Source organism: Thermobia domestica, chromosome 10 (genome assembly GCF_964235325.1).
Source record: "Thermobia domestica chromosome 10, izTheDome1.hap1.1, whole genome shotgun sequence".
NCBI classification, from domain to species: Eukaryota; Metazoa; Arthropoda; class Insecta; order Zygentoma; family Lepismatidae; genus Thermobia; species Thermobia domestica.
The window spans coordinates 171863258-171935346 of NC_137463.1; the positions used below are offsets into that span (position 1 = coordinate 171863258).

Sequence of the window (72089 nt, forward strand, 5' to 3'; positions counted from 1 at the left end):
AAAAACCATGTTTGTGGGTTTTCATGGGGTTCACCTGTTTCTTCCCACTTCTTCATTGCATTATTCCATTCGTTAATTATCATCACCGTATCCTTTAGCCTAGCCGGCATAACTGTGAGACGTAAAACTTAAAGATTTCATTTCTTCTGATTTCTGTGAAAATGCAGACAGATGATTTTAACAATAGTGTAGCTCCGATGAAGCCGTCTCTAGCACTGTGTCCACACACTCTACCAGTTATTGAATTTGAATCTATCAATTGTGTGATTCCTGAAGTTGGCAAGCAGATACTCAGCAAAGGCTAACTATATTTACTATATATATCAAAATTATCCGGTTCGGGCACTGCTCCGAAGACTTATCAGTTCCTGACCCTGTTCTTTTGTCACATTCAGCATGCCTCACTACAGCTAATAGAGTTCTGCGGCTGTACATTAGTGTAGAAAGTCCTTCAGATAATAAGAGGAAAATTGTCACCTTCATCTTAAAGTTATATATGCCTATGTGGTTTGACATGAAGTTGAGCAACAACTTGACGGAAAGTCCACAACATGTTTACGAGACCATTCAGAAAATGAGGTATTTGCCAGAAGAGTTTAAATAAGTTGGAGACTCCGTTATAAAATATAATAATAACTTTCCTCATCCCGAAAATTTGCTTTTGGCGATGGTCAATGATAACAGAAACCACATTCGAGAGCTTGGGCACAGACGACTTTTGAAGGCAAGGCAAGCACCTTCTGAATGTGATCTAATTAGACATTTTATGCCACCAAACCTAAACTTTACTCCGAAATAAATAATACAATGGGACATTTGTAGTCTTACTTCTCCTCCTTTCTTAAGATCATTGATTGATGACGAAATAAGACAGTTTATAAGTAGAGACTCTAAGAGTGTTGTGAATTTTAATAAGTTTCAATGTCATACTCAAGCTGTCAAAACAAGCGTTATGCTTGTGACGGTGGCTTCCCGTAGAGTGTGTGGACACTAGAGACGACTTTCATCAGAGCTGCTCTATCGTCAAGATCATCCATGTCTGCATTTTCGCATAAATCAGAATTTAAAGTCATAGTAGTGGACAAAAATAAAGCGGATGAATAAAGGGGGAAATGTTAATTTGTAGGGGAAGAATTTTGTAAAATTATAACTTTGTAAATACAACTATAATAATACACACTAATCACTGGATGGATGGATGGGTAGAGTGTGAGTGGCGTCGTTATCTTATTTATTTTAAGAAAATATGGACACTGCTAAAAACAGGGAGACCCTATCGTCAATATTTCTCTTCCCTGAGGACGAAGCCATGGTCAGCTACGTTCCTAAGAAAAACAAAGTTATTCGAGTTCTATCAACAGAAAATTATTAGTAGTTCTTTGTCCAATGATGACAATCAAAACCCACTGATGTTCCTTCATTACAAGGAAACTAAAGGAGGAGACAGCAACAATGACAAATTCAATCAGGAATATTCATGCTCTAGGTGGCATCTCAATCTTGATATGAACATAATTGACATTGCAGCCCTAAATTCATTCGTCACTTGGTTACTGAAAAACAGACTTTAACAAGAAAATGCATAATAGATATCATTTTTTGTTACACTTGAGCAAAGAACTAATCCCATTTTCATATGCATGTGCTGAAAGTCATAGAAGCAACAAAAATACAAATATCCCAAACTCGCTATATCCTAGAACTACAGAAGCAAAAGAAAAGAGGATGATGCTTCCTGTGTCCACAGAATTGTGATATGGAAGTAAATACCAAGTATGAAAATTCCGAGCGTTTGCTGGCAATTTTGTTTCAATTCATAAAACACAAAAATTCCACTTTCTGTAAGATGAATAGTATTTTTCTGTGGAGTAGAAATCATTATAGAAGTTTCAATTTTATAAAATGTAGCATTACATAGTAATTGATTCTATAGACTATATCAATATATCGTTGTTTATACAATATAGAAGAATGAAGAATACAATATATGACAATGTAGCGCTGACATAATTCTCGGTACAAGAAGCTCTTCTGTGTAAAGAAAAGAAAGTAATAAAAAACGACCAAAACTTTAATAGTAATTCTTAAGCTACACTTATGTTTAAGGGATCTTCCTTGGTAACGAACGCAGATCAAATTACCTTGGTTTGGCAAGGGTAAACATCCCTAGAGACATTCAGTATGACCTGTATACACCGAACGACTATATAAATCTTCTGTAGCGTGTTCTCATACTGTGGATGAGGCCATTCAGCAACTTTCGTCGTGATTCATCACACTCTAGCATGCGCATACATCCAGGGCCATCCAGGGTCCGAGATGGTAGGTTTGAGTTGCAATTCAAGGTCCTAAGACCCTATTGATAGATATGATCCACCTTTCAAAGATCCTGGAAACATAACGGGCAATCGAAATCCTATCGTATTCCAAATATTCCTAAACAACAGCGCCATATACATCATGGAAGAGTCACACAAGTGTTGTAAAACAGCCTTTAGACATATACAATGTATACAGAAAAGAAAAATATAGAGAATAGAACAATCAAATACGTTAAGATACTCCAACTAACTGCAATAACTTTCATTTAGTTACCTCACTTTTTGTTTGCCCTAAACAGCCCCTATATATTTCCATGTGGACGAAAAACGACCAAAACGAAAATATATTATACCAGCAGATTTACAAATGTATTTCACTGATAGACTGAATTATTATAATGCTATCGTTTCGAACGAGCACATTTAATGATACATTTAACATCAATATTGATTACAACATATGAGTCGGACAATGTGATATACCTATGATTTTCAGGTAGCAAAACCACATGAAACTAATTGTATCTGCAACATGTGGAAAATGACACGTGAGTGGAATGAAATTTATACGTCAGATTCAGGAATTAAGTATACATAAATCTATACAATAACAGAATTGTACAACGCGTTTAGTCTTAAAAGATTACTTGGGTGAAACCCTATATGCAACAATAAAAACTTCTATATTATTCTATACCTTGAAATGTAGTCTTCAAGATTTACCTGGTAGCTGCGAAGTGAATCCGTAAGACGTCAATACCATAATAGTATGCCTGGGTTTTCATCTCACTCGGCTCTGATTGGTTGAGAGATGTCAGGTGACCCGATCAGATGCTGTAGCATCATAGGGACCAACGCTGTTTTAATTTTGGTTGGATTACTTTGGCTAAATGCGTAAATTTTGGGAGAGTGCAAAGGGCCATCACATAGCCTACATTTCGGAAATTTGTCAGATCTAAAGAATTGACATGGTAGTACATAAGGGCAGTATGAAACTGTAGAAGTTTGGTTGATTTGATCTTGTTCTCTTATATCGTCAGAGAACAATGTCAATACTGTAAATTTTCGAAGCTTTTAACATAATTAATCTTTGAAGAGGCTTTGTTAGATATTTTTTTATATAGATATGTACTCCCATGCGCAAAAAAAATTGCGCGTATACTGTAACTCAAGATTTTTCGCATTTATTCTATTTTCCTTACGTTTATGGGTAAAATTCAGTTATTAGTATGTGGAGATAATAGAAAGCAATTCATCTAAGGAGATATTTCCAAAAAAATATAATAAAATAATAAAAATATAAGCAAAAAACAAAATTATGCAGGTTTTGTGTATACTGGCAACGATGATTTCTAGGGATTTTTGCAGTAGCAGATCACAAGTGCGGAGGGAATTCAGTAGGGGAATCGAGAAGTTGGATCAAGGAACTGATAGTGGACTAAAATGTTGCATTTATTGGCTAAAACCTAGTGTGTAGATTGCCTGCCAAATGTAAATTAGCTTCTGTAACTAAGATGTCGTACGAAAATATAGAATTAAACAGAAAAACTCTTATCTTAAGGTTCGAAGCGATACGCACCATGGTTATGAAGATTATTTCTAAAAAAAAAGAGCCAACACAACGTAACCTCCGTGGTTAGGTGGATAGAGTGGCGGACTTGTAGTTATTTCATTATTTTGATACCACATCGAATCCCATCCCATCCTTTTTTTTTTTACAAAACATTATAGGAAGTGTATAATTTTGATGTTAATAAGAACCGAAACAATATAATAAGGAAATAATTATAGTTCAGTTATTAGTATGGAGATAATAGAAAGCAATTCATCTAAGGAGATATTTCCAAAAAAATATAATAAAATAATAAAAATATAAGCAAAAAACAAAATTATGCAGGTTTTGTGTATACTGGCAGTATCTACCAGTAAGGGATACTGGTAGTATCCTTTATTCGATGTATTTATTCAGTATTAGAATACGTGTACTATTGGAAACAGTTATTGTTTTCAGTTTATAGTCTTGCATGTTACTTCCCGTTCTTGAACAGCAGACAACTCACTTCGGGTTTGTGTGTCAGGAAGAACATACGCGACCTTGAAAGTCTGTCCAGTCTTACCCCTTGTTACATCGACCTGATGTTAAATGATCGTTTATGTGTGTGTGTGTGTGTGTGTGTGTGTGTGTGTGTGTGTGTGTGTGCTTGTTTTTTGCTTTTTAGAGTATTGACTCTCTCTCTCTTTTTTTTCATATCCACAAGTGCAAGAATGCTTTCGTTGAACGTAACTAAATTGTACAGATCTATGTATACGGAACACGAATATTTCCAAATATAGAATGAATATGAACGATAATCATACCATATTTCTACATTATATAGTAGCGTGAAAAACTGATATTAAAATGATATAACAAACAGGCATAAGCTTTTTTTTTTTTTTTGCATGGCAACACATTAAACGTAACTCATTAAATTTTGGGAACTACAAATTATCACCTTACGTGTCGTTGTATTCCTATTCTTTTTCACGTTCAAGCGACGAAAGAAGAAATTGTAGTAATAGTGATAAAAATCGAATTCGAGATTTCAATGAATTCAAGTTTCACGCCCCCACATATCGAAAAAGTGATTTTGATGTCTGTCCATCTGTTCGTTTGTCGGTTCGTCATGCTTTTACATGCATTCAAATAGAGGCCATACTGTTCGACGTATCTGGACCTAAGTTTAGACATGAAGTTTTTATAACACTTTATCGTTTCGAATTCTATATTCTCCGACACATAAAAATAAGGGTAGTTTACTGAAGGATGAAAATTTAAAATAATTAAATTGTTTCAAAAATAGCTGTAAAGATTTTGCTTATTTTTTTACAAATATAGTTTGAATCATTGCTCTGAAAAAATACGTAAGGTGTACTTTACTGTATGGGATGCGTTTTTTCGAACAATTTTCTCAATCACATTTTATAAATAAATGTATCATTAATAACCTAACAATATGACACAACTCGTTCGTCCTGTAAACATTCAGAAGGGTAGTTTAGCCTACTCTTCGACGATTTCCCCATTAGCGTCTGAACCAATTTTGTTCATATTTCATAAATAAATGTCACATAAATAACCTAACGATACGGCATAATTCTTTCATCCTAAAAAGCTAGAAGTGGTATAATACTTTTCGGAGTAAGATTTACCCTACGATTTTGTGGAGAACGACTCAGGCAATTTTGTTCGTATTTCATAAATAGCATAACTCGTTTGTCCTGAAAAGATATACAAGGGATATTTTATTCTTGGGGATGACTTTCTTGACGATTTCTCAGAAAGTACTCGGACGCTTTTGCTCATAGTTCACATACAATTATTTCCTTAATAATTCTAATATATGACATAAGTTATTTCTAACAGAAATTTGACCAATGGGTACTTTACTTTTGGACATAAGTTGCTTCAAACAAAGTTTTCCAAAAACACATTATTTTATTCGCATTTCGCAAATAAATGTTTCAGTAATAGCTGCAGCCTAACACGAGTCAGTTTAAGAAATTCGAGCGAGAAAATTCAGTGCGTTTCATCCGTACCCATTCTTAAATATATTTTTAAATGTTACACCTAATCACAATTTTCCTAACAAAATCGAAACTTCTATTTAAATGTGCCTTGTTGTTGCCAAATGGTTCAAGTCCATTGGTTCTGGATTTGATTCCCGGTGATAGCTAGTGTACTTTTATCCAACGTTAAGGTATAGGTAATAAGTAGGTGCAAAGAGAAAAGTGTTGAAACAAGCCTAACCAACCTAATAAATAATACAAAGAAATAATACAATATTACGAAATTATAGAAGAAACGTTGTTAATATTAGATATTTGCGTGTGAGATTGTCCAACCGATGACTGTCAACTCCAAAGGTAAGAAAGTGAAACATCCAATACCAGGTTAATCAGTGGTCTCTAGGTAAACCTATCCTACTAGGAAGTGATTGAGATACCAAAAAATGTTGTAATCGCTGGGGGACATGTTAGGAGAATACATTGGGTGAGAGACTTTAATTCATGAAGTCTGCACCTTCGTTGGTGTATTGAAGTGCGTAGGTGGTGTGTGTTTAGCACATCAGGTTCCTTTGTTGTTAGTCCCAGCTTTCTAGACCGGATGCAGTTATTCCCGGTAGAAAATACAATATATATACATATATATATATATATATATATATATATATATATATATATATATATATATATATATATATACATTTCTATTACTATTAAAGTAAATAATTACACTCATTCCCTCAATGTGATACTTGCTTGTTTAATTGTATACAGAGAGCTGATCCGTGGAAAAATCGTTCATAATAATAAATAAAATAAACTCGACAAATATTCTTGTAAATAATAGGTAAAAGTTTGCGTCACACTGTTCATTTTGCTGGGCACGCCAGTGTGCCACGTTATCCGGTTGTGGCACACTGGAATATAGGGTATGGCTTTCTAATTTTTCCCAACTATTTTAACTGCTTCAATTGAAATGAATTTATAATAATAAGAGAGTGAATTTAGTATTCTTACCCTTCGATTTAGAAATAAGGTCCACTAGAATTGTATATATAAAAAATAATAATACTCAGAATTTTATAGAGTGGTTTGTTTTATTCGAAATGACATACTTCCTGCAACTGTTTGGGTTGGAATTATTTGAAATCAAATCTTTAAGCTTTACGATCCACGGTTATACCGGCTAGGCTAAAGGACACGGTGATGATGAGAAATGAATGCAATGGTGGAATGAAAAAAGTGGGAGAAAACAAAAGAACTCCGAGAAAATCCATGCACATGGTGTTTCTCCACCACAAAATTCACTTGGTGCGAGCTGGGGTCGAACCAAGGATCCCATGCACCAAAGGTGAACGCTTTATCACTGAGCCACCGCGGCCCCTCTGAAATTATTTATAGGAGAGAGTGACTACTTTTATGAAAACTTGATATCGAACACATTTGTTTAAAAATACCAGCTTTTTGTGAAATATTGCTTAATATTCAGGAAAACCTAAGTCAATAAAATAATAATAATAATAATAATAATAATAATAATAATAATAACTGTTATCATTATAATAATAATAATTATTATTATTATTATTATTACTAGCAGCGTTCACCCCGCTTCGCTGCGGTCACCCCGGAACGCAATAAACGTTGTTACTTAGATAATTTTTACTTTTTCGCTTTCAAGTGATATGATAAAAACCATAGAAGATTGCATTAAATGTTAACATTATATCGCCTATCATTTATGTTAACCCGCCCCGCTTCGCTGCGGTCACCCCGGAACGCAATAAACTTTGTTACTTAGATAATTTTTACTTTTTCGCTTTCAAGTGATTGCAGTAAATGTTAACATTATAGCGCCTGTCATTTATGTTAACCCGCCGAGTGACACGGTCATGCGGGTTGCATATAAATACGTTTATTTTTACCTATGATGATCTAACAAAGGATTTGTACGTTATGTACACTTGAATGGTCAATTATCTCAAGACACTGGTAATTAAAAATTAAAGTGATATGATAAAAACCATCTAGGGTCCAAATCCTAATAAATCCCCAAAAATTAAAGAAATTGGTTCAGCCGTGTTAGCGTGATGAGGGAACAAAGGATTTGTACGTTCTCTTTTATATATATAGATTATTATTATCTTAAATTAAAAACTTTCTAGACCTAGTGCATTGGCACAATTCCACGAATCAAAAAGAATGTGTTTACTTATCATATAAGTGTAGAAGGACTTAATCCCTGTTGCTTTCAATATAAAAAGAAAATGTCCAACTGTCAAATGATATGCTACATAAAATGCCCTATGCAACATAATGTAGTATAGACTCATCATTCCAGGTTGTCTAAAGAACACTTTCGTTTTAGCAAGAAAGGAAGAAAATACAAAATACTGAGTTTTAACCTAGTAGAAAGTTTGCAGATTTAAGGGAAAATGCACAGAGTTGTTGGATATAAAATGTAGTTCGGATTAATGGAGTAAGACACCGTAAATATTTTATTGTTTGAAATATACTGGGAGTGACCAAGCCATTACATATGGAAATATCGAAAGAGATACGTTAATGGTGTTAGTTGCAAACTTTTTTAGAAATGAAAAAAATTAAGGAAAGCTCTAAAACTCTGATATCACAGATCCAAATTGACTGACTGTTAAGTAAAACTGCTAAATGTGAGTAAAGCAAAAAAAAAAAAAAAAAAAGTATTAATGACCTGTGTTAGTTTCAGACATATCATTCTCATATCAAAACTACGATAGAAGTAAATTATGAATAAAGGTGAATTCACAGTTCTGGAATACCAACAAATGATTTTGCTAGATGTAACTTTTCAGAAAACTTTTTTATAAGGCTTTAGATTTATTATTATTTTTTTTGTTTGTTTATTAGCTTCCCCATGCCGTAAACGTCGCCAACTTCTAGTGGCTCACTTGCCGGTAAATGGCGATTGTCGATATAGGGACGCGTCGAAGGATTGCCGCTAGCGTGCCACTAGTGGCAGGGATTCGTCGAGTCGAAGCAGATATCTAGAATCGGGGGTATTGAAGTTAGCACAACGTAAGAACGAGGACTTCATTTTGGTCCGCCCTCGTTTGATTTGTCACGGAGAATCGTAAAGGGACCAACATGAACTATCGCCAGTCATGTGCATGCGGTTATTATTATATATTATTTTTCCCTGACGAATTGTTATTATAAGGACAATATTTGAGCTCCGGGGGTCAAGAGTAACTCCTGCCTTTACATCATGAAGTGAAAAATCTTGAGGTGGGTGCGTATAATTGTATGAATTTAGTTGGCAACTGTCGCCGATCACTAGCAAGTGAATATGGGAGAACTATGAAAAAAGTAAATAGACGCTTGCCATTTTGTTATAAAATTACATGACGAGTGCATTTGATTTGATTCCGAACAGTTGTCTTCAAATATACACGGTTAAAGAAGCACTCTGATTAGAAATATTAAAAAGACTTTAACGATTTATCACTCTACAAGCTGTGTCTTCATAACCGCCTCCGTGATGAATTCCGAAGAACACGCAATTAGCAATCCTAAGGTTGATGGTTCATGCCCAGCTCAGGGCACTTTCGTTTTATTTTTTTTAAATGTTTTAAGACTCATCTTGATGCAAAGAAATTACGCATATAGGCGATTTAACGTATTTTAGGGGAATAATTTTGTGGTTCGTTGGCGTTCCGTCGCTTCTCTGCCGGCGGTGGTATAATTTTCAAAACGGAAGTGGGACCAATTTTTGGCTGCGGGACCGCCAATTTTTGGGGACATGTCACTAGTTGCCTATCGGTGGTCCACCGACGCTTACGGCATGGGATTGTCCCCTCACGAGTGAGGCAGATTGTAATCGACCAAGAGTGTTTTGGAAAAATGGGAAACATCTTCCGACTTCGACTTCTGAATAATCCGTTTAGGATCAAGTCAAATCAAGGCTGCGCCACGGGAAGGTAGAACAAGTGAGGCAATCGTTCCAAGCACTACGCTCGGCAGCTTCCGTCTCATTCACGACTTAGACTCTTCAGGAAAAGTAACAAGTTTATTACTTGTCATTTATTCTTTGAGTCAAAGTATTTTGCAATAAACCATCGTTTTGTAAGATATTTTTACGATTGTATACTATTAATTTCGAAAATTGTACTCATAATATAATTTCCCATCATGGATTTGAAAAAATCAAACAAAGTTGGAACAAAGACAGATCTCCGATCCACATGTCTCTTCATGTTTGATATTGAAGTCTCATCTTCATTATTGACCCTTAATTTATTTTAGTCCTAGGCAACGCGAATCGACGGGATGGCTCTAAGTGAAAACATTCATTTAGATGGTTAAGTAATCAGGAAATTCCTGCTGTTATTTCACGAAACACAACAGAACTTGAGGAAAAAAAACAATTTTGCTTACCAGGGGGAGGGAGTAAATCATCTGCTTACGTTTGCTTAACTAGGAAGAAGGCAAGGGCGCCGATCCTGGGGGGCCGGGCCCGCTCAAAGCTCATGTAGGCCTCCTTTGTATTTATGAATATACAATATTTGGCATTATTTAAATGTAATTTGTCTTAAAATTCTCATATATATATCTTCTGCATTTGAATGCCCCCCCTCCAAATTTAAAGAGAAATTGGCGTCCTTGGAAGATCTAGTGAAATGAATAAAAATGTGATAACGTAATACTTGAACAACTCTATCTAATGGAGGAAAGTAAATTAGTATTCAACACTTCTTTCAGTTTTAAGCATTTCAAAGATTCTCGTAATTTAGTAGCGTCCCGGATTTGCATTTTTGAAGTACGGGAACTTTATCTATACCTTAACGTGGGAATCGGTTTCGGACCATGCACTTAAGCCGCTTTGCCATAAGAGGCACAAGGAGTTTTTCTTTCGATTTCCTCAGGAATATTGCGAATGGTATAACTTTTAAAACTATGTTTAAAAAAGAATACACATCGACATAATAAGATGATAATCTGATACCTAGGAAATATATTGAATTGTTTTTAATTTGTTCTCACGCTTCCAAATCAGTATTTATGCTTTTTTTTTATTCCAGAATTTTAATATAAGCATTTCAGACTATTGTCTGTTCTAGGACGATACAATTCTAGTTCATGTATATGCTAGCTTTGGAAATACAATAGAGTTTCGCTTATCCGACATAAACAGGCAGGCAGAACGCTGGATAATATGGATGTGTTAAGAAAAGACCTATTAAAATTAAAACTTATGATATAATTTTACATATTACACATCTAATAATAATGTTTTATAACAAATAACTGCACTGCACTGAATCAGGGACGTATCCAGCGTGAGAGCCTGAGAGCTGTCTCTCTCCGAAACTCAAGCACTTTTTAATAAACTTGCCTTTACCCTTTTGAGGTTCTTTTATATCAGTTTACTAGTAGTCAGTGTCCAAACTTTGGGCAATGTGCTGTTGTCTTGTTATAATTCTAAGAACATATCATAATGCCATTATACCAGGTGCAGTGGCGTATTTAGGGGGGTGGCTTCCGGGTTTAAGCCCCCCACGAAATCCTACTTAGTATAGTAAAGTAAATGAAATATCTTGTAGAATTTTCACCTTTCCGGGCAAAGCCCCCCCTGAAAGTTAGCAAAGCTCCTCCCGAAACAAAATCGTAAATACGCCATTGACCAGGTGGAATTAAAGAACAGTTTTAAATAGGATTAACATTTCGTTTCCGTTCTGTTTTTAACTTTAATATATTAGGACGATACCCTCCATGTCTTCTTGCTATTTTTGTTATGTGATATACGTAGCAGACAGTTTTCTTTAGTTACATTTCTCTCGAAAATATGTTTCATTTTGTTTGTGCTATAATGCAGTTTCCAAAATAAACCGGTTTATAAATGAAAAGTAGGAAAAAGTTTAAGAGAGGTACAGAACTGTTGCATTATTATTATTATTATTATTATTATTATTATTATTATTATTATTATTATTATTATTATTATTATTATTATTATTATTATTATTATTATTATTGATATTTAAAAACATTAGAATTACGTGCTTACGAGGATTCGTGTTGGGCCCCCTCCGAATAGAAAACCTGGATACGTGTCTGCACTGAATGACAGACGTATGAGTCAAGGTGTAGACGGGCGCGCTAGGCGATAGACTCCACAGCATGAAAAATAGATTAAGACCACAACTTGCAGATCTTCTTGCCGATTGGTGCTATTTGCAATGATATATCGGATCATATGGTATGTGAAACAAAGGATGGTCGGATAAGCGAGACCATGGTGTATTGGCGTTTCACGCACCTAAACCTGTAAAATGTTTGTATAAACAATTATCTTTCACTTCCTAGCTAAATTTGTTTGTATGATCACACACCTTGCCTCATAAAGTATAGTCTCATAAAGAAAAAATATATATATATTTTTTTTAGCTAAAACCTAAAGAAAAGCCAACTTCAATTTTTTTCTTTTTATTAATGGCAAACTAGTCCACTTCATCACGATAAATCACGTTTGGTACTAAGATGTCTTTTTCTGTCCGTATATATCCTTCACACTTCGTTGGAGACAAAATTGTTTTTTCCCCAAGAAAACAGGATGAGAGAAACTATACAACAACATGAACAGAAAACAATAGCTATTAACAGTAGTTCTCTAATCCTGGATAAATACGTCATTACAGCAAAATATCAGTAAGTTGTCCTTATTATATTGCTTCGGTTCTTATTAACATGAAAATTATGTTTTGTAAAAAAAAAGAAAAAAGAAAAGAAAAGAAAAGAAAAAGAAATGGGATGGGATGGGATGGGATTCGATGTGGTGTCAAAATAATAAAATAACTACGACTCCGCTACTCTACCCACCTAGCCACGGAGGCCACGTTGTGTTGGCTCTTTTTTTTTTTAGAAATAATCTTCATAACCATGGTGCGTATCGCTTCGAACCTTAAGATAAGAGTTTCTCTGTTTAATTCTATATTTTCGTACGACATCTTAGTTACAGAAGCTAATTTATATTTGGCAGGCAATCTACACACTAGGTTTTAACCAATAAATGCAACATTTTAGTCCACTATCAGTTCCTTGATCCAACTTCTCGATTCCCCTACTGAATTCCCTCCGCAATTGTGATCTGCTACTGAAAAAATCCCTAGAAATCATCGTTGCCAGTATACACAAAACCGAGCATAATTTTGTTTTTTGCTTATATTTTTATTATTTTATTATATATTTTGGAAATATCTCCTTAGATGGATTGCATTCTATTATCTCCACATACTAATAACTGAATTTTACCCATAAACGTAAGGAAAATGGAATAAATACGAAAAATCTTGAGTTACAGTATACGCGCAATTTTTTTTGCGCATGGGAGTACATTGGTCCGTTTTCTTTTATACAGCATAGGTACATAGATGCTCTCTTCTCAAAGTTTGGAATGGGCGTAATCACCACGCCTCAAATTTGAGAGATATCAAAAATTAAAATTTGAAAAACTTTCTCTACAACTCAAATATATAATGCCATATATTGGAATGTCCTACTTATCCCCTTCAATTAGGTAGAAAGTTCATAGAATATACGTATTAAAATTTTCTCACCATTAAGTCGGTTATTTACCTAATTTATTTCCTTCGATAAGCCGTCATAACGCTATCTGATCATATGATTGACTACAGGTGTCTACTTTATTTCGTAGGACATGGATACATTGATGCCCCCTTCCCAATACTTGGAAGGGGCTTGTTGACAGTAGGGGATAAATGTATGTTGTAGCGCACTTTAAACCCCACCCCTCAATAACATAGCGCACCCCTGCTTCCAAATATCTTCTAATCTACCCCCTAATAATTTTTAACACTTCCTATCCCCCAAATAACTTCTATCACATCTTAAATAACTTCTATCTTACTCATAATAACTTCTAATGCATTCTATCACTAAATCTAGTTACAAAAAATCATTAAATCTGGTTATAACCGGTTTTGACTTCAAAAATCACTAAATCTGGTTATAACCGGTTTTGACTTCAAAAAATCACTAAATCTGGTTACAAAAAATTCACTAAATCTAGTTACATAAACAAAAAATCACTAAATCTGGTTACAAAAATCTGGTTATAACCGGTCTTGACTTCAAAAATCAATAAATTTGGTTACAAAAGATCATTAAATCTAGTTACAAAAACAAAAATCCCTAAATCTAGTTACAAAATTACAAATAAATCACTAAATCTAGTTACAAAATTACAAAAAAAATACTAAATCTGGTTACAAAAAATCACTAAATCTGGTTATAACCGGTTTTGACTTCAAAAATCACTAAATCTGGTTAAAAAATCACTAAATCTAGTTACAAAAATTACAAAAATTCACTAAATTTAGTTACAAAAATTACAAAAAATCACTAAATCTAGATACAAAAATTATAAAAAATCATTAAATCTAGTTACAAAAGGATTTACATAAGAATCAAATAGAACTTTATAGCACTTAACTATAAACAATTTACATCTAAAACTTACATCTAAAATATTACAATGGAATCCTACACAAAGTATATTTACTGCATCTTAATCTCCAGTTTTTAAGCTTTCATTTGACACTTGAATCATTAAAATCCGTCAAATATAAACTTTAAAAAGTTGATGAGAAGGAATGTATAATAAAATAACATTTACTGGAATAGGTGATCTGTCACTGATTCATTTGAACGATTCCAGTACCAGCACAGGACCGTCTAAATCCAATTCTCTTTCCTTCTCCTCACATCAGCATACATATCTACACATTAACCTCTCTTCCTTCAACAGAACTTCTAGCTAGCAGTGGACAGAGGGCGCCGTATATCAATGACGCAGTCTCCTTTGGGGAGACAACGCAATACATGACGTAATTGAATCCGTGACGAAATATCTCTCGAGTCTCTTTCTCTCTTCTTCCCATCAGCAATCAATGATACGCAACACCATATATTGAAAAAGTGAGTAACTGTTTGAATATGGTCACCTAACCGGCAAATTTAGTTAAAACATCAATGTTCAAAAAAGAAAAAGTCAGTGTTGCCAACTCAATATTTTTTCGGAACGTTCCAGGATTTTAATTTTTCAAGATATCGCTTTAAAACATATAGGGATGAATTCACCCCATTACTAATAAATATTATAATTGTTGAAAGTGAGTTGGCAACACTGGCAGCCTCACCCCCAAACAACGTTAAAATTCAATAGCTCCGCCCCTAATTAACCGATTTCAAAAATTCAAACGGCAAATGAATACTAATAACATAACCAATTTTATAAAATGCATAAGTGGTTGCATAACCCACAAGATATTTTTCCCTTTTTCAATATCTATAAAAAATTTCAACAAATCGAAAAAATAAAAAATACTACCATAGTTTAAATAAAATTCTAAGACTTTTTAAAAGAATAACATTTTCCCGAAAACTCAAAAATAAACCCCTTAAAAAATTCCCGAAATTTCGAATTTGTTATAACATCAAATATTAACCGATTTTCAAAATTCAAACGGTAAATGGTTTCTATTTTCTTATAATTTTTTTCTAACGCGTTACTGGTTGCCTATGTCTATGGATAAAATTACAAAAACAACTTTAATGACTTAAAATTATAAATTTTACTTAAAACTAAACTATACATAATTACTCACTAACACCTATCAACTACACCACACATAAAAGTTAATTAAATTCTACCTAAAACTAAACTATACAAAATTACTCACTAACACCTATCAATTACACCACACATAAAAGTTAATTAAATTTTACCTAAAACTAAACTATACATAAAAGTTAATTAAATATGACTTACAACTAAACTACACATAAATACATTTTAACTATATCTTATAATGCCCCCAAGCTAATGTACTTACACCACCCTCTAGTATATATCTTTTATCATCATTTGAATCTAATGCTAACTTATTTACAGCTATGGTATACACATCATGCTTACAACTTCGAATTAGATTTATATTTTTATATGTTTTCACATCATTGAATAGGGTTTGCTTATAATCATCAAATTGTAACTGTTTTGCTACTACACATTTCGTTATTCCTTTTTCTTTTTTCTTCTCTTTATCTTCGACTCTAAAGGCATATATCTTTGATCTTAACCCAGTAAACTCTGTCATTATTTTACCATTGTTTTCATCCTTCATCTTTCCTAATACTTTTTTGTTTACTAGTGGTATTCCATATTGATTATTCTTTCCATATTCACTTGTATCAAATAGATCAACCATTTCCTTTAAGTCTTTGTAGAAGTCATCTGTATCAATTTCATATATAAAACTATCAGTATCCATATAACATAAGCCTATATCAATATTTTTAGGTTTCATAATGTTGTAATGGAAGTCATACATTAATAGTTTTGACAAATCTAGCACACTCATACCAACATATATAGGTTTGTTGAAGGTCAATTTTTCTTTTTTCATATGTATCGCACACAAATCTTCAGTAAATATTGTTCTATAATCGAAGTTTCGCTATTAACTTTTCCACCCTCATTGGATCACATTCTAAGGTAATAGATGGCCTTTTTCTAATGTTTTCCATTGTTTTACCAAATACGCTATTGTTCATTATCTTGTAAAAATCTTTCTCGAAATCATTCTTAGCTCTTGTTCTCATATTTGATTTAAATCAATATATTCCTTTAACCAGTTTGATTGCTTGAACTCTAATACTCTATGAATTTTCTTTAATATCATCCCAAGTGACATATACAATTTTAAGTTTCTGTAGTGAATAACATATCTTTCTTTATTGTAAAGCGTTGTTAATAATTTTGAATGTTTCGATCCTGGAGGACACATATTTTCTGGAGCTAATGGTAGATCTGTATGTTTATCATGAAAGTATTCTGGGTATTCTAAATCAACTTCTAATATGTAGCCAGTTTCTGAATCATCTGGAATATTTATTATGTTCATGTAAGGTTGAACCCATTTAAAGTCTTTGTAAGGCATGTATTGACTCATAGCCCACCCATATAAATTATTTGCATCTAGATAAGCTAAATACTTTGAAGGTTCGTCTTTGTTATAATTTTTCATATACTTATTATTTGCTTTTACATATCTCTTACTACATTGTGAAATTCCACCTCTTATACCTTTTTCTACCATTAATATTTTGTCATAGTCAGTTAACATTTCTAGTTTGATCTTAGTCATCTTTAACATTGAATTCCACGATAAGCCAGGAGCAGTGAAATACCAAGCAGGATCTAAACCATATGCTTTTAAACACACATCTCTAAAACTTTCAAATACATCAGCTAATATTAATACATCTGTCTTGTTATAAAGTTCTGTATATTCACCTAGATTTTTAATATTGAATAACTTCCAAACAATTTCCGCATGCTCATTATCTTCATCACTGATGTGGGTTTTAGTAAGTTTATTAAAGAACATTTCTTTTGAAGGTAGTTTTGTTTCTTCTAGTCTTTCAATTGAGCCAATATAATCATATGGGTACACACCTTTTTTAATTACTAAATCTAACAAATCATTAGGGAAGTACTTTGACGTTTCTCTATATTGTTCTTTTGTAAGGTTATTTGCTAGTTCTACTAAACTCCTTGACATAAACTTAAATGAATCTAGAAATCGTAAATTAATTCCATTCTTTTTATCAACCTTCACATATTTTGAGTATGTTATATATTTTTCCTCATTATTTGCAATTAGTTTTATTTCATTCTTATCATAAGCAAGTTCTTTAACAAACAGGTGAGTATCATAACCACTTAAGTTGTGAATAAATACTGGAATAAAATTAGGATTTCGATAGCTTAAGTTACAATAACTGTGAGCTGCACCTCTAAACTTTCCAGTTAAATGATCATGATCTCTTACTTTTGCTTTATTTTATTTATATCCTTTAAGCATTTTCCTAATTCATGTTTCCATTCTTCTAACTTTTCAATCATGCTATCATTATCTTTAGCGAATTGTATTTTCTTATTTAACATATTTATTTGTTTTTCAATTGCTGGTGGTAAATCATTCAAGTTTCTCTCACATATATGACAATTATTGGAATTACTATATATCTCGTTCTTATCTTTAGTTAGGCCATTCATTTCAACTTTTTTGTTATATATTTTCTTTATCTCTATTGCTTCTTTAACTTCTCCACAAACACCTTTGCAGCATCTAAACCAATATAACTAACAGGACTTTTATACACACCATTTGAATATTTAATATAATAACAGAAACTTATTGGTAAATGCTTTTGATACTTCACAGTTTTAGAACAATTATGCTCTACTTCCATTTTACATAACAAACATTCAAAATCGGCATATATCGCAAATGGTACTGTCAATGATCTATTATAATTTTGGAACTGTATTTGATTGTCATATGGTTTTGGAAGTTCTATTCTAACAGATTCATGCTCCTTACAATATGGCTCATGTTCTTGTAATTGTATCTCATTTCTAAAACGTCTTGTTAAACACCTATCACAGAAGTATAATTTTTCAGTATGTTTTGTTACTTGACTTCTTATTAATCTCGATAAATCCTTTATCTAACAAAAATGATCGTTATTTTCATCCTTTACATATAATAAATTAACGTGTTTGTCCTGCTTATCTTTTGTGATTTGAAGTGGGTATATATTATATTCATCATCATAGCTATACACGTTAATGGATATGTTACTTTTCTTTTCAAACTTTACTATATCTTTTAACTCCACGAGAAATTCAATACTATTAGAATATTTCTTTTGTTGAGTTGATTTTGAGTTGATTTTGAGTTTAACGTCCCGTTCAGCAGCGAGGCTGTATGAGTCGTGGACCTACTGATTAACGTGGAATCCGAACCACATGAGCTCCCGCCGGGAATCGAACCCGGGCCTCCCACGCCAAAGGCGCGTACGCTAACCGCTTAGCCACGGAGGAGCTCAATATTTCTTTTGTAATTCACCCACAATTTCTGTATAATGTGAAGGTCGTTGAGGATCTTTTTCTGCTGGTTTTAAATAACTTGCAATAGAATATAAGAAACATTTATTATCTTTATTTTGAACATTAATTACTGCTTTCTTATCTTTAATTGGTTTAGGAAGGTCAATATAGTAAGAAGCTCGTAATGGTACATATTTATTTATTCTGATTTCTAAATGTTTAATTTGGTGTAATGTCCATACTGATCCTCTACCTTGAAATTCCTCCATCTCTCTACATAGTTTTTGTTTAGCATAGGTTATATATTCATCTAAGTCAGTTGATTGTAATATTCTTTCATTCATAGTTTTAAAATTATGTTCTTGTACTTCTTTATCTTTAATATAATCACAAATGAATACAAGGTTGACTTTTAATGGGTGGTGCTTTAATTCTTCCTTGATTTTGTTAATAACTTCTTTCCCACTTATATTTAAAAACTTCACCGGATCTTTATATCCTCCTATGTTTTCAATTGTGATAGTTTGTAATCGTTTTTGTATTGCTGTTTCCTTTGTTTCTACTTTAATTGGTATTCATTGTGGTTTCGATTCTTCAAAAGCATCTTGTTTAAATGGAAATATGTTTCTAATTTGTGATTTGTTTTGTTCATCATCATATTTTTTAATACGGTCAATAAGTTCAGCCTTTCTTAATTTATAATAACCTTTTATTCCTTTCCTTTTACAATGGTTTTTTAATTCATCAACTTTCATTGTGTATATAACTTTCAATTCATCTGGTTCATTTTGATATTTTTCGATTTTTTTGATTAATTCACTCTTATTTAAAAAACTATAGTTATGGATTTTCTTGACTTTACATATTAATTTTAGTTTTATAATCGACATCTCCTTCATCTCCTCACCAGTAAAATTAACATTATACTCATCTTATATGAAAAAATACTGTATCGTTTTTTTATATTTACCAAATTTTTTAGATTTTTTTCATATTTTTTTCATGTTATATATACCATTAGCATACTTAATTTTCCTAACACAACTGCTAATACTTGTACACTCCTGCCATTGTCTACATATATTAGTGTGTTGTTTTAGTATAGGGCTTTTATGGGATAACCCCATCAAAATCATTATTAATATGATAAAAACTGAATCATTTTCATAAACTCACTCATCATCATAATTATCATTCACCTTATCCTATTTACCTTTAATGAAATAATTATAAAAGATAACATTTATAATATTATATTACTTTTATTTATTTAATTATTATGCAAATTATTAAACCGCAACCATTTAATAAATCCTAGTTATTTAACAAACACTTTATTACCTTTAATGAAATAACATTTATAATATTACATTACTCTTATCTATCCAACTATTATGTGAATCATCAAACCCTAACCATTTAACAAACACTTTATTACCTTTTATGAAAATATTCATAAAAGTTAAACACATTAAATTTACACTACAACATTTTCCTTATCTTATCAAACTATTATATGAATTATTAAACCATAAAATATAACATTTATAATAGTATATTATTTAATTATTATGTGAATTATTATACCATAATTATAACATTTATAATATTATATTACTTTTATTTATTTAATTATTATGTGAATTATTAAACCATAAAATATAACATTTATAATATTACATTACTATTATCTATCCAACTATTATGTGAATCAACAAACCCTAACCATTTAACAAACAATTTATTACCTTTCTTTCTCAATATTTTTTCAACCAAATACTCATCCTTATATTTAGTTTTCAATAATTCTGGTTCATAAAACCTTCCTCTAACTTCTTCGTTGTTTAAATCTTTAATTTTTTGTATGTTGGTGGATTAGATGGTATAACCTCATTAATAACAAACACTTCTGCTGACCAATTTGGTGTATAACCTTTTTCAAACAAACCTTTAATTTTACTTATACGAACATAATCACCTATCTTATACTTTAACTTAACAGACTATATTCTTTCTTATACACTTTTTTCAATATCGCATGCTCATTTTTCTTATTCACTTCTACAGGTTTCACACCAATTGTTCTATGTACTTTGTTATTATATTCATCAACCAAACCTTGCAATATTTTTAACCACTTATAATTACCTTGATACCAATTATAATTTCTTCCACATATTTTGTTTAAGTGTTCTATTAAATCTTTCAAAACGGAAGCTTTTTTACCACTATAGGTTGAATAATGATTAATCCTATTTTCCTCCATCAAGTTCTTAAATTCTTTATTGTAAAACTCTTTACCTTGATCAGTTTGTAAGTTACTATGTTTTCTTACTTTTAACACTGATTCAAATGCTTCTGTAACATTCTTACCACTCTTATCTTTAACAGGAACAGCAAACGCATATTTCGAGAACACATCTATAATCGTTAGCAGATACTTATAGCCGTTATTTAATTTTGAAACACCTTTTAACACACCACTATCCATTTCCACAAGATCTGCTTGCCATAAATCATCTATACCTTTAACAATAACACTCAACCTAGAATAATTCTTTCTAGATGGTTTATGAATTTCTTCTATCATGTCTTTTCTAATACCTTCACCTTCATATAGTCAATCAGGCTTTTTAATGAATTGGGATTTATTAGTATCACAAACAACACATATACCTTTCTTAATATATCTTCCATTGTTTGTCTGTTCTACTCTAATGGTACCTTTCATTGCACCTGTTGATTTCTTACACTTAACACAATACATCATTATTTATTAAAAGAAAATCATTAAGGTTCTCTTTCTATATACATAATAACTTGCAATGATTGTCCTTCTACCATAGCTGAACTTTTTTGTGCTTGAAACATAATTATATCACCCTTTTTAATGTTTAAAGGAAAATTTATCTATCCAAACTTAATTCCATATGCATTATTTTTCCATTGTAGAGAAACTCATAATCATTAGATAAATTAAATATTCTGAAGATTGGATTTGGAACATTTCTAGTTCTCAATCGACATAATAAATTTATAGTTTCTTTTTGCATAATTAGATTAAAAGTTTCCGTCTTCATCATTTGGAAATCTCTTGTTGTAAGTGTATTTAACAGGGATGATATTTCTGACTTATATTGATTAAATTCTGAAACAGGAACTTTTGTTTAAATAGAATAGTAACATTATTATTGGTCTTTTTAAATTCTTCCATATATTCACCTTTTAAAACATCAATATCATCTTTCTTTATATGTGTGTCTTGCAATGATTTTAATACATCTTCAAATTTGTTTCTATCACTTTCTAATAGGTTGTTAATATCGCTTTTCACTGACTCGAGCTGGTTTAACGTAATAGCATCTTGTTGATCAATACCATTAGTTATATTAACTATTCTTTTTTGTGTAAAATCAATCCACGATCTATAATTTGTTGTGAAAATTTTATTTAGTTCAGATTTAAAATTTCTACGACTCATTAAATTTTGATGTGTGTAATAATTTTCTCTTTTATATTTTTCAAATTCTTCATTCTTAACAACATTATCTAAATTCCCTAATTGTTTCAGCTGCTCTTCACTAATATCACATACCTGACTTTTAACTTTACCAAAAATATTCATATTTATTATATAATAATTTGAATTATTTAACAGCAAGTAAAACAGTTATACGAGCTCCACCAAAATCAATCAAATCACCATTCTCATCTTTAATTGAAACTTTCAAATTATTAAATTTGTTGTAATGTATTGGGAAAAATATTTTTTCTTTAGGCTCATATATAATTGGTTCTCTAAACTCTGCATTTGTTCTAAATGTTGCGATTAAATCTGTTTCGTTTTGTGTTGTGTCATTGTGTTTTAAAATCATACCTTCTGCTAAATCACAGTGAATATTTATAGTATAAAACGGATGAAACCTTGGCGGCTTATCTCCAACATGTTCTATCTTTTCAGTCAAGTTCTTTTCACTAAAACCTAATACAGTATTAATGGTATCTAAGGTTATATCACATTGCTGGCTAAATATTTTAACTCTATTTTTCCTTCTATCTTCAGTAAATTGAATATTTTTAAAAGGATCGTTGGTATATGGAAGGTTTGATTTAATATATTCTTCTAATTCTTGTAAACTATATTGACCAGGCTGAATTATGAGTTGTTTTGTAAATTTTGAGTTACTATTACAAAATGTTAATTTGTTATTCTTTTCTGTAATGTTTGGAGTTAAGTATGTTGTGTAAAATCCTGCAACAGCTACTTCTAAATCGTTTTCAAATGGGTAATGCAATGACATGTTTAATACAGATGAATAACCATTTAAATTAAATACCTTCATTTATTACATAATAAATAACTAATATGGATAATTGGGATATTAAAGTAAGGTTAACAGAAGAAACATCGAAGAGAAACAGGAATGGTGAGTTGTTACGTGATGATATAAGATGTTTAATAGTTGGACCTAGTGGTTGTGGTAAAACGACGTTAATGATTGATAATTTTTGTTGGCACCTAAATGGTTAAAATATGTAAATGTTTATATCTATTCTAAAAGTTTAAATCAACCTAAATACCAAAACTTAATACAACTTTTTCGAGATATAAAACGTAATATTAAAGACACAATAGAAATAATAAAAGGAAACCATGAAGACGTTATTCCATTAGATGAATGTGAGGACTATTCTGTGGTAGTATTTGATGATTTCATATTAGAAGAACAAAATCACGTTAGAGAATATTTTACTCGAGGTCGTCATAAGGGTTTGAACTGTTTCTATCTTGGACAAACATATTCTAAAGTACCAAAACAATTAATTAGGGACAACTTAAACTTTCTTTCTATATTTAGACAGAACAATGTAAATTTAAAACATATATATGATGAATTTGTTGCATCTGATATGTCGTTTGAAAAATTACAATTATTATGTAGCAAGTGTTGGAGTGAAGAACATGGTTTCTTAACAATAGATATGACTAGGAAGGTGAATAATGGTAAATATAGAAATAAAATTAAAGAATTTCTAAAAGTGTAAACAAAACGTATATGAATGCAGGTGAACGTATATGTTATGTTATGTTATGATATGTTATGTTATGTTATGTTTTTATTTTTTCTTTATATAATAAATGGATGTTAATAAAGCTAAGAAGTATATTAAGTTAAAAAAAGAACTTATTAAAAGATTTAAGGAAATTAAACAAAGTAATCGAAACAAGTATGAGAAATTTAAAGAACAAGATCAGCCTGTTATTGATGCAATTAAAGATTTAGGGCAAGATATATCAAAAGTAGCAGAAGAAATAAAAAATCTAATTCAAGAGTTAGTTCCAGTTGTACATAAAAGTGCGAGAGTGGATTCAAGCTTATTAGAAACACCACCTTTGTATGATAGTCCTATAAATGAAAGTGATACGCCTATAACAGAAGAAATAAAACACATGAAAAAACAAATTAAATATAATGTAGAAGGAATAGAATCTTTAGCAACAACTCATTTTGGTAAGACTCCCTCAAGATAATATGCAACTAGAGATGATAAAAGTTTTGGAATACAACCATATGATGAAGATGGGAAAATTATACATGTGATAGGAAATGCAGAAGTTAAAATTCATGGTGATGATTTAGTTATTAATAATCGACATTATACAGGAACAGAAGGTTTATGGGAATTATTGACAAAACATAATCCAACAAATTATAATGATGATGATCTAGAAAAATATAAACAAATAGTAATTGATTGTAGTGTTGCATTTCATAATAATGATCCAAGTACAAGAAAACAAAAATCTAGCAAAGGTAAAAAATATAAAGAGATTATCAAACCTATTTGGGATGAATATATAAAACCAACAACACCTTCAAAAAGGACACCAAAATCTGGAGAAGGAATAAAGGTATATAACGAATTATCAAAGAATACATATGGATGGATGATGTGAGAAAACTGATTGATCGCTTGATTGTTATTGATGGGGAAGAAAAATCTGGAAATGATAACTTTTATAATGAGAAAGTAGGTCTTATGGATATGATTAATTCTAAACTCATACAATTTATTTCTAATGATCCAAAAGGTATAGGTTATTTGATAAAGATATTGAATACGCTACCACCAAAATTTTGGAATAGTGAAAAGTATGGAAAAGGATTAGTAAATGATTTGATTAATAAACTTCCATTTGAGTTGCATATTCCATAATTTCAATATTGTGGTCCGGGTACTAAACTTCAAGAAAGATTAGAAAGAGGTGATAAAGGTATGAACCCATTAGATGAGGCTTGTAAAGAAAATGATATATACTATAGGGATAATAAAGATACAGAATCAAGACATATTGCAGATAAGGAATTAGAAAATAAAGCTTGGGAAAGAGTTTTTGCTAAAGATGCTAATTTAATAACTGAAAAACTACCTGCTCTTGGAACTGCTTTAGTGATGAATACAAAAGTAAGATTTGGTTTAGGTTTATATGTAACAAAAGTAAGATTTGGTTTAGGTTTATAAGTATTTTTTAGATTTAGGTTTATATGTACTTTTTATGGAAATTTTTCATAAAAAGCTTTTAATTATATAATAAATATGCAGTTAAAAGGTTTTACATTTACGATTCTTAATCAGGAACTTAAACAATTAAATATAGATCACATTTTAACTAACAAACAACTCAAACAAAAGGAAGCAAAACTAAGTAAAGGGCAATGTATGTCTCTATCTCTTTCTATACCACAACTTAAGAAAATAAACAAAGAAATGAAGGCAAATGATAATAAAGTTCATTATGGTGGTTTTATATTTACTATTCCAACGATTTTAGCTTTAATAGGTGCTCTAGGTTCTGTTGTTGGAGGTGCGGCTGCTATTGCTAAGACTGTAGATTATGCAAAAAAGAATAAAATGGAATTAGAGGAACAAAAGCGACATAACTTACCAATGGACGAAAAACAAGGTGGTAAGCTTTCAAAAAACGTAAACTCCAAAACAGTAAAGAAAAAGAAGAAATTAAACCTTTAAGTAATTTAGACCTAATACAACTTGTTAAAAAACTTAAGATAAGAAACTTTAGAGGTGTATTATGAGTGATGAATTGCCTAAACAATCAAGGAAGAATGAGTGTGGTATTGTTAATTTTGATACGTCTAAAAATATAGGAACGTATTGGATTTGTTATTGGAAAAAGGAAATAGAAAGTATGTGTTTAATTCATTTGGAGGTAATCCACCAAAAACACTCGTAAAATATCTTGGTCATAATATAGAGTACAATAGCAGCCGTATACAACATTTTAACGAGGTAATTTGTGGACATTTATGCATTACAGTGACAAAAATGTTTACAGATGGGTATAGTTTTTCAGAAATTATTAATCAGGTGAATAGGAATAAGGATATTTGGAGAAGTTATATTTAAGTTTTATGGGTTCATTTTATGAGCTTAATTCATAAAACGATTACAAATATTTTTTATAATAAATATGGATAAGATAGAATCATATGAATTACAATCCTTTAAACCTAATCAAAAAACAATCGAGAATTTTAAATAAGCCAAACAGGTCTATTGAATTTGATATTGACGTAGGTGATGGCTTCATACATCCTTATTATGCTGATATTTATGTAACTTTTGAAATTAGAGGTAGAGACGCTGATGGAGAATATACTGCTATATTCAAAATATTAGACTTATTAATAATTTCTTCCCACATTTGTTTTCTCAAATTCAAGTTAGTAAGCATGGACAGATATTAGATATTATAGATTATCCTGGTTTAACTTCAACAGCTGTAAACACATGTACGATTTCAAAACCAGAGGCAAATCACTATGATGAATGTGGATGGGAAGGAATTACGTGGGCAAGAACAGATGAAGAAATAGTGTTTTTTCTCAGACTTTTGCGAGGATTTTGTTCAGATTTTAAAGATATTATGTGGAAAGGAGGTTTTGAAATATACATTTAAAAGAAGTGGTTCTGATGATAATGCATTTGCTATTTGGAAAACAAAAAAGCAGGATGGAACATATGAGAATGATCAACCACATCCAGGTAAAGTTAAGATTACAAATATGGAGTTAAGAATGCCTATTGTTAATTATGAACCTAACTATGCCACCTTGTTAAGATCTAATATGTTAAAAGAAGGTAAGATTCCTATTTCATTCAACACATATCAATGTTTGCAGAAGACTGTTAGTGGAAAGTATTTATAATTCGATTTAACCACACAATTTAACTCAAGTGAATTTGATATGCCTAATTTTGTGATTGCCTTTTTCCAAACTGATAGAAATGATAATCAAGAAAAAGATTCAAGCTATTTTGATCATTGTAAAGTTCAGAATATCTATTTTGGTAATTCTAGAAATGAATCTTTCCCATTAGAATCTTTAAACTTAGATTTTGCAAAACATAAGTATTTGAAAGTTTATGAAATGTATACGGTATATAAGCGAGCTACAATTGGAAACACTGAGATGTTTTATTATCCTAAAGAGTTTTTAGAAAATAGACCAATGTTCGTAATTAACACAAGCAAGCATAAATCAGTATCTGTAAGTGATAGAACTAATTTGAAACTGACTGTTAATTTTGAAAGCGATGTACCAGATAAAACAATTTGCTATGTTGTTATGATTGGTAAGAAAAATTTAGAGTATGATGTTGAGAAAGAAAAAATAATTGAGAAGATATAAAATCAATTATATGTGTATTAGATTTGTTTAGTTTGTGTTTTTATGACAATATCATAAAAACTTATTTAATAAAATGACTATTCCAGATAACATTCCCCGTGAGAATTTAATTGCGTTAATTGAAGATACTATATTAAATCTTGAGAAGTTATTAATGAAAAACAGAAGGAAGTTTAAGAGAATAAAATGTGTTTATACTACTCTTATTATGTTATCAATTCTATTATCAGCTTCTACAGGGTTCATCAATGTATTTATTCCTGTTACAGTGTATTCAATTATTACCACTGCATTTGCTTCGGTTTCTGCTGTTATCACTGGTCTATCAACACGGTTTAACATAGCTTCAAAGAAAGAATATTATAAAAATATGGTGAATCGAATTTGGCTGTTTAAAGATGAGCTTAATGTAATTAAGCTCATGAATGGTGAATTAACAGATGAAAATGTAAGAGATATTGTTAACAGAATCAATGACATACTTAACGAAATTCGAGACTATTAGAAAAAATTCTATATAAGAAATATGGTAAAACACGTTGATTTTTAAAATAAACTTGGAAGTCTTGAACAAAAATAGGTTATTAGATTAAGAGAATTAGAATTAAATACAGAATATAAGATTGTGAAAATGGAAAAGATTAAAACTAAGTTTGGAAAGAGTATTTTAGTTGAGTGTGAGGAGTTTAAGGTATTTCTTCCACCTAGATTTACAAAACACTTAAAAGATAAAATGATTGATGAGATCGTTAAAGATGGAATAAAAAACAAATACACTGGTTTAAAAGATAATTATCCAACCTTTGAGTTCTGTATGTAAATTTCAAATGATGATCGGGTTTCTGAATCCAAAAAATTATAAAAATGACCAAAAATATGTCAGAAGTAAAAAATGGAGTGGATAGAATGGATTCTCAAAAGAAATTTATACTTACTAATAATTTCAATGTAATTTTCAAAAATGTGCAAACCGAAGTTCAAGTTGTTTTCGATATTAACGGCTGTCTATTCAGCTTGAATTATGATCAGTGGACAGAGTTTAAGAAGTCATTGTTTCCTATAGAGAACGAGGTTAGCAGAAGATTCCATTATGAGTATCCGAACTTGTAACTATCAATATACTAATTTGTAACTATTATGTAATTATGTAGAATTTAGTTAACTTTTATGGTAAAATCATAAAAGTGTTTTTGTAATTTTATTTTACTAAATTTAGTGATTTTTCTAACTAAATTTAGTTATTTTTTTGTTTTTGTAACCAAATTTAATGATTTTTGAAGTCAAAACCGGTTATAACCAGATTTAGTGATTTTTTGAAGTCAAAACCGGTTATAACCAGATTTAGTGATTTTTGAAGTCAAAACCGGTTATAACCAGATTTAATGATTTTTTGTAACTAGATTTGGTGATAGAATGCATTAGAAGTTATTATGAGTAAGATAGAAGTTATTTAAGATGTGATAGAAGTTATTTGGGGGATAGGAAGTGTTAAAAATTATTAGGGGGTAGATTAGAAGATATTTGGAAGCAGAGGTGCGCTATGTTATTGAGGGGTGTTGGTGAAAGTGCGCTAGAACATACATTTATCCCCTACTGTTGACCAACCCATTAAGTTTGTGAATTGCCAAAAAAAAAAAAATTTGAAAAATTTTCTCTAGGACTAATACATATAACTTTGTAAATTTGGGTTGTCCTGCTTAAACCCTTGTTGTATCAGGAAAACTATTATGGATGATTAACGTGACACCACACATTAAAGTTCTATTATCTTATTCTTTTACAAATCTGAAGATAACTCGGGAAGATCGGTTCACAGTAAGCTGTTGAATGTGTACAATGAATCAAAATGATGTGCTTCAATCTCTTCAGAGGTTTCGTTGTAGTAATTGGCGCATCCAAGACCTGCCAGTTCGGGTAGGTTGTCAACTATAACACCATATGAAAACAAAACAGTCATTGAGGAATGCACCAATAAAAAGAGATTCATCTAGGTAATAGAAATCAAGAAGCTCGCATGTATAGAAAGGGAGGGGTAGGGATATTTCAGAAAATACTCCTTATTTGTGGTCTAACGTTCCTGAAAAATCCAGCTTGTTACTAATTAGATCCTACACAGAAATCTTTATTGACTGAACTAAGTGTGAGATTTGTTCTTACAATCCTTTAGCATTCGCAGACAGTGACATATTTCGGTTCAGAATGATATGCAAAATTCATATCTTCATGTCCAAATTTAGGTCTAAAGTACACCTAAACAGGGTTCTAGTTTGTAATTCACTATTCGTTTCTGCACACTCTGTGTTGTAGTACACTGCGTATATAGGATTATATAACTTTATTAATCCATCATTCCCTCAGTTTAATAATCCCACAATTAATCCCTCAGTTGGATTTTATTTTGAACTGTCACCTATTTCATATTACCACCCCATTTTTCAAGGCGTAAGTTTTGGAAAGATTGTTTTATGATTTTATATTTCCTAAATGAATCCACAGTTCTGCATATACGTTTGTAATACAAGTATCAATAACTAAATTTCGCTCTTCTATATGTGAAAACACTCAGACTCAGAAACTTGTCAAAAGGCAGTGCAAAGCAAAAAAGTGTTCCATATTCCCACCTTCCCCTCTAATGAATATAAAAATAGTATGATTATTTTATATGGTACTACAATACTTCATAGGGTAGTAATCTTTATTTAAAGTATTTTATTTGTAGGTAACAATGAACGAAGTAATACATATAGCTACATATAAAACAACAAAATACCATTGTAATATCAAAACTTAAACTTATATTTTTGATTACCACATGTGAATATCTAGATAGATTTAAATGGTAAAGCTGTCTTGGTTTCACAATTCAAATCTGTGATACATCTGTTGCAGTTCGGCTTTTAGGGAGAGATTCTTTTTGAAGTTTTTAAGTCTTTTGTCAAATGGGTAACGATACATAGTGAACATCGTGCGATTTGTGTTTTTTATTACTAATAATTATTTTCGAATGAGTATTCTATTAATTTTTTCTTTGTGATGTTTCTAACTCCTTTGCTGAACAACAGCACGGAATGGTTTAGGTCTCATGGCTGCCCCATCAATCGGTTCTGTTGAAGGCAATGGTTCGTTTGGCGGGTTGCTAAATGTAAACCTCGAAAATATCACCGTTGTCATTAAGAAAAGGATCATTTTCGCTACTTTTTCCCCCAGACATCGTCTTCGACCTGCAAGCAAAGGATAAAAATTACATATTACATATTTAGTATTATTTCACTTTAATGTAAAATCTAATTGTAGAATTTGTAATTAGACACTGAAAAAACAAATTAATCATTTGCACTTTTTTGAATATTTAATCAATTCTCAATATCAACGTAGTATACAATTCTAGATCATAATAGACTTTAATTTCATAATGATGCTTTCGCTGTTGAAAAGAAGCTAAACTGTAATGATGCAAGTAATAATAAGTCATATTAAATTAACTACGAAGTTCCACATCTGACCATATGAGTTTCATCAATACAAAGGTTTTATGCATCTCGAATAACGTACATCTTCAAAGGAAGAAAGCCTAATTTACGATACTTCTACTAATTTATTTGATTTGGTGAGTGTAAAAGTCAAATAAGTTACATTTATAAATTTTATGGGAAGGTAATCTATTTTGCATTTCCTCGATATTTAGAATTATTTCTTGAACAAAGATATCAGTTTTATCAAGCTTTTCTTTCTATATCGTATTACTTTTGATTATCAATTATACACAATTTGCAATAATCGACCAAGAGGGTATTCATTGAATTACAATGAAGCTAGTTTCTCATTGTTTTGGCTGGTCATTTATATAAAATTTTCCCAAAAATTACCAGTGACAAAATGATATTAATTTGCTCAGAACTTCTGTAAATATTGTCCTGGAAAGATGTGATTCTTAACGGCGCAAAAAAGTTGTTTGAAAATTTATAATCTTTTGTTCTACAGATATTCCAAATTAGTAGGCGCTTAATTTTGAATTTTTTTTAGAAATATTCACCATGTACCCCGGCTTAAAGACAAAAGTGCATTTAGCGATATTTGATCTCTAAAGGCAAGAAATGGGCTTTACGTTGTTTCCATCCTGCAATTTTTGGAAGTATTAGGCATAGAAACTTGAAATTTTGATCAAATATTTTCTTGCACCCTGCAATGTCAATAAGATAGAGGTACGGATATAGTATGACCTCTAAAGTGGAAAACTGGACTGAGATGTTATGAAATTTTAGTGAAACTGAAGATGCATTAACAAGTATTTTGAAACCACATAAATGTGTAGACGCTATATATTTAAAATGTTTCCCATTAATCTTAGTTTTCTTTTGAATAGAACAGACATTCTGCTAGTAAAACTACTTCCATACGGCCACCTAAAAACGTGGCTTATATTTGTACCGTGTCCTGCGAAAACGAACTAAGCACCACTTTCATACTTTTAAGAAAATTACGTATAAAGGTTGATGTCCAGCGTTAATGTAGCCGTAATCAAAAGTGAAATTATGTTTCATTTTTTTTTTGGAAAGGTGTTGGTTTTCCTCTCTTTTCGATTGTGCAAAACGTTCTAATGCTTGACGGGAACCAATCGTTGCATTTACGTGGATTTTGAAAGTTTGGCGCTTAGTTCATTTTTACATAACACGGTACATTTAATATACCGCTTTAAAAATCAGATACAAAGTTACTAATTTAAGCTATGATTGATGTGATTCCTTATACGTGCACAGTAACAAAACACAAATTCTTTAAGCAATAAAGTTAGTTCGGAAGCTTACTTGCTTTCTTTCTTTCTTTCTTTTTTTTTCACTCTAAGTGTAACATTTTTGCTGAATACTACGTTACGGTTTACGTATACTATATCTGTTTACAAAATATTATTTATATCTATCGTATTTTAAATATCAAAAAATAATTTTATCCAAACGAAAGAGCACCTGGTAGATTACCTTAATGTGTACAAACATAAAAATAGCACCAACATAATCTGTTTAAAGCAAGCAAGTGCAATATATAGATGGGATAAAGGTACAGTGTTGAAAGTGACTTTTTCAAAGACAGCAGTATCAATCTTGCTTATACCACATTGCTGATAAACAAAATAGGTGTTTCATTTATCTCTAGAACTTCCACTACAACCTGATGGTGTTTGAATGAACCTAATTTATTCCACGTTTTCTGCTAACAAATTGACCGATCCAAATCAGAGTCCTTTTTTTTCTTTAAGTGACTTACACTACTGTAACTTTAACCTATCTATATCTAATAACTGGAAATATAATGAAACCAATTATTGTACTTTTTCATAAAAGTATATTTAAAAATGTTATATTTATGTTATATTTATGAATGCGATAAAGTACCTCATCAAAATACAATAATGTATGTTTATTCCAACTATCGTGCAATCAAACAAGCAACGAAAAATTAAAATTCTGCAAAAATTATTTATTAGTCAATGTATATTTTACTGATTACTTTAACTTCTAACTTCAGTGATAAGGGATTTGATTAAACGTATTTCAGTTTATTATGTATTTGCAGTTTCAAAATATGAAATGTCATTCTTTTGCAATTTGCTTAAGAGTGTTGTGTGCCAGCTTTAGCTTTCAGCTCATTGATTGACATGGGATTTTTTCATTGTCTCTCTCTCTTTTTAATGAACTGGAAATTTAATTATTTAATTTGACTGATTTCTTCCTCAAGTCTATTTAAAAGTCCTTTGTTTATTCAAAATTATCAATATAGCTGTATTATAAATTTAATATCACTTATCTTTGATTATAATGAATTTGTTCTATATTAAAATTTAATATTCTTAAGGTACGGGACATTTATATATATTTGAATAAAAATAACCTCAATAAAACCATTAAAAGTCTGGTTCATTTGAAAGAAAACAGAAAATAATTCTCCATAAAATCAATGGCCTAAATTCAATTGTATACTATATGTTCGGTCTATTATTTGCATACATTTAAAATAAAATTATGCTCTTCTTCACATTTGGTTATTAACAGTTACAGAGTTCTTCTATAAAGGTAACCAAGAAAGTTCTGTCGCTTTTCCACCCATCACCTTCGAAAATGGATATCTCACTTAAGACGTACCTGGAAGATCAAAACTAGCCCCACCAGCTTCAAAGATCATCTCCCAAATTTCTGGAAGGCCAGGGATTCCATAACGCTACAACTTAGTGGGCCGTGAAGAAAAGCAGGTATCAAGTGCATTTTGCAATTATATTAGGTTTTTGAACTGGCGTCCTCTAAGGTGATTGTTCAAGGAACAGAGCAGGGATAGACCGATACACAGAACCGGGATAGACAACATACACCGATAATCGTACCGTGCAATGTCTGGGCAGTATGGCGGATGCAATAGTATTTCCCATCAAGGCGCAGAGTTATGTCCCGGGACATCCTAGCCACGTGGGGGTTAGCGTTGTTCTCTAACAGGAGGACCCCTTGCAATTCAGAAGTGCCTGCTCCAGAGTTTTGAGTTTTTCTTAAACACGGCTCGACTGCTAATAGCACATAGTTGCATTGATGTTCCGACCACCTGGTAGCAGTTCCCGATACACGTTGCCGCGAGCAGTCTACGAAACATACAGGAGGACTTTCTTGTTTTGGAACCGGTTCATGGGATATGAACCAATGATGACAGCGCCGTGGAGCTTCGTACAGGACCCACTTCTCATTATACGTCAACACCCTATCCAGAAATGGAGCCTTCCTCAGATGAGACAGCAAAAAACACTGGTATCTACTCGCGTTGCCTTCTGACCCAAAGTCAAATCATGTGAGACCATCGAACCAGCTTTAGTGCTTCCCAAGTTGATGGAAGTGCTCTCAAATGGTTTCTACAGTGACACTGCATCGTAGTCCCAGTTCCTCATATGTCTGGCCACTATTTGCCTCAATTGCTGCCTGAAGATCTTCATTTGGTACATGTGTGTTTTCCTTCGAGCACGTGGTGTGTCTTCGAGTATTTCGTAACAGTCGTTAACCCTTTGGTGATCCCATGGTACAATTTGTACCATACGGGGTGTTTCATGGTACATTGCGTTATAACTCTCCTATTTGAGCTTTTTCGTCCGTTTTTTTGTTTTTCAAGTCCAGAGACATTGTAGAAGACCTTACGTATGGTTTCACACCTTCCTGCGTCGAGACATAGGAGGTGATGACGTCATAATTCTAAAATATATATTTTCTTTTAATATTGCGGGGCCGGTGTATGTTCATTATTTTTGGCGGGCTTATTTTTGAACGTAGAAGATTGAAATTTTGCACAAACATTCAGTCCACTGAGTAGTATTTGCCAGATTTTTCTCAGATTTCTGCGTTAAAACAGGAGGGATCCAGAAGGGCAAAAATTTGAAAAAAGGGATATTTTTACCAAAAATTCCTTTCTTCACGATTTTCCCGCCTTAAATACACGATGGAGATAAGTGAATGGTACGGCCTGAAAGGAAGTTCTATTCTGAAGAGAATGATGTGCAAACCATGATCCTAGGATAATTAGCGATGTATCAGGGAATGTTTAAAAATATCCCTCTGTATACGGGAATATGGGACATTGTCGATATATATTTTTTTGGCGGGCTTACTTTTGCACCTGGAAAATTGGAATTGTGCATAAACATTCAGCCAACCCACTAGTATTTATCAGATTTTTTCAGATCTCTGCGTTAAAACAGGGGGGTCCAGAGGGGCTAAAAGTTGAAAAAAGGGATTTTTCGGGATTTTCCCCTTTTTTTCGGGATTTTCCCGCCTTAGATACATGACGGAGACACGTGAGTCATACCGCCTTAAAGGCAGTTCTAAGCTGAAGAGAATGATGGGCGAAACATGATCCTAGGGTAATTAGGGATGTTTCAGGAAATTTTTTACCTGAGATCATGATGTTTTACGGTAATTTGGGGCATGGTGGAAATTCCTGTTAAAATTTCTCCCGCCCTTAGTATTCAAGATAGAAGCTTAAAATTTGGCACACACATTCAGTATGCCAAGTACTATTTATCAGATTTTTTTGATGGCTGCGTTCACACAGGGCCCTCCAGAGGGGCACAAAGTGCGAGAAAAAAATTTTCCTTCGAAAATTTCCCTTTGGCATCATTTTTCCCGCTTCTGGTATACGGTATTAGCATGAAAGTGGCACCATTTGAACGCCAGCTCCATTCTGAAGAGAATGAGGTATGAACCATGATAATAGGATAAATAGTGATGATGCAGTAGCTGCTTGACTGAAAGTCTAAGAAATAGCCCAAAGAGCCGGGTACCGGAAAGGGAGAATAATAATAATAATAATAATAATAATAATAATAATAATAATAATAATAATAATAATAATAATGGTATTAAATTTTTTAACGTCGACCTAAAATTAGGCAAAACTTACAAAAAAAAGTAGGGATTTCGGAGAGGGAGGTCCGTGCCTCCAAGATACACCTCTGCACCTACCCAAATTTAAATCTAACCGTTCACTCAAGTTTCATGTAGAAAGCGTTCTACTGTACGTTTCAAGGGAAATAACTAAATATCACTGAACAGTAAGGCATATAATAAAATAACTTTTAGAATATGCAAAGTTAATTATAAAAGCTTTACTACAAGAATAACAACATAGACCATAATTCGATGAGCTCCTTAATACGAAGTAATAAAATAAAGTTTAAGATTCAGTCTACAGAGCTTTTGTTACTTAAAGAATGGACATACACTATTTCGAGAATCGAGATAAGACGAGAAATGTTTACGATACTTTCCATCTCGTCTCGATTCTCATCTAAAATCGAGATGATAATTTGAGTTAGCCTTGGCCCCTCTCGAATGTAAAATGTTAATTGTCGTCTCGATTTTCCTTGTTTTGCTTTAGAGACAAGACGAGAAATTCCTCTTCTCGCTGGCAACATTAAACAAAATCGAAATATTCTTGCCAACATCAGGCTTCTGCTTATGACGGTGTGAACTGAGCGATAATAAGCTCCTAACTATTAATCTTCTACGAGATAGTAATAATTATTATTAAATTATTATTATTCCTGAAGATTTGATACTGCAAGTATTGAAACATCTGAGTATTCAAATATCTGAAGATAATAAAACGTGTAATCACCATACAATCACCACCAAAAATACTTAGGAAAAAATTACTCCTTGACATGGATCCGAACCGAGATTCTCGAGATTACTGGCAAGACGCCTTGACCACTGAACCATGTTCACTACGGGATGAACGCTTCGTCTTTACTGTGTTTACGTTAGGTATACTTCCCTCCGCTTATAATGTTATTTTTCTTCGTTTCAAAACGTCTTTCGTATTTCTTTATAATGCTAGAAGTCAATAATCTTTGCCATAGTTTATATTAATAACTTGAGTTGTTCTTAAACCTTTCGTTCACAATTTAGTTTCTTCTCCACACCAAACTACATATATGAGAGATTTAATTCTTATACTCTGCATTTGGCTCCCAAGCAGTCGCCATTACCTGGTCAAGAACTTATCTCCGGCACGCATATTTGCGGATCCCATACCTTTCATTTATAATCTGATCTTATTGGCCAATGCAAATAAGATATCAAATGTTATTATCTAAATATAGCAGAAAATAAACGCTTAATGCTGTCGGCCCTCGTAGCAGACCGTGCTAGCGCAAGGTGATAGTAATGAAAATTGTTTTTGGCATGTCTTCAAACCCGGAAGATGTTATTTTTATATTTTTTTATTTTTTATAACACTATTTTCATTAAAATAAGATTGAAAATAATACTACAAAAAGGAATTTACCGTTTTTTTTAAATCGTCATAACACTTTTTTCCATTAAAACAAGCTTGCAGTTTTATTATACGGATCCATAGAAAAAGTAGTAGTGGAAGTATTTAAATTAAAAACAGTAATAGTAATAGTAGTAGTAGGAACGGGTTAGAAGCCCCGCAGGGGTTGGATGGGTTCTCTTCTCGACATCAAATAGGAAAATTAAAGACTTGCACATTTTTTTCTATAGACTTTACATGACCAACTTAAAACAGCTGGCTAGAGTAGCGGGCGAAAATAATACAGGATAGCACACGAATACTGAAACATTTGAGATCGGCCAAAATGCGTCCGGCACGATACATTTTGGTGTAAATAACCTTACAAGTAGAAGCCGGTTCGTTCCGAAGCTGAAATTAGTAATATTTGGATTTCAGTTTCATGTGGCATGATTATATATTGGTAACGTAGCAGACATGTAAGCAGTAAACTTATTCAACCTAGGTTCGAGACCTATTCACGCCCTAGTTGTTTCTTATAACAAAGTGATCGTGAAGAATCGACTTGTCATATTGGAGGAGCAACCCTTATGAATGTGGAAGCAAACATTTGTATCATGATAGAGATGATTTACGAATGTTGATTGGGAAAGAGCAATTAAATTACAAGGACATTCGAAACATTTCATTGATCTGCAGCACTTTTTGTGTTATCGTTCTCAGAAACAAACACCACACCACTTGCTAAGCAAAGTTCAGGTAGAGCAATCGTTGGAGTAGTGGTTATCATACACTTTCACGTAGAAATTCTCGGTCCGACTCCCCACCGGGCAATATAGTATTTTTCACATAAAATAATGGCTCTAACTGTGCAAATTGCAACGTTCTATCAGCAATAGATGAAATCGTTCGGAACAAATAAATCTTCGGAGATGGCTAGATAGTGGCCCTCCTCTTTGGTTATTTGAAAACATCATTTTATTTCTATTAGTTTGACACAAAATTTGTTTCCACCCTATAAGTCAATGAGTTTTATTCACATTTGAAATTTAAAACATGCAAGGTCTGCTACATCTATAAGGAAAATCCAATTTTTCTTTTAAGCATTTCTAACTTTCAATTATGATACAGTTTGGAATTTTAATATTAGGTGTTTCTAATAGAAATTTAGCAGTAAAGTAGCATTCATTCACTTTCTCTTTCTTTCTTTTTCATTTCTATTCTTTCTTTCTTTCTTTCTTTCTTTTTGTTAAGTTCGCATTAGTAGTCTGGAATTGAAGGTATGACCTACGCTAGATATTGGGTTTATTAGAATGTATGTCGGATCAATATGTCCAATGAACACTGCCAAATTTGCAACCGAACCACGTGGAAACAAAGCATGTGATAAACGTTTGACATTATGCTAGATGTGTCTCGGAGATCTACAGTTCTATTGGAAGTTGAGTATTTTATTTGACCACTAAGTTTCGCATTCACATTGAAGGTGACTTAATGATTGTTTCAAACATCCTCTATATATTCGTATTATTATTATTATTATTATTATTATTATTATTATTATTATTATTATTATTATTATTATTATTATTATTATTATTATTACATCATTTCTTGGAGTTAGGCTTGTACGATATGTCGATATATCGATATCATTGATATTTATATTGATATGCATCAACATTCGATATCGCGAATATATCGACATCGATATATTAACATAATAAATTTTCGATATCGACATTCGAGGAACAAGGTATAGGAGGTCCCTAAGACTTGCTATGGGTGAAGAAATAAAACTTAATTTTTACAATAATGTCTTCTAATGATCACAAATTGCAACGTAAATAAACCCACTTGCATATTTACAATATTATATACTGTAACTTCTTAGCCGCCAGAATTTTTCTGTTCCAGAAAAAACAAATTAAAGGCACCTGCCAAAAGCAAATACTTAGAAGTTCGACCTAGAATTTATGTTAAGAAGTGTTTTTATTCCTCTACCATCTCTTTTGGTTTTTGGAACAGCTCATTGACAAAAAGTTCACACATGCTCTTAGCCAGGATCAGAGATTTTGAAAAGGAAAAGAGTTTTTACTACTACTACTACTACTACTACTACTACTACTACTACTACTACTACTACTAATAATAATAATAATAATAATAATAATAATAATAATAATAATAATAATAATAATAATAATAATAATAATAATATAACAATTGGGTTTACAACTAGGGTTCCATCTGTTTATCTTGCATGTAAGGGTCCCTAGTTTGCTACGACACTATTGTCCCTTATTCTGTATTTGTCGCTCTTTCCATTTAGTGTTGATGTTTTTATTTGTGCTGAAATACAATTACATCTTTGAGATTTACGTCCCACGGTTATGCAGGTTATGCTAAGGGATACTGTGATTATGAGAAATGAGTGAAATGGTGGAATGAAGAAAGTGGGAGGAAACTGGATAACCCCGAGAAAACCCACGATCATAGTGTTTGTTCACCACAAAGTCCACACGGCGCGAGGGGGGATCGAACCAGGAACCCCAAGCACCGGATGTGAAAATTCTACCACTGAGCCACCGCGCCCCCTGGTGTTTATTTTTGTGCTGTAAAGCTTCTATATTAAGCCTTTCCATCAAGTAATACTTTTTTACGAGATTATTTTTGAAAAAAAAAAGAGAAACTGATCTCCTCTGTTATCTATTTCTTACCATTCGTCTTGTTTGAACTTCTTAAGTAAGAACATTTTGTAAATTTTTATGTCATCTATTGCCCTCATGATAAAAAAGGCGCCATTCTTAACAATTTATTTTTTCTCTCATTTACAGTTAGCTACACTGCTATATTTATCTCAAAATTGAGGTTGGTGCCAACGCCTTTCTAATTCTCAATAACCCAAAGGCAATGCTTTTCGGGTTGCCTACCATTGCAGGAAAGGGAGAATTGTAGGTGATAATGCACTTTTGGAGTTGTCCATACAATGACTAATGATAAAGGTAGGTTTCAAAGAAGCAGGTAGGGCACAAGCTTTTACGACAAAATACATAAGAACATGCAATACAGGATTCTTTCTGTTTGCAGTTATGGCAACTGGTCTCGTGGAAAGAAAAATTAATGACCTTGGCACCTTGTAATGGAACCTATGGAACATCAAAACTCGCTTTGCAGCAGGCGTACCTAAACAAGGTTTGATAAAGTGTCGACTGAAATTGATTCAACATGAGGCTTTGAATTTTCAAGACATTTTCGCACCTGTGCAAGTGCTTCGTTTCCTGTAAGGAAGTCATGTTTGGTGAACCGGTTCAGAAAATCTTTCCACTGATGGAACCGAAACATATCCAGTCGTTGCATGAAAGCAGTGGAATCTGGTGCAAGGATCTTTAATGTACCGGTAATCAGAACTCTGTCATCTTGGTAGTGTTTCTGACATTTGAGCACTCTAGGCATCGGCAATAGGAACAATCTTCTTTGCTAGAAACCTCTCTACGTTAGGTTTGAGGACATTACGGAAGAAATCACCTAAAAGATCCTTATTTAACTTCCCGAACTGCGAGCATGGAATGACAAGATTCTGGTAATTGGAAAGTATTATGGTTGGAGGAAACTGACCCCAACCTTTTGCAACCAAACAAACATTGCAGACAACAAATGGCCATCCTTAGATAGAACAGGTTGTATAGTGTACGAATGCGTGCGAGTATTTAACTTGGGAACTAAAGCTGATGTTACTTTCTCACCTGTATGCGATAATGTGTGGTTCGATAGTAATGTATAATTAAACCCGGATTGGTCGGTATTCAAAATCTGATCTGTACCAAAGTTTTCGTAGATGGTATCCACAAATTCGAGATGAAATTCGATGCCCTCATCGACGGTGTCTTCTGTTTCGAGAGACTTCTTTGTAGAAATGAAAACACAGATTCTTCTGAATGGCAAACGAAACCGTTTCTTAACTGTTTGAATCCAAATATGTGAAGCTTTAAATCCCTTTATGACAATACGATTGGCCTGATAAAGGACCCACCGTCGAATCGTTTGTTCGTGAATTAAAATCCCTCGCTCCCGTGTTAGAATGAACCGTTGCAAACAACATTTGATCACCAACAAATATTTGCCAATCTGTATTCCGTGTTGTTCAACATAGTTATGTCATCTACGTAAATATGTGCGACTTTTTATTTTCGTAAACCGTGCTCTGATGGTAGAGAACGACTATAGTGGGTGGTTCTTCTGTGCCTGTACGACACGCTGTGCACAGTCCAAATTGCAGAAGCCTGCGATTGTTCTGAAGCATCCATGACAGTATCAATATCGTCAGTATCGAAAGCATCATCACATTGTATTTCATCAATCATTTCGTAATCGTATTGATCCTCGTTGTCCATCAAATTGACCATAGAGACTACTCTCTACTAATTGTATCTATTTCCGAGATGGACTTCCTTAAAAAGTGGACTTTCTTCTCATTTAAAAGCTGAAACACTTTCAATGTCCTAATTTTCATTTCAAATAACAAATCGTGAACCTGTAATTTTACACATGAACAGAATGGAATGAAAATATAGCAAATACAGGACAGTGCCCTGCAAAAATCTACTTCTGCAGGAAATTATGTACGAAAGCTGCAATTAATATGTAAGCACGACAGAACTCGTACAGATATTTACATCATAGTAATGTGTACAAACTATAATATGTTAAACAAATATTCTATATACACGGTGAAACACGTCTTGCTGTTTGTATTTCCAACACTCTGGTAGATTATCCAAATGAAAAATATGATTGTACAATTTAACACTCAAAGTCTCGAGTATTGTAATAGTAACGTAAGACCTTGAAAACACTCGTTCCCAAGGTGTGACTGCACAAATAATAGTTGCTCTGCAAATGACAAATAGATTCACTTTCCTATCGCTGTTACTGCCACTGCCTCTACAACTACTCTTAAAATTATATTTCAACAATGTAGTACAGCGTTATCAATGCATTCATATTATATGTATGCTACTCTACCCAATGTTATGTTCTCTACTCATCATACCAATTTACAATAACAGAAGTGTACGCTTTTGGTACACAAAATGAAACGGGGTTATTGAGCCTCCTTCCAATATACAGGGTGGCCCAAAAGTAGGTATATACCCCTGCATTGATCAAGTATAACATTCTGGCTTATAAGTTTTTTTTTTTTTGTTTCGGCTGTTGCGAGCTTAAGATATGAGTACAAACACATTAAGAAGAAATAATAAAGAAACTAAGTCTTCCTAATGGATAACAATAAGAAATTATATAAAATGCAATGAATTGATCAGTACGGTACTCTATAGCATACTTTCTTTTGGGCCACCCTTGTATGATCTGAAGGGAGCAAATTGCAAGATTGGCTTGTCTTTGTTTACAAGAAACGTTTCATGTACTTTCCTTTTCTCTTTTGCAATTACAGCAACTAGCAGAGGTGTCTTTCCTCACAAGGACACCCTCACTCTCATGCGCAAGCTTAACCCTCACCCTCGTGAAGACTACTTGACCTTCACCTTCATCCTCATAAAGACCGCTTGGCCCTCTCCCTCAGGAAGATTACATGGCCCTTATTCACGCTCACCTTCAGGCAAACCATTTGACCCACACTCCCCATAACCTTCATGATAACCACTTGGCCTCGTCCTCTTACACCCTCACGCTCACAAAGACCGCAAGATTATATTCTCACTCACTGCCGCGGAAATTATTTGACCATCACTGACCTTCAGACTAATTCAGGTGGGGCGAATGAGTTTCCGGAAAGCCCTCATGAGTAGGTATGGTATCGAGACGAGCCTAGGCTCCGTCTCGGTCTTGGCCTCGTCTCAATTTGGAACAGCACATCTCGGTCTCGGTCTTGAAGTCGAGGCGAGATCAAGACTAGTCTCGGTGTCGGCGCCATCCCTACGCACGACAGTGGACACTTGTCATACATATGGCTCACAAGAATACACGGCATAATGTGATGCCGGAAAGACATTTATGAAAGCATAACGATGTTCTACACTCCAACGCGCACTTTTTAGTGTCATTATTCGGATCTCAGAAGGTATCTTCAAATAATCGCAACGTATCGTATAAGTGTCATTCAAGCGAGATGTTACAGATCTAAAGTGCACTTGGTGGGATCTTTCCAGCGATATATAACACATTCCAATCCCTGCGTATCTCTGCAGGGTCGGGGACGGAGTTGATAGTAAAATAATTATTGCCTATGATTGCAATATGTTAGTATCACAAAACTTTCATGTGCACTACAAACACTTCTCTGCATTCCGTGCACAAATTTTGGCATAAATGTATAGGAAACACGCCCCCTGTTTCTTGTAAAATATCACCTGCCCATACTTGCCCCGTTATGTACTATACGTAGTTTGCTACTACATGTGCAATAATCTCTTCTGGAGGAGATAGCACATACTTACGTAAATACGATCCTGAAATTAAATGATCAGCCGTTGTTCAAGAATATTTACTGTGCCCAGTGTACAAATGTTGTTCTGTTTCCAGTTAATTTGGAAATTTAGTTAATTTGATCTTTTAATGAAAACAGAACGAATAAAGCCAAATTTAAACAAGTAGACTTATTTTCTATATAACACGAACTCCCAGGATAAAACACTGTCGTAATTGAAAATGCGTTTTAAATAGATACTACTTTTCGATGTCTAATAATTGTAATTATTATGCATTTAAGATAATTATAATTACTCTGCAACAATTAGTACTTCTGAAAGCCAACACAACACCCTAATTAACATAACAGAAAACATGACAACTTTCTTTAGATACGAAGATTTGAATCACCTTACATGAAAAATTGTCATTTTAAAGTTACTACAGTCTTATACTGGGAGGGTAAATAATACTAAACTGCTGAAAACACGTTTAGTTCAAATTTATCAATTATTTTTCCTAACTTTTATTTTGGTTTGAAATTCTAATGATTGTTGTTTTATTCTAGTTTATTTTATGTTCATTAAAGCATACTAAACGTAACAAACCTCCACCATAGAAAGTTATCCATTCTTGATGAACTGACTCTCCACCATTGAGGAACCTTTCTGGTCTAAAGATTTCAGGATCTTTCCAATGCTCTTTGTCCATGGAGACTGAATACAGGCTGAGCCAGAGCATGGTATTCTACATATTAAGATCAATTATTTGCTTTAATTATTATTTCACCTTCCCTTAACATATTCCTTATGAATATCTATAAAAAAATTACTACATACCAATGTGAGTCTAAAATGAGACTTTCAAATTCTTTTCCAAAATTGAAAACATCTTTGTGCCGTAAGTTGTGTACTGAAATATGAAGTAAATATGTGCAAAATTTGCTTCAGTTGGGAGTACATCTTAAAATGAAGCTGGCACCAGTTTTCAGCACTCATGAAAAACTTTTTTTTTAAATGTTACTGTTATATTTTTGTTAATGGAAGAGTTATACCCATAAGAAATAAACTAAAGTTTTCGTTTTGTGGATCAAGACATTTGATCAACTGACGTTTTCAAAACCTTGACACTACAACCTTCGATTCTAGTCAAACCTATTTATATAAATAGAAATAATCCAGAAGTCACCATGAGCAGCTGGCTGTTTGCCAAGTGCCATCCGCGCTAAGTCCAACCACCGAACCATTAGGCATATCTTTAATGTTAGCAGTCCGATTTAGCAAGGAAATTCTTCTTTGATACAAACTTTTTCAATTTCTTCATTTCATCAATTCCAGCCCGGAAGATACTATACCAATTTGCTGATTCCCAACTATTTCTGATATTCTGTCCCTAGTTTAGTACACCTTTCAATGTTTGTGTGTGATCTAACAATTTCAGAATCTTCATACTACTCGGTAACTTTCCTCTGAATATGAGCTTTAAATCCTTAGTCGTGACATTTCTTAACAGAGGAGGGACTGCCAAATTGTATGACTGCCAACCTACCATATATATGTAGTTTATTTAATCGAAATTCAAGAGAAGAATTTCAAATCTTCATATACATCTCTCCGCGATTTCCGGATTTCCAGCACTCAGGAATCTCCTACAAGTAATTCCCAAGTCTCTAATATACGGTTGAACATCAGTCACCATCGCAAGGATGGACGTAGTAGGAGTTATTCTGAATGAGTGGATCAACTACAGCTTCAAATCGTGTCTTAGATATCTTCATTCTTGCATGGTTTGCTGCACATACAAAGCACCGTTCGAAACAGTTATATTTTACGTCTTTCTTGACTTTTTCATGATTTGTTGTTCATAAAAAGCACCGTTTTGAAATTAAAATTACATTTGAAGACCACAGGGGAAAAAGGAAATAAGTCAAGAAATGGTCGGGCGAAAGTTAACAGCAGAATTATGTAGCCTAAAAGGTGTTGTTTGCTTGAACTAAAATCCCACAGTAGGAAGAAAGGAAGAAGAAGGTTATTCACTAAGAAATTTAATGCTGAAGATTTCGCCTACAGCGGAAGAAGTAGGTAAGTCAGTGGAAAACAGGGCAGTTGTGTAAAGTCATTTAAAAAAAGCTTACTTGTCTTCTTTTCCCCCTGTAGTTTTCATTTTATTTCTTATCTGATTGGAATTCACACTCACATAAAGAAGTGTACAAGATTAATAGGTTCTCAGTAGATTCTAGTAAGCTGATATATAGTCGCAAGATCATACTGTCCATCACGGGCGTCTGTGGCGGGGGGACGAGGGGGACGGGTCTCCCCCAATATTTTGAAGTACAAATTATTTAATATTTTATTCTAATTGAATTTCTTTACTAACGACAGAATATCATATAAATAATAATTTTTATATTTGGAGGATGTTTAGCAGAAGGGGTCCAGAAGCACGTAAAAAAAATACAGAAGAAATGGATGATGCAAGTACTTAGACTTAACATAACGTAACAAAATCTAACCTAATCTATCTTAAACTAAACTAAGCTAATCTGAACTAACCTAAACTAACCTAATATTAGTAGAAATAAGTGAAATTGTATCATTTTTGGAAAATTATGCTGAACCCTACACTAACATAAACTAAACCAACCTAACCTAAACTTACCTAACCTAACCTAAACTAACCTAACGTAAACAGAAATTAACAAAATTGTAACTTAAAAAAAAAGAGGTGGACCCCTTCTGCTAAACATAGGCCTTATATTTATTTGGAATTTAATATTCAGGCTTAATATAGGAAAATTAGGCCCAAACTGGGCAAAGTGGGGAAAAATAGTATAACAAGCTGAAAATTGGTGGATGTGTTCTTTGGATACCGCTGATTAACATACTCAAAATCCCAAAAAATCCCACCTGGACAACATGCCACCATCTTGGAAAATGGCCGCCAGTGAATTTTTTTTACTTAGGTTCCTTTTGAAGGGCATAACATCGGACACAAGAGAGATATTGATGTGCGGTTTGCGCGAGGTTATCGCAGACACTCCAGACTATTCACTGAAAACAACATTTAAACCTTTAATTGGAAATCTATGTAAACAAAGTATATAAAAATTACAACTGCGAAAATTTTTCGATACATATTTTCAATACAACTCGATTTTCGCTCTTTTACGTCCGTTTTATCAAAAAAAGTAATGAAGCAAATGTTGTAGAGCACACAAAACTACACAAGAATATATCCTAGTTTTGTCCAAAAACTCAAGTCTGAATGGTTTAATAGAGCGCGCAGTAAACGCAGTGTCACTTGCTTAGCCTTAGTTAGTTGCTGCACAAGAATGTAACAAAACAACTTCCAGATGGGCAATACTTCCAAATATTTTACTTCGAGCATTTTCTTTTGAAGGAACCTACGGATTTAGAGCATCCACGTCGCTTGATTGCGGTTGATATCAGGTTCGGCATTTCGTTATCGGTCAGGTCTTCATATTCTTCTTCATAGATCATTGAATCTGCAGTATCCTCTTGATTTGTACATCCCTCAATTGCACAGTTGCTGCAAAATGGTGAGCATCGAAGTCCATCTTTCCGACAACCACAATATTTTTCACACACTACGTGGCAATAGCAGCTTACAAGGTTCATCAGCATATCTGGAGGTGGAGGTTGAGTGCAAGGGACAGGTATTAACTCACCATTACTGTTTTTCTTCCAGCCCCATTCGACTGGAGGAAGGGACACACCACGCCATTTCTGAACCTGATGATACACTCTTAAGCAATGTTGCTTCGCTGCTGCTGATGTTGAAGGAAGGGTTGCTAAATCGAATGTTGCACCTATTTTCTGTTTAGCAACAGTCCTGACGTAGCACTTATATCGAGTTTTGTTAAGCCCATCGGAAATTTTTCCACCGTACATAGCGACAAGAAATTCTTCACCAGCCGTCACGATCTCATCAACTGCTGCATTCTCCTTATTAAAAATGTCCACTTTCTTGCGAGGGTTTGGAGATGCTTCCAGTGTCTTAAAGGCGAGTATTTGTCCTCTTTTGAAAGGTGCCGATGTGGTGTCACAGCCAGATATTGCGTGAAGGAAAAGCATATGATTATACATGTCATCCAGGGCCAGCTGCAATTTCGTAGATTCGAACAATTTTCGGGGGAGCGACTTCGAGCCCGGTATAAGCAACCGAATGTTATTATTTGTTGGTGCAAGTGCCGTAAAAAGTACTAGCAAGTCGGTGTCTGTGCCCACAACGACAGGGTTTCCTCAATTTTTCCCCGTTCGATAGCAGTAACTACTATGAGACGGTCAGCATCACCCGAAGCGTTGATCACAGTAATTCCATTTTCTTTTAATTGTGATCCTAGAAGCGCTATGAAGCTTGCCTAGTTCGCCTCATTTCCTAAAAATTGATGCTGTGAAGTAATTGCTTCAGTTTGCAGCTCTACCAGCACTTCTGAAGACGAAAGTTGTGATCTTCATCGCATGCGCTCTGAGGCTTTTGTTGTATATTCCGTATAACCATCAAAAACTATCGTAACCTGTTCTTTGTAATTTGCTTTGATGAACGAAACATAGCTCTGACATACATCACTGAAAGTCCCTGGTCTTGGCCAGTGAACTCGATGCAGTAAATCTCCTCCGTCTAGAACAAAGCTTGAAGTTTCAGGAAAGGTTTCAGATGGGGGGCGTATTTTCTCCATAACACTTCTTAAAGTTGACTTTGTGCCTTTCCTAAGCATAGTTGCGTCGAAGAGTGCTGGTAGCATCGATGCCAGTTCGTAGTTCATACAACTTTCCAGTTCCTCTTCACTTCGAACAACGCATGCCATTCGATGGAACAGCTGGTTAGGATTCACAGGAATCAATTCACCCTGAACAACCATGGCATTCGTCATTGCTGCAAGAGTGACTACCTTGTCCTTCCGTTGAAGCTTGATGTCCGCAAAAGATTTCCCATCAAGCTCCTTTAAGGTCTTAATTCCCTGCTCGTAAGCTGAATCACTGTTCACTGTTTCGTCTGCTATAACACCACTGTGCAAAGAAACTAGAAGATCGGGAGGTTTCTCAAAAGGAGAATGCGTTCGTAACCACATTGCGAATATTTCATTGCGAACATTGCAAATATTTTTGGCAGGCTTGTCCAAGTTCTACATGCTGTTGTGATATTGCGATAGCTACACCTGCGAAATCTTCCAAAGCATCCAGTACCTTCATTGCTGCCGGCATAGAATGTATCCAGCGTGCGAGAACAGGGTCGGATATATCACGACCACGAGTTAAACCTCCGGTCGTCTTTATATTCTTTTTCAAAACCTGCTCAATGGTCAAGTCTGACCAAACTCCGCTCCAGAATTTCGATTTCCGTCGTACAGTGGAAAATCCCTTCTTCACGAATTCTTCATAGTCGGAAGATGACAAATATGATTTCAGCTTTGTCATCTGCTGCAAATACATGTGAGCAGATTTCGTATAATTAATATGGTCACAGCACGCAAATAGGGAAGCAATTTTTGTACGCTGAATAAGTGCAGTGCCCAATCCCATGTGCGTTCTGCTCTAACAAAATTACGCATGATTTCTACCTGCTCAAAGTACTGGACCCATAGTTTGCCTGTCCTGCTTTTCAGAGCTTCTACTTCTAAAGCTGTTTTAATCGATGAAATAAGCTGTCTCACTACATCGGTGCGTAGAACATCATCTACTTTCTTCTTCCCCTGGAATAAAAGTTCATAATGTTCTTTAAATTCTTTCAGTCTTTCTTCACACAGCACTTCATCGTTAATGATTTTGGTCACAAGCAATAAGCAGAGAGCATTTTGAGTTAAGAAGTGAGCTGGTAGTGCTCTAGTGTAAGAATGTCCTGTCAACATATGTACTACAGAGTTTTTCGCAAATAGTTGCTGCCAAAGCTCTTGTAAACCACTGCCTTCCATAATTTTTCCAACGGCACCCATGAACGACATTAACAAATGGAATCCATAGCTTTAACGTAAAGTGGCTGGTGAAATGTTACGATACATGATGACTGATTTTGTTTCTTGCACTGCTCCGATGCAAACTCCAAACAGGAGTATACAGTCGACATGTTACTGGGTTCGAGGTTCACTATTGGAAGTGGTAGTACATCAGATATTTCCACACACTCCTCGGATTGCATTATTGTTTCCATGAATCCGCTCCATCCTACAAAATTTGACACTTTACAACTTAGTCCAGACATCCATAACAAGTCGATATTTCTAGCGAATTCAGAATTCTGTGGCTTAATGTTAAGTATGCTAACTTCCTCCATAGAAAAATGCTTGAGTCCACTTTTGTAGTGCTTGTTATACGTCCTGATCTTTGTGTAAACAAACCTCCCGATAGTGTTGGAAGAAGGCACTGACGCTGGACGAAGAACCTCATTTTCAACTTTCACGAAAGAAGCTGGCGTTGCACAGACGATTCCACCCATTACATGAAAATTACCATATCCGTCAACACTGCTAACGTTGTGATCTATGTTATCGAACACATACTGAACGAAAGCTCTGTACTCTATTAATGTCGGGGCATGTTCCGTTACTGAAGATTCATACTTAATCGCTTCACTGTAAGATGAACACAATCCCATGGCATGGAAAAGGTCGATAATTGAGCGGCACCGAAACCTTCTATGCAAATAAACTGATACACTCAATTGAATTGGTGACACGAATGATCTTGGCATGCATTGCATGGGCTATGGTCAGTGTTGTTTGTGATTTGCAGTAATGTTTCTTCTTTGTTACTGTTTCCAAAAAAGTTTTAAATTTTCTGGAACCATGTCAGCACCCCCTTTTCGAATGTCTTCAGCTGATGAATATGTATCAGTCGTGTATACAACAGAACAAATATTTTCTTTGATAATCTCTGCTGCCATTTGTACTATTCAATTCTTTTCATTCGAAAGATTGATTTCCACTTTTTTAAACCATTCGTCCGTTAGTACACGGCTCACTACACTTCTAAATGATACCCGATTTGCCTTTGATGTGTGTGAAAATTACTCTTGGGCCAAAATGTTGCTGCAGTCTTTCTTTAAGGCGCCTTTCACTGTACAGTTCTACACCAGGAGACAACTCACTCATTACCCGATGAAGATCGGCTAAACGATATTGGCACTGATCATCATTTTCCATGAATTCACACAGTTTTGCAAACGCTGTATCCTTTTCCAACTCAGGCCCCCTGCTGTGATAACCCACAGATGGAAGATTTTGATTTTTCGCTGCAAACGTAGAAAAACATTTTCGGTGATACTTAGCTTCAACTGCAACAAGGTCAATGACAGAGCAGACCCGTAGAAGAACTTCGCTTCCCCATTCGTCATTTCTTCTTTTTGCCAGTGCAATGATAGTTTCTTTAAATGGCAATGTAGTAACACAACTAACTGCGGGAAAAGGTTCGGGATGTTTTCTCGATTCGGCAAACTGGGTTGGTTTTCCACACAGCAAGCAGTGTGCCTTGAAATCAAACGCATCGACACTTTTACGTAGGTTTATGCTAAAATCTTGTCCCTTATCTGTAACTTCCTTAATTCGACGTGTGTAGTCTTTCCTACATTTATTATGCACTGTCACTTTTTCTTTGTCCACTAAACTCTTATGCAAGTCATCTCCTCGAATTAAGCTTATGGAGCGAATAGTTTCTAACCCTCTAGTCACGATCACAGCCTCATTTCAGGATATCGGGTCTTTACATATCATACATACAACACTCTCCATCATATCCATTGTAAACCCTATTCAACACGAAAATTAGCACAGTTTGGTACTCATTTTCAAGCCAAAACCACTGATCCCACCAAACACTGTTCACTATTCAAGTTTTGTTTTTTTTTAACGCTGTCGAAACTGCATATAAAGACAGAGTTACAAACAAAAACTTCGAACCGTTGTAGATACAACAACGCTAACATGTGTTAACGCTCTTGCCAAGTTTACGCGTTGCCAGGTATGCACTACCAAAGAACCTAGCTTTATCAAATTTTCTTTTCCATATTTGGGAAAATACCGGTAAATATACTCACATACTTGGTTTTATCATACGTAAGAAACGAACGAACTTATAATTTGTGAAAATATAGTGTTGTACTTTCAAGTGCAAATATTTTGATTGCTTTTCATATAAATGAAAAAGGCACATAACAACCGGAGGAAAAAAATACTGCACTACACATGGTGCCGCGTTTACTGCGCGCTCTATTAAACCATTCAGACTTGAGTTTTTGGACAAAACTAGGATATATTCTTGTGTAGTTTTGTGTGCTCTACAACATTTGCTTCATTACTTTTTTTGATAAAACGGACGTAAAAGAGCGAAAATCGAGTTGTATTGAAAATATGTATCGAAAAATTTTCGCAGTTGTAATTTTTATATACTTTGTTTACGTAGATTTCCAATTAAAGGTTTAAATGTTGTTTTCAGTAAATAGTCTGGAGTGTCTGCGATAACCTCGCGCAAACCGCACATCAATATCTCTCTTGTGCCCTATGTTATGGCCTTCAAAAGGAACCTAAGTAAAAAAAAAATTCAATGGTGGCCATTTTCCAAGATGGTGGCATGTTGCCCAGGTGGGATTTTTTGGGATTTTGAGTATGTTAATCAGCGGTATCCAAAGAACACATCCACCAATTTTCAGCTTGTTATACTATTTTTCCGCACTTCGAACTAATTTTCCTATACTAGCTGTGAAACGATTGTAATCGAGTTCTTGATATACCTTAGAGAGGCATATGAAGGTAAGCAGAAAGGTAACAAATGGAATCGAAGTTCATAAACAGGTTGGGCTAGGTAGTACCATCTAAATCGCTTTCTTTGATGTTCCTCCCAAATTTTACATGCCAGAGACGCCAGTGCTGCCCACCATTAATCACTTTGAGGAGCTTTCCAGGGTCCTTATTCGAGAGGGCTGACCCAGTATCTCAACTTTCAACAGTTCGATATATCTCCATTCAAATATTGCTGATCCCTACTGAGGTCTAGTTTGTCTGTAAGCAGCATTTTGTAATGGGACTCAATTCATTTAAAATGACTATCGGCATTTTGTCACATGACTCAACCTGAATATCGATATTACCTGAAAAATATTAGGCCCTGATGTCTGCCCATCTAAATTGTGCTCAAGTAACGGAGAGGAAGCTCGTTGGCATGCAACTCCACTTGTTTCCCTATCTCCTCTCCTATTAACGGAATAGCATATTTTTCGTTCACGTTTCACCACAGTCTCAAAATAGCCACCAGCAGTATATTCTTTGGTTTTGAATTTGATTTCAATATTTTTAAATAGTCAATAGTACTTGATTCATTATGGATGAATGTGTTTAAAGGTGATGTAAATAGCGAATGCATTTCTAATGTGGTTCTTCAAGAAGAATTACATATTACCCAACGTAATGTCTGTGAAAGTTTCTACTAAACTTTATTTGTTTAATACCTCTACTTCTATACCTTCTTCATCACAATAGAGAACTTTTATGTTACCAATTTTACCAAATTCTTAAATACGAAGTTCACATTGTATCTTTCTCTCCCTTTCCATTCTTCTTGTTAATCACTTTTCTCATATGTTCTTTAGTAATAAGCCATACCCATGTCTTATAATTTAGAATTTGCAATTTCAGCTGCATCTGTAGAAGACATTCTTGTTGAGAAGTATGAATTTGCAAATGCAGGCAACATAACCCGCATTTGAGATACGCCACTTGATCTTTCTTCTTTACATGTTTCACTCTGAGTCACTGGCGATGTCTGTTCTGTAAATTTAGGTGCAAAGGCAGAACTTCCAATTTTATTTCAGATTGACAAGATAGAGACATAATAGGTGAACATACGCCTCGCCAAGTTACAGGGTTGAATGACAATATTACTGTCACTTTTCTTTTTTCTAGAATCCTCTTACAATTTTCTTTTTCTATCTTTTTGTAGTACACTATCTACGCCTGCTATAATCATATCTATATTTTGTCAATAAGAAAATCGTACTCAGTTGTTGGGAACTTCCTACTAATTTCATAAGTGCACTCCATCAAATCGTAAATACGAATATCAAAGACGATCTTCCCCTTTATTTTAGGAGACATTAACAGAATTTTCAAAATTCTTGTCTTCTTGTTTTTAATGTTTTTCTTTTTATGTTTCTGTACTTCACTTGGAATGTACGATTTATTTACATGTATTTTTGATGAGATATTACTGTCACGAAGATCTTTTCAAATTTCTTTAATTTGGGTTGCTTTTATATTAGTAATATCCGAAACACTTTCCTCTTTCTGAAACACTACACTTGAGAGACTGAAAGTAACATAAGTCTTCACATGTCGGTGAAGTTACTCGACTCAAGTTTCTTGGTGTTCCCAAATTAGGATTGCTGTTTTCATTCTTGTCACTGTATCTTCTTTTTGAGCAGAAGTTATCATTCGGAAGTAAATTATTTGACTCTAGGAAAGTACTGTAAGTCTACAGACAAAATATGAATAAATACTACGTACACAGTGAAAATTTTGCATTCTGGTAAAATCCCTAAGGCTATCTACTTACGTCTTTTATAGTCATGTATTGAAAGTTATTATTTTCAACCGTCTGTATTTTAACACTATTTGAATACTTATGTAAAATTAAATTAACTCAAAATATCGAATTGGTACCATCAAAATTATCCATTTGTAGATTTTTCGCTATTAAGTCTCTCTATAGAAATTAATTATATGATTTTTTTTTGTAAAATCAGCATTTTAAAATTAAGTGCTGAATATTTTTTCTTGAAGTTTTTAACATGTACTAGGAAAGCTCAAAGAGTAACTCACACAATTCATATTCTTTTGCCAGAGTATAGTATGAAGTTGAAAGTTAAGTAATCATACAGCATTAAGGTGTATAAAGATCTTCTGTTAGACAAGATGGGACAAGTATGGTGAACATCATAAATATGTCGCATCTTTTATGTCGTCTACAATAACGTATAGTCAGATTTTCATTTTGAATGGAAATGTATGGTCTTGAATAAAGTAGTGTATCACAATACCACTTCACCACAGCATGATACGAAATCTTTAAAGACAGATACCTGAACACCGTCCGATATACCTCTTTCTAGTAATCACTCAATATCAGTTAATCTTACTTAGTCCTATAGTCGAGTGGTTTAAGGTACTACACCGAGGATCGCAAGGTCTGTCTGTAAAGAGTTCGAATACTTGTGGCATGAGAACATTCTGTCCTTTCACTATTTCTTTCATTATTATCGTCCATTTCTATTCGTTTCTTAATTTGAAGTGCAGAAGAGTGCAACATATTTTCAAATGCATCAGATGCAGTAATCTCTTCATATGGTCTTTGTAAACGGTATTCATAATACGTTTTTCTGTTTTATTAACATAAAATAGTTGAATCTATGAATGAGAAAAGGAAAACATTCTAAAAACGAGAGAAGAATATTCCACGATAGCATTACAGATGTCCAATACAAATATTTGTTTATAAGTCACAGTATGTCTAATAAGCGTTTCTTAAATTTGATTTGAAGTTTTGCTTACCTATCAGCAACAAGGCTATTTAAGACGTACACTTACAGCTTAACGTAGGATCCGAACCACATAAGCTCTCACTGCGAAACAACCCGAATTTAGCATGCAAAAAGTGCATACGCTAACCGCTTAGCAACGAGGGAGCTAACGGTTTTTCTGTGCGTTCTGTTCTATCTCGCACAATGTACTGTTTTAATTTCTGTTCTAAATGAAGCTACAATCAGTTTATAAGATCTAAGTACAGTGTAAGACGAAATTAAACTTGGAGTCTCAATTGACTAAAATGTTAGTACATCTATCCCTCATACTTAATAACAAATAGCACGTTGGGTACCTAAAATATTTTACTAAAAGTAGTATTAGTTTTAATGCAGTAGCGCTGTTATAGAAATGAAACTAAAATGTTTTGTTTGAATGCTAAACCACCTTCCCAATATACAGATAAATTTATTCCATTATACAACATATGTTCGATTTTGACCAGAATACAAACTGACAGTACATTTTATAAGTGCAAACTTTTTCCTACTAGTTTACAATTATATTAAGACACTCAATTAGCATTAACTGAAGTTAATCGAAACTAGTATTATATGTAATAGTACATTTTACAACACCCCGCATTTAAATTTGTTTTAAGTCGAAATACGTATTCTTTATAAACACTACTTTTAAATTCTGACCATCTGGTCACTAATGAAGATAACGTTTGAATGAATGTGAAACACATTATGCATTAAAATGCAGACATTAATTATATAGAGGATATGTTTTAATATTACCTTAGGAATTGAATATCCCATTATCTCAAAATCCTCAATAGCTTTTCGTGGAAGGACAGGTAAAACAGACAATAACCTTTGCACTTCATGTATCACCGCAACGGTATAACGCATTCTGGAACAATACAAAAATACTATATTAATATATTTACGATCTACAAGAGTTACTTTAGAAATACAATAATTGGTTATAATTTAAAGTTCAGTTTACCAACGTTTACTACCTTATCTTCCTCGAATTTCAAGTAAAATGTCACATTTGAAACCTAAAATAAAACCGAAAAATGTTCCATCGTAATTAGAAGATTTGAAGGAAGTAACTAGCTGAAATATTCGTTGATTTCACGGTAAAAGTAGATTATTGAAAAATATTTGAAATATACGTTTGAATCTCTGTCCTGCTCGTTAGGGAGCGTATTTCAATCAAAGTGAGATGAAGAACAACTAGTTTCACGAACGTACTACTTTCAAGAAAAGCATTTTAAAGTTTTTTTTTAAAGTTTTTTTTGTTCAAAGCTTAAATTCTCCTTCTCTTAGAATATATATTTAAATCAAAGAGAACTAATGATAAAGTGTTCAAAAATTCATGCTAAGAGGTTCGGAGATTCCCTTACTTTAATTTGAAAATTGTAAAACATCAAACTTGTTCTCAAGAGCTTCGGTATATACTTTTGTAAATTTGGATTGTCCACGTTGTCCTCTTCTACGAGTATTTGTAAAAATGTCAAAAATATATCTAACCAATATGTATTTCCACATGGTTGGCTTTTGGCCTAATTTATCATCTAAAATGTAGTTCAAGTACAACATATGGTAATATGGATGAGTACAGGGGCTTAGTTTATTACATAAGATATGGGTACTTTGATACACCTCACCTTTAAATTTGAGCCAGACACAATGACTCGCCCTTAGATTTGAGAATTGTCAAAAAAAAGTATTGGTAAATGTATCTTTGGAGTCATGTGTATACCTTTGTAAATTTGGGAAATTCAACTAGTATCCTTCTGTGAGTAATACAATTACGAAAAATTAAGATTTAAAAATAATAATATGTTTTACAATGGGATTGAGTTTTATCTAAATTTATGTTTTGAGATGTTGCTTAATTAAAGTATATCATCATATGGATATACACAGGGATCGATATTGTATTTCATAAATCAGTGGTAGCATGCTGCACGCTCTTGAATTTTTGGTACCCAAGTGTTGAATCTTTAAATTGTCAAAAAAAAAACGGTAAACTGCTCATGAAAGAGAGTGGACCCTTATATAATCAGATTATACTCATTTATATAATCAGAAAATGCTATGAAGGTCCATCATAGAAAATAAATTAAAACAAAATCCAGAAACCTGGTAAACACATGGCAAATACATATAGCTTGTGTTTATACTTCTGGCAACTTTTTACCCATACAAGAGGAGAAGCAGGACAACTCAAATTTACAGAGGCATATATTCATGTTTTAGAGAAATATTACCATATTTATTTCTTTACAATTCCGACATTTAAGTAATGGGATGAAACACTACCTGAAGTTAAGAGGGATGAATAAATTTGCCTATGTTGTATGAAAGAGTATAGATACGGTTTTGGTACAAAACCTCGCGGACCAAAACCTCGCCTCCCAAAACCTCGCGGGACAAAATCTCGCCTGGCCAAACCCCGCCTGGCCAAAACCTCGCCGCCCAAAACATCGCGGGCCAAAATCTCGCGGGGTCAAAACCTCGCCTGGCCAAAATCTCGCCACCCAAAACCTCGCAAATGTCTCACAATGACGAATGTCGCGCTATTAATTTTTATTACAGTTTCGTAACAGACGTCATTAGTAATTTCGATTGGTATATAAATCATTTTCCATTTCGATATACAATCTCCCTCTCTTCTCTTGTTAGAGGTGTGTTAGGGGAGTGTATAGGCTTGCCAACTGGTTTGTTTTTCACCGGCCGGCCGGAAATATTGCTGTTATTTTGATTAAAACCGGTGACCAGTCAAACTTCTTACCATACCGGATTTTTTCAAATGACCGTTTTTTTTTCAAATTTGTATCTAATTCGAATCAATTTCACCTACTTCGAAACATAGACTTAAAAATTAACTTTCATTGTGTAAATCCAAAACTGTTACCTTTCAACATCTATCAACGATTAATATAATTTAACGATTAATATAATTTAACGATTAATATAATTTAACGATTAATATCAACGAGTATTTAAGAAGAAGAAGAAGAAATCGCAATGTGAGTGCAGTTTTGTGCCCGATATTTTAGTGTATTCTAGTGTTAATTTTGATTTTTGGTAACAAGAAGATATTAGGAACTGAAATGTAAGTACTCCAGTCAATAGTGAACACTTAATCTTTGTTGTATTTAATTAGTTAGCCAAAAAAGTGACAAAATAATACTTCGATAGAAGGTAAACAAACCGTAAACAGTATTGCAAACTCTCTTGTACGAGCAGTATTGGAAACTCACAATTATATAACAGTGATACCAGATCGTATATAATAATAACTTGTAATGTGATCAGAAAGTTACTAAGCTTATAAAATAGATTTCAAACAGTGATAAAGATACTACCAAAAATCGACATTTTAATTAAACTTTTAGTGGGCACAAAACTTGTCTGCTCATTCGTATCGAAATGGGAATTTGTGAAGGGTGTGGAAAAGTCGTACCTCGACAAGACATTAACCAGAAAGTACAATGTGGGGAATGTGGTAATATTTATCATAGTTCTTGCGTAAATTTAAATGAAAAAGATGCGAAGTATCTTCGCTCTATGGATCAAATTTGGCGATGCAAAAACTGTGAGAAAGTGCGTCGTAGGTCTATGACAAGTGAAACCCCTTTGGAAACTGCCGAAAATCTTCCCTCGTTAAGTGACATGTACCAATTATTACTCTCCATCAAGAAAGATACCGACAACCTAAAGCAGTCTCATAAACAACTTGAAGAGGACTTAAACAAATCTCTTAACTTAGCTCATGAAAAACTGGACGAAAACGCAAAAGCTTTAAAAACTCAAAGTGAAGAATTAAAGAAGTGTATGATAGTAATTGATGAACTCAAAAACGAAAATTTAACTCTAAAAAAACAGGTTGATAAATTACAATTACAGATTGATGAAATAGATCAATACAGTAGACGAAATACTGTAGAGATTCACGGTATCCCTCTTCTTCCTAATGAGGATGTCACTAGCTTGGTTAAAAAAGTTGGTAATGCTTTAGATTTAAATATCAAGGATGACATGATAAATGTTTGCCATAGGTTGAAAAAGTCACCAAGCCAGCCTAACCCAGGTATAATTGTAAAGTTTGTTAGACGATTTGATAAGGATAATTTCCTCAAGAAAAGAAAAGTTAAAAGAAACTTGAGTTGTAAAGATATAGGATTTTCTGTGGGGGGAACTATCTATGTCAACCAAAGTCTGTCATTAAATAGAAGAATTGTATTTAGTGAAGCCAGGAAAGTTAAGAAAGAGAAAAACTTTGATTTTCTTTGGATCGACAATGCGGGAAACATAAAATTGAAAAAGAAGGAAAGTGATACGTATGTACACACTCTAAATACTGTAGACGAAGTCAAAAGTTTGCTGTGAGCTAAATGGTTGATGATACGCATTGCATAACATTGAATTATCAGAATGTAAGAGGTTTAAAAACAAAATTAAGGGAATTATATATAGGTATCGCTGCAGCAAACTTTAAGATCATTATCTTAACTGAAACTTGGCTGTGTGACAATATTTACAATAGTGAATTTATCGATAATAGGTATAATGTATTTAGACAAGACAGACCTAATAGAACTTGAGGGGGTGTTCTTGTTGCAGTATCAAATGAAATACATGTTGAAAGTTTGATAATGAATATTGAAGATATGGAAGTGGTTTGTCTCAAATTGGTAATGGGTGGCAAACTTTACTACTTAATATCGGTATATTTTCCACCCAATTCTAAAATTGATAAATATCATGATTTTTTTAGCAGGGTTGAGAGCATACAAAATATTCAATATCATGAAATGATTATCGTTGGTGATTTCAATATTCCGTCAGTTACAGATTCTTCTTATAACTTTATGCAGGGTGGATCTGTTTGTATCTCATTAGCAAATTTTTTGTCTTTATATAATTTACAATCATATAACTCTATAAAAAATGATTATAACAAAACTTTGGATTTAGTGTTATCTAATGTGAAGAGTGGTATTGCAGTAAGTCATAATATGTGTCCTTTTGTAAAAGAAGATAAACATCATCCTTCTCTTACTTGTCAATTTTATATCAAGGAGCAGATTAAGAAAATCAACTGTAGTCCGATCACTGTATACAATTATGCGAAAGCAGACTTTTATAACTTATACACGGGACTACAGAGGGAAAATTGGAATAGACTAATTATAAATAAGGATGTTAATAATGCTCTAGACTGTTTCTATAATATTTTCAACAATATTATTGATACATATGTTCCAAAGAGGACGTTACATAAGAAACATTCATATCCATGCTGGTTTACTACAGAAATAATTAATATTTTAAAAGAGAAAGAATATTATAGAAAACGAAAACTGCATTCAGATTATAATCTAAACAAATTTAAGGAATTGCGTAGAAAATTAAAAAGTATTATGGATAAGGCACATAAATCGTATATTTTTCAAACTGAAAATATGATAAATACAAATCCGAAAACCTTTTGGAACTTTATCAACAACAAAAAAGAAAATAAATTAGCAACTAGTAATATGACCTATCGAAAACAATCTCTAGATACCAACAATTGTATTTCCAATGGTTTTGCTGAATACTTTAAAAGTGTATATTCTCAAGATCCTGCTAATTATAATATAAACGATTCGGTTAACTTGAAGGTATCCCAATGCCTGAATATAAATTTTGTTACTGAAGAGGATTATGTAAAAGCAATTAGAAAGTTGAAACCATCAAAATCCTCGGGACCTGATTTAATACCAGTTTATATATTCAAAGGCTGTGGCGAAGTATTGATGAAACCATTGTGTTATATTTATAATCTTATATTAAGAACACAAGTTTTCCCTGAAACTTGGAAGATTAGTAAAATCCGCCCAATTCACAAAAAAGGTAATCCATCTGAAGTTGAAAACTATAGACCGATATCATTAATTTCTACTCCGTCTAAAATATTTGAACAGATTCTTTATGCTAAAATATATAATCATGTGAAATCTTATTTATCTATATACCAGCATGGATTTTATTCCAGGAGATCTACAGTAACTAACGTAGTTAATTTTACTCAATATCTCTCTGATTCACTTGATAGCAAGAATAATGTAGATGCCATCTATACAGATTTCGCTAAAGCCTTTGATAAATTAGATCATGACATATTGCTTAAAAAGTTATCAGCTTTTGGTTTATCAGATAACCTTTTAATATTAATTTCATCGTACTTAAAAGGCCGTAAACAATTTGTGATATTTAATCAAGTCAGTTCCCAATTGTACGAAGTTAATTCTGGCATACCTCAAGGATCGAACCTTGGACCTCTGCTCTTTTTGTTGTTTATTAATGACCTGCCGGCAGTAATAAAACATTCTAATTGTTTAATGTTTGCGGACGATATGAAATTGTATAAGGAAATAAAGACGCACAATGATGCTTTGCAATTGCAGGAGGATTTGGATGAGTGTTATAGGTGGAGCATTTTAAATAAACTACATTTTAATGTGAAGAAGTGCTTAGTTATAACTTTTTCTAGAAAACATAATCCACTCCATTTTGAGTATACGCTGAACAAAGAACCTATTCAAAGAGTTAAAGAAGTAAATGATCTGGGTGTAAGGTTAGACAATAAATTGTGCTTTAATACACACATTTTAAAAATAATAAATGACGGATATAAATCATTGGGATTTTTAATCAGAAGTACGAAAGAATTTACAAATATGCAAGCGCTTAAGATTTTATTCAATAGTCTCATTCGTAGTAAGTTGGAGTATGCATCTATAATTTGGACATCATTTTATAAGTCTATCAATAAGAAAATTGAAAGAGTACAAAATAAATTTTTGAGATACTTGTACTATAAAACATATAAAAGATCATCGTACAAAGAAAATGTATCTTATTCAGCGTTGCTAAAAGAGTTTGACTACATATCTTTGTGTGATAGAAGGCATTTTATGGAACTTGTTTTCCTCCATAAGTCTGTAAATGGAATAATCGATAATCCAGAGTTTCTCAAATTGTTTTATTTTAATATCAACAACAAATCTCTACGAATGAGACCTTCGTTTTGCTGTAAAAGATCATATTCAGTAGCTCATTCAAATTCTCCTGTGATTAGATTATGTAAAAGATATAATAATATTATAAAAATGAATACAGATGTAGATTTTGCGATGCCTTTTCTCATGTATATCAACATAGTAAAGAAAATTATGAAATTTGGTCGAGTTTAATGAAATAAATAGAATATTGACTTTGCAATACTTGAATAGATGATGTTATTGTTTTATAATGAAATGTCCTGGTGGTTCCAAGGGTAATAAACAATATGATGTTTTCTTTTTAGGTTTTACATTTATATGAATTTTTGCGTATAATATCCTAGACTCGCTAGTTAATCATTATGATTTCATTTAGTTTTAGTATAGATTAACACATTCCCTGTTCTTCTTAGAAATACTCTATGTATATGTATGTATGTTTGTACGTGTATGTATGCATGTGTACTTATATGTATACATGTATATATATATGTGTGTGTATGTATGTTTGTATGAATCTATATATGTGTATGTGTGTGTGTGTATTTGTGTGTGTGTGTTTGTGTATGTGTGTATCTATGTGCATGTGAATGTATGTATTTATATTATTATTTTGGATTATGAAATCCCATGTTAATGGAAATAACTTGTAAAGAAGGTATGGAATTCTCTCCTTTTCTTTTCTCTTATTGTAACTTTTATTTACTTATTTTGTTTCAATCTATGTATTTTTGTTCTATTTACGAAATTTTTATATTTCACTTTTTGTAAGCCAATTGTAATTGGGGTTTATGCCCTGTAATAGGTGCAAAATAAATAAATAAATAAATAAATAAAATAAATAATTTGTTCATCAATTTAGATAATTTTTAAGAGATGATAGGGACAGTACTAAGGAAAATTTGAAATTTACTTGTAAGGAATTTTATACACTTATTGACAGCAAAAAAGGACCTCTTAAAGCAATTTCCTGTAGTTGAAGTATAAGTTTAAAGAATAAATTTCGTTTTCCAAATCCAAAATTGTCCCATAAAGATTAATATACTTTTGTTCATCTATTTTGATAATTTTAAAGAAGTAACAGTTACTGGTAAATAAAATAAAATGGGATTTAGGATTTAGATTTCTCGTGGCCATATTAGCCCGTCACGTTTTGAGAGATGACGTCCCTCGACGAGCACACTATCTGGGGAAAGGGAAGGAAGAAAGGATTGAGGAAGGAAGGAAACGGCCTGGGACGTATAAGTTAGGTACCACCCAGGCATTTGCTTTATGTGAATGAGGAAAACCCAGGAAAACCTCATTCAGAATGGCTGGCCTGGAAAAAAGTTTTAAACTTTTTCGACCGAGTGCCCCTCCGGCAATCGAACCGAGAACCGCTCTCGCTTTCGGTGAGAGCGATAGAGATTCCGCTACACGCGAGTAGAAACTTTGCCTTATCTCTCCTCCCTGAGGTGATATTTTAATTAAGGCTTTTTTAGTTGTTTTATGGCCTTTTAATAGTGCGGTGTTGCCAAATTAGGCCTCAAAAGGGATTACATTCCCAATATTTTGGTTTTTTATAGTGTAAATTAGACAACATTGTCCTCTATAATTTAATTGGGATGTGATATCAAACTACTATCATTACAATTAATCTTTAATCAAACTCCGATTAATTTGATATTGAACTATATGACATGCGTAAGATGTTTCCGCCGGCACCATTACTGTCTGACCTCGTTGCGGTTTCCCTTTATAGACCTGTGCTTTATATGTCCATCCACCACATCCACTACAGCTAGCTTTAAGGAGTACGAATTGCGACGCACTAATGACATTTTCCTGTTTGCCGCTTCTTTTATACTTTAGCTCAGGTAGGAAGAGAAAATTAATACAAACATTTTTACTTACATTCGATGAAACGCCCGCTACTTTGGTGCTACCTGTTTTCCTGGTTCTTTGTTGTCGCCGCTGTTTCATTGATGTTGGCAATCTTCTTTATGACGTAGAACTTGTTGCGTGAACTGAAAGTGAAGAAGAAATATTGCGATACCGCATTTGTAATTTCCGGTTTTAGGATATACTTATAACCTCGGTTGAGTATTTTGATTAAGATTAGTAATGAATTTAATAAATAATAATTAATTGCGTGAATATATGAATTTGATATTGTAATTTTATGAAAAGTATAAATATTGTGCACTTATGTATTAAAGAAATTTTTTAAAAAGTATGAGAAAGTATACATTATTGCAAAATGGATATTTCTAAGGCGCTTACACGTACACTATTTGAAACTAGCTGTGTTTACAACCTAACGTTGCATGCTGATACTTCTATGTTGCTCTTTTCCGCAAGCATGGCATATTTGATACTGATTGCATGCACAGCATTAGATTGTAGGATATTTGCTGCGCCTTGCAAGTTAGAACTATGTTCTTTTATACATTTTGGATTTATAATACAGTTTGAGATGAAATTTTGCTTATTACTATGTATTATTTTTATTATTATTATTATTATTATTATTATTATTATTATTATTATTATTATTATTTGGAGTATGAAAATAAGAGTTATTTTACGTAAATAGGATTGGAATATAACCTCTTTGATTTATTAGTCCGTCATGATATTTATTATCTGTCATGACATTTATGACTGGGAGAGAGTTAGTTTTGTATGTTGCAGGATAGCTAAATATGTGATTGCGTTTGTAGTATATGAAACTGGATATAGAAATAACAGTACATAACATATAGATGCAATCGTTTTTATTGCATGCCCCTATGATTTAAGTGTAAAATTACACGTTATAATTAATTGATATGTGTAATACAGTTAATAATTTTTATTACTAATTGCGGAGACCATATGATTTAGTTTACTTTGGGATTGTGATATTTAGATTTTTAATGTTTAGTGTGTGTATCCTAACAGTTATGTAATCGGTAACAACGAACAATCAATATGAAAATTCGTAGAAGACTTGTTTACCATTCTAATTTGAGCTGTTTAGATATAATGTTGCATACGTATAAGAATAGATATTTCATACATAGGATGCATATATTTGAAACGGAAATTGTATTTTAGGTATTTTGGAGAGTGGGGTTTTTAAAGATAAAGCCTTTTCTGTTCGTTAGATACTTATTCTTTTTATTTAGTATGCAAAGAGTGCTGCATTTTTTAAATCTACCACATTAATACGTATACATTTAAGATATAAGACTTGAATTTAATAATTTTATAACTAATTTAATACAGCTTGTATTCAAAATAATGGATACATTACGGATTATCTTAAATCAAGCGTGAATTTTACTAATTAAACTATATTTACTGCGTAAAATAATAATTTTACTAGAACGTACAATACTTTTGAAACGTTTTTGCTTGCATGAAATTAATATTAGAGGCTTGATTTTCACTGGACATATTAGGAATACGCTTTGAAATTTGAGCTTATTTATTTATAGTGGGAAACTTTATATTTGTGATTTCTTGAAAATCTTGTTACTGCGTCTGAAAGGAATACGTGTTTTTTTTCGTGGTAATTACTGTTCTTGTAGATGATATAAAGATCTGTACACTGAATAAAAACATGATTACAGAAATACTAGTTTGCCGATAGTTTTCATTAGGAATTGCACTAAGAATCCCATACACTAGAGGTTACTGCCGAATAATTAATAATTTTAAGTTTAACGTCCTACGATTATGCATGCTAGCATAACTTATACCAGAACACTTTGTGGTGACTTCCCCTTTTAAGATGAATGAATGAGAATGTGGTAGGAAACCGGAGAAGTCTGAGAAAATTTCTTATGCAGGATGTTTGTCCATTACAATCATATATGGTCCAGAATTGAAGCATAAGTATTGGCGCTACCAATTAGGCAATGTGTTTCCTGTAAGTAAGAATAGGGGTTATTCTCTGTTTGAAAAGTTATTCATTTTATGTGATAGTGTTGAGGAATATACTGAGAGAAGTAGAAGTTAGAATGATTTTGGTATTAAGATTAATGATATTGGCGCAGATTTTAGTTGAGGCCTTTTATACAGAGAATTTAGTTTAAGCTTATTGATGACTGTATTATTACACTTTCAAATTAATATAGTGAAGATACTTAAACTTACGTCATTAAACGGACTTGAATTACAAGCCTTTTGGTTAACACTTGGACGTGCTAGCTGATTATTTATTACCTATGCTGCACAACAATATTTTATTACATATGCTTTTATTTGACTCCATTTATATACATTTAAATCACTGACAGAATTTTGCTACATAAACATTGTTTTTGTTTCGATATTTTGTTACGTGTCTTTGTTGTTTACATGGAGTATATGTGAATTTGAATATATCTAAGGCTAGAATATATCGTTATTGATAGAGTATTTGACATAGGTTTAATTGAAGTTGGGAATCAGAGATCCACACATTGACATATGATGTGTATGTGCAACACACTGATATTTGGTATATTGTAGATATTTTTCAAGTTACAATGCATTGTAATATTAGAATTTGACATAGCTTGTATTATATATATGTGGTAGAAGATTATCGTACAGAACCACTATATGAAGATTTGGTTGATTACAGTTTGTATCTTGCTGCAGTAGCTTGATTAGCAGATTATGTTTGTATAAAGATACAGATTGAGTACATGATGTTACTGTATGATGGTGAAGACTATTGATACTTTATTGTTTGGATAATAGATATATGATTATTTGGTTTCTACGAAAAGAATTACTGAAACTTGGCTGCATTAAGATTTTAGAATTTCAGATTGCAGGGTAGAACTTTGTTTGATGTTATTGGTTTATCTATGAATGCTGATTTAAATTTGTTGAATTATAATCACACTATTGAAACTTGAAACCTTTTTACCATAGTATATCATTTTTTTATCAGGAACAACTACAAATTAACTTTATGGTACCTTATTAGAAAAATTTTATCAGAACTGCTAAATATATTTAACGTAACATTGAAGACAGAATTATGTTTGAATTTAGCGATGATTAATATTTGCTTACTATATTAACTAGAATTTTAATTATGTGTTATGGTACCTTTGCTGATTAAGTCCTTTATTTGCAACCTGTGCTACATACATTTTAGGATAACTTAGGTTGTTTTCAATATTTGATTGTAGATATTAAAGTACGATTAGAATTTATTTTATATTTGAAATATGACACAATATTAAGTATGAAGTATTGATAACTAACACTTTAACTATGACTTACTAGGAACACAAGTTCAGACTATAACTTGCAGGTCTGAAACTAATACTTTTAAGAAGTAGATAGTTTTAAGAGCAAGGACAAATGATTTATACAGTAGTGACAGCTATTATACTGAATTGAAGATATGTATATAACTTTAATTTATTTGTATTGCAATTAGCAGATATACGTACCTTATTTTAAAAATGCTTGGTGATATTGATTCCTTTAATTATCTATAACGGACATATTTATTAATAGCACTTAGATTTGCCTGGTCGGACTCCACTTAAGTAACTACGTTAACTATGACAAATATTATGATCCATTTGGAGAGTGTTGTTATTTTGTGAGCTGATATTAGCGGTACAAACTTACTATGTACTTAGAATTATAGGTTTTACTCAGAAATGCTATGATTACGAATTATTACGATTTTGAGAGATATATTGTTATATGTTGGTTTATAATAAGAAGTAAATAGTTTAGAATATCACGGATTGACTGATGATTGTTTGGAATATTGTTATCTATTTAGAATAGATACAAGGCAGCACAGCTAGTAACAAGTATTATTCTCTTAAAATACTAAACACATAACTGACAAACTGACATGTATTGTTTTTATATTATAATATAAATAGGTTACAATTTTATGTAATGTTAGGTGAAGAGTATATTACTGACTTATTTTAATAGATACTCGGGCCAGCACAATTAGTGACAGCTATTATATTGTTAAAGGTAATTAGGTATGATTGACAGATGGCTATGTTTTGCTTTTATAATAGAATATATTTGATTTACATTTATGAAGACGCTTTTGTTACTGCATTAGCTACTTATTTATGTTAGATAGGAGGCAGCGGAACTAGCGACAACTACTGACTTATTTCAATTATTAAATATCGTGAATGTTAGACTGATTTGTTTGCTTTATAATGCGATATAACAGGTTTTCATTTAAGGATTGGTATTTTGATTACTACAATATTGAAATCTAATTATGTTAGAGAGAAGGAAATGCAAGTATCGACATTTATTACATTATTTGAATTATTTAAACGTGTGAATGTTAAACTGAATTGTTTGCTTTTTATAATAAGATATGTTTGGTTTTCGTTTGTGGATAGGCTTTTTGATTACTTCAATAGTCATTTATTATGCTAGATACGAGACAGCGTAACTAACAACATCTATTATCTTATTTGAAGTATTAAATTCGTGAAAGTTGGACTGATTTGTTTTTCTTTTATAATAAGATGTATTTTGTTTTACATTAAAGTTGGATATTTTGATTAGTACAATATTGAAATATATAAGTGTTAGATAGAAGGCAATAAAACTATCGACATCTTCTAACTTATTTGAATTATGAAAATGTGTCAATGTCAGATTGATCTGTTTCTTTTTATTATAAGAAATATTAGGCTTACATTTAAGGATTAATATTTGATTAGTGTAATACCAAGATTATTCATGTTTGATGGCAGACAGCGCAACTATTGACAATTATTAACTTATGTGAATTATTATATACAGGAATGTCAGATTGAATTCTTTTACTTTTAATATTCGTTTACTAATACCGTAAATATCTTTAAAATGACTGTATAGTAACAAGGTATATAGGTGTTAAATACGAGTCAGTATACTCCATTTTCATACACTACATCGTGTTTAAATTATTAGATTCTTGAATGACAGACTAAGATGTTTTGCTTTCATACTAAAAGACTAATTATTTTGAATATTTAATAAATAAATAAATAAATATTAACGGATATGCATTATATGTTTATTTTACATAACATTAACTTTCATTTATTTTGTTCTTCATATTAGCTTGTTATTGTGGACATTTTTTGTTAAAGAAATTTGGTAATGTAAATATAATTGCATAAATGAAGGTCAATTGAAATTATATATTTGCAGCTTATATATTGAATAAATATAGGTTCGATTCACGAGTTGATGGCGAAGAGTTGATCAAATGCACTGTGAATTTTATGTTTCATAGGAGTGGAAATTATATTATACATATAAACACATTAGTATTGAATAAGCATAGCATTAAGGATAACTTTCTATGAATAGGGACTAATTTTCTTGTACTGAAGAACAGTGCATCCCAGGACAGGAGTTTTTTTCAAATACAGGAAGTTTTAAGAATCATAAGGATAATTAACAAACAACTAATTGGATGATACTAAAGTTTATGTTGTGGAGATATATTAGGAGAATACGATGGATGAGAAATATCTTGATATTCTTACTTATGAAGACTCTTTATATATATTTGTTTAATAGGGACATCAGCCATGTTTTATTTCAGATTGATTACAGACAAAACTATAGACTATTTTCAGTACTAACGAATTGCATGGTAATTTACTTGTATTATAGATTATGACATTTACAGTAATAATTGATCTGAAAGTTTGAGATTCTACCAAGTCGTTGTTTATGAAAGGACGAATGTTTCGGTTATTTTGTAAATGATTGATTTCGTATTTTAATAAAGGATCAACGTAAGGCAGGATTTGTTCATAGTTTCTACACATACAACGAATTATGTAATTATTTGAAAACTATAGCCATTTATTACGTTTGACATGTGAGTTTTGAAAGAATATTTGCATTATCAATTGCACAAATTTATTTTTAGGGTGATTTTTTAAATTTTTCTGTAAAATATGTTTTATGTTACATCTGTTGATACTATCTGATCAATATAGTGACAAATGATTTAATTGTATTGTGACATTGAATGAATTTTATAAAATGTCAACCAGTTTGTTTATTAGATATTTATAATTATTATCACTTTTACTATTGCTTTTAGATCTTTTTGTGTAGAAAGAAAAAATGATTTCAACAAATTGTACTTTATGTGTTAGGACAGTACATTATGTTTGCTGTTCTAATTTTGTTCTTGTATTTTAATCTATATTATTGCATTAGAGGATAAATAAGGTTTTTTCTTTTACATGTTAAGTTACTACTTACATATTAAATTACACATTTCACACGTAGTTGCGTATACCACAACGAATGTAAGTATCCGTTACTTACACATGAAGACATGTTTTATTTTGTGTGGAATGCAGATATTTATTTTCTATTTTCCTATTAGAAATATACCATGTATATACATTAACAGAAATTATTTGCAAAGGCTTAACTAACATTTATTGAAGAACTATTAGCAGTTTTGATTGGATATATCATTTTGCTATACTGAATATTTTGCATTTTATTAATAAATAAATTAGGTTTGTGTTCTTTAGAACAATATTAACTATTTCTTATCGTATATGTTTGTGCGTTTGACATTTTGTTTAGATTTCATCAGTTTGATACATACGTAATGTCTTTTCACTTCGATTTCTTTTGCAAAGTAATGGTACAAACTTAAGATCACATAGGTCGTTTGATTATTTTTGTTTTACTTCACCATAATACAACACAGAATAATCATATATACATCAATTACATTTAGGATAGAATTATTGCTTATACAGTATATTTTTATCATAAAGCTATAGTCTTAAATTTGTACGATTTCGTTTAGATAAAATTTCAGGTTTTATACACTATATTGTGCTTGATATTGAACCATATGACATTTTATTATTACCTTAAACAAGAATATCGTCTTTTAACTTATTGTCCATGACTATATTCTTTAGATTAAGAAACAGATGGATGAGTAATGCAAGTGGTTGTTGGCGAAAGAAATGTAGGAAAGAGAATGCAGGAGGAAATTAAACTTTTATGGAAAACTATATTGACATGATGTTATTCAACACAACATATTTTACCTATGATATTGAATTAAGGACATTGTACACTAGAGGTGATCCATATATTATTATTTTAGTGTGTTAGTATCTACCAATTAAAGCAATTAAAATGATTAAACAGACACAACGTATTTTTGGGCAGAAGATATTGGTACATTTTTAGTATGGATATTGCTGATAAGATGTTTTAAGGGTATACACATTGGCTACAACATGATGATGCTACGCACACTAGCTACGACATGACGACGCAATTGTAAGATTTTTAAAATGAACTTTTATTTGAAGATTGGATTGAAACAAGGAGTTGAGTTTCTACCATTATTGAACTTTGGAATATACTATAAAGAATATTAAAACTATAACCATACCTTAGAGCTGAAGGGTTTTTATAAAATTATGATGTATACTGTCTTTCTAAATACATTACATGATGATAAGAATATAATAGAAACATTCAGAGAACTTATTAAATGCTGCAGGAACGTAGGTCTAGAAGGAAATGCAGTGAAAACTAAATATATAGAAATTCGTTGGGATTGAAGTACTGTAAATTATGATAATGCATTAAAATATCAAATAATACTTTTGAGAAAGGGATAGTTTAAAACTTATTGTCAATATTAACAGAGCAGAAGCATATTTATGGGGAAATTAAATGTAGTCTAAAACTAGGGAATTAGTTATACTATTCAGTTTAGAATATGTTGTTG

The 72089-nt window shown here is 32.6% G+C and overlaps 1 protein-coding gene across 1 annotated transcript; it reads right to left on the bottom strand.

The window, feature by feature from the left end:
- Positions 1–30268: 30268 nt before the first annotated feature.
- LOC145662109 (methyl farnesoate epoxidase-like) lies at positions 30269–56189 on the bottom strand. The gene is made up of 3 exons (XM_081727443.1): positions 56076–56189; positions 44357–44495; positions 30269–30760 (listed from the first exon to the last, which is right to left on the bottom strand). Exons 1-3 carry the CDS (start codon positions 56187–56189, stop codon positions 30579–30581), a joined length of 435 nt encoding a protein of 144 aa, XP_081583569.1. The 3' UTR covers positions 30269–30578.
- Between the last annotated feature and the right edge of the window lie 15900 nt (positions 56190–72089).

Coding starts and splice junctions, on each gene's coding strand:
- LOC145662109 (XM_081727443.1), bottom strand. CDS start 56,189: ATGCGTTATACCGTTGCGGTGATACATGAAGTGCAAAGGTTATTGTCT. Junction 44,496..56,075: donor TGGGATATTCAATTCCTAAG/GTAATATTAAAA, acceptor CTTAATATGTAG/AATACCATGCTCTGGCTCAG. Junction 30,761..44,356: donor GATAACTTTCTATGGTGGAG/GTTTGTTACGTT, acceptor CTTTGCTTGCAG/GTCGAAGACGATGTCTGGGG.